Source organism: Hypanus sabinus, chromosome 4 (assembly GCF_030144855.1).
Source record: "Hypanus sabinus isolate sHypSab1 chromosome 4, sHypSab1.hap1, whole genome shotgun sequence".
Lineage (NCBI taxonomy): Eukaryota > Metazoa > Chordata > Chondrichthyes > Myliobatiformes > Dasyatidae > Hypanus > Hypanus sabinus.
In genome coordinates this window covers 184760630-184832718 of record NC_082709.1, presented here as the reverse complement: position 1 = coordinate 184832718, position 72089 = coordinate 184760630, and the positions used below count along the sequence as shown (strand labels likewise).

General features: G+C 42.2%; 1 protein-coding gene across 1 annotated transcript; it reads right to left on the bottom strand.

The window, feature by feature from the left end:
• Nucleotides 1-16929: 16929 nt before the first annotated feature.
• LOC132393569 (E3 ubiquitin/ISG15 ligase TRIM25-like) lies at nucleotides 16930-65991 on the bottom strand. Its single transcript, XM_059968996.1, has 9 exons — nucleotides 65332-65991; nucleotides 52816-52911; nucleotides 48219-48449; nucleotides 46859-46881; nucleotides 45809-45943; nucleotides 41508-41621; nucleotides 37192-37305; nucleotides 22811-22920; nucleotides 16930-18245 (listed from the first exon to the last, which is right to left on the bottom strand). The coding sequence occupies exons 1-9, from the start codon at nucleotides 65902-65904 to the stop codon at nucleotides 18235-18237; spliced, it is 1407 nt and encodes a 468-aa protein (XP_059824979.1). The 5' UTR covers nucleotides 65905-65991; the 3' UTR covers nucleotides 16930-18234.
• Nucleotides 65992-72089: the final 6098 nt, after the last annotated feature.

The window sequence follows — 72089 nt, the reverse complement described above, 5'->3', positions numbered from 1 at the left end:
TGAGAATAAGAGGTCAGTTATTTAAAACAGAGTTGAGGAAGAGCTTCTTCTCCCAGAGAGTTGTGGAGGTGTGGAATGCACTGCCACGGAAGACGGTGGAGGCCAATTGTCTGGATGCTTTCAAGAAGGAGCTAGATAGATATCTGATGGATAGGGGAATCAAGGGATATGGGGACAAGGCAGGGACTGGGTATTGATAGTGAATGATCAGCCATGATCTCAGAATGGCGGTGCAGACTCGAGGGGCCGAATGGTCTACTTCTGCACCTATTGTCTATTGTCTATTAATTCTACCCCTATGTCAGCGTTAGAGCACTCCGTATATAAAGGATATATATAAAAAATCACCCCAACTTTAAAAATTAAAATCACTATAATAAAAACCATATTTCTAAGTATAGTTAGTTGTAAAAAATAAGAATATAGTCACTAAAAAAAACCTTATAAATCGGGCTCTAGTCCAGACAAAACAAAAAATATTTAAGCTATGATAAGCGATGCATTGTAGGAAGAAGACGAAAGAAAGAAAAAAAATAATGCCATCTTAAGCAAAACCAAAAATCTTTTTCAAAAAACCATCTTAATCAAAAAAAATTCACCTTCAAAGGATTAAAAATATACCTTCGAAGGAACAAAGTTAATAGACAAGAACGTAGTATAATGGTTAAAGTGTATAAGACAAAGCAATTGATATAATGAAAACACACTTTAACTTAAGTATAAAGTATAGGATAAACCTACACCAATAACCAGAGGTTAATTCTGGTTTAAGAAATTGAGAACCATCTTACACGATCAGAATCATTCATTTATTAGAGACTGGTGTCTAGAGCAGTAGGGAAGTTCTTCTCCAGATAATTTCTCGCTTCTGAAGTTGAAAGGAAAACCTGTCGTGGAGCATTCGACGGGGAGATTTGAAGCTTTGCAGGGTATAGGAGCGCAGGTTTCAGATTTTTCTCATAACATTCAGCCATCAACGGTTTAAAAAGAAGCCTTTTTTTTAAAAGATCAGGACTAAAGTTTTCAACCAGACGGAAGCAGTATTCTTGAAATTTAACCATTCCTGCCCGACGAGCTGCACGAATAAGTTGTTTTTTGTCGTGTACATAATGAAACCGGACAATTACAACCGAAGGTTTGTCTGTAGCACTCAGTGATCGACGCCGAATTCTATGTGCCCGATCCAATAAAGGGGGGTTATTTGGGAAAATCGTCGGAAACGCTTCTTTTGATAGTTGAGCAAAATATTTCGAAGGGTCATCTTTTTCTATGCCGTCTGGAAGACCAAGTATACGTACGTTCTGTCTTCTGGACCGATTCTCAAAATCATCACTTTTGGCTTTAAGTGCTTCCATCAGTTTAATGGTCGAAATTAAATCCTGTTGTCCTTTTGATACAATGTGCATCCTTGGACGTTAAGCTCCCAGGGATAATCTTCTTTCAGCCACGATTCAGTGATGCCTACAATATCATACGTGCCAATCTGTAACTGTACGACAAGTTCATCTACCGTATTCCATATACTGCACGCATTCAAATATAGCACCCTCAATCCTCTATTAACCCTTTTTGATTTTGTCCACATTTTGCTTTGCAACTCATCCTTTTGACGGCAATTTTGTCCTATGATTGGCCTCTCCTTGCTAGGAGTCTCACTATATTGCCTCTGTTTGTAAACCAACTTCCTCACCTTCAGTACTATCACTCCGGTTCCCATCTCACAGCCAATTTAGTTTAAACCCACACGAACAGCCCTATCCAACCTCCCCCCAAGGATACTGGACGGCCTGGGGTTCAGGTGTAACCTGTCCCTTTTTTACAGGTCATATCTTCCCCACAAGAGATCTCAATGATCCATAAACCCGAACTCCATTTCCTAAGCCACGCATTCACTTGCCAAGTCGTTCTATTCTTACACTCACTGGCAAATGGCATAGGCAGCAATCCAGAGATTACTACTCTGCAGGTCTTGTTTCTCAGCTTTCTATCTAGCTCCTTATAATTTCTCTTTAGGACCTCCTCACCTTGCTTACCTATGTCGTTGGTGCCGATATGCACCAAGACTTCTGGCTGCTCACCCCAGCCCTTGAGAATGCCTTGGACCCCACCTGAGACATCACTGATCCCGGCACCAGAATGCAACGTGCCATCCAGGTGTCTCTACTGCGCCCACAGAACCTCGACTCTGTACCTCTGACCAAGGAATCACCTATCAGCACTGCACTCCTCTTCATCTCTCTGCTATTCACTGCCACAGCACCAGACTCAGTGCCAGAGACCCGGTCAGTGTGGCTCCCCCTTGTAGGTCGACCCCCTCAATAGTAGTTAAATTTTTATACATGTTATAGAGAGGAACAGCTGCAGGTGTACTCTGCATTCCCCCTTCTTCTCCTGACAGTCACGCAGTTACCTGTCTCCTGCAGCCTAGGGGTGACTACCTCCCGAAGGCTCCAATCACAAACCAGAGAAAATCTGCAGGTGCTGGAAATCCAAGCAACGCACACAAAATGCTGGAGGAACTCAGCAGGACAAGCAACATTTATGGAAAAGTGTACATTTGAGGTTTTGTGCCTAGACCCCTCAGCAGAATTGGGAAAATCAGGTTGTTGCAGGATTCCAAGGGAAAGAATTTGTAGAGAAGCCCTTAGGAGTCAGTGATCATAATCTGATAGAGTTCACCTGCAGTTTGAGAGGGAGAAGTTAAAATCAGATGTATTGGTATTACAGTGGAGTGAAGTGAATTATACAGGCGTAAGAGAGGAGCTGGCCAAAGTTGACTGGAAGGGGACACAAGCAGGCAGTTCATCAACAGAAATGGCTGGTGTTTCTGGGGGCAATTCAGAAGGCACTGGATAGATACATGCCAAAGATGAAGAAATATTCTAAAGAGAGAAGGAGGCAACCGTGGCTGACAAGGGAAGTCAAAGACAGCATAAAAGCAAAAGAGAGGGCATATACTGTAGTACTGATAAGTTAGTGGGAAATTAGAGGACTGGAAAGCTTTTAGAAATACAACAGAAGGCAATGACCAATAAGGAGAGAAATTATGAAATATGAAGTTAAACCATCTGATAATATGGAAGAGTTTACAAAGGTTCCTTTTTCAGATACGGAGAGGCCCAAGTGGATTTAGATCAGTGGAAAATGGTGCTGGAGAGATAGTGATTGGGATAAACAAATGGTGAATGATCTCCAAGTATCTTAAGTAAGACACCAGGAGTATGCCAGAAATTCAAGCGTCAAGGGGCCGAAGTGAGTGTAGTTGCTATTGCTAAGGAGAAGGTGCTTGAGAAGCTGAAAGGTCTGAAGGTAGATGAGTCACCTGGTCAGATTAATTATACCCCAGGGTTCTGAAAGAGGTAGCGAAAGAGACGGGGACTGATGCCAGCGTGGCATTGTGGCCAGTCCAACCAATCTTAGAGTTGTTCAAGAAGGTTACCAGGAAAGTTGATGAAAGAAAGACAGTGGCCGTTGCCTTCATGGACTTAAGCAAGACCTTTGACATATTTGGTAGGTCAAATATGATGGCAGAATATAGTATTAATGGTAAGACTCTTGCCAATGTGGAGGAACAGAGGGATCTTGGGATCGGAGTCCATAGGACACTCAAAGCTGCTGTGCAGGTTGACTCTGTGGTTAAGAAGGTATATGATGCATTGGCCTTCATCAACCATGGGACTGAGTTTAGAAGCTGAGAGATAATGTTACAGCTATATAGGACCCTGGTCAGACTCTACTTGGAGTACTGTGCTCAGTTCCAGTCGCCTCATTACAGGAAGGATGTGGATACTATAGAAAGGGTGCAGAGGAGATTTACAAGGATGTTGCCTGAATTGGGGATCATGCCTTATGAGAATAGGTTGAGTGATCTCGGCCTTTTCTCCTTGGAGCGGCAGAGGATGAGAGGTGATCTGATAGAGGTGTATAAGATGATGAGAGGCATTGATTGTGTGGGTGGTCAGAGGCTTTTTCCCAGCGCTGAAATGGCTAACACAAGAGGACACAGGTTTGAGGTGCTTGGAAGTAGGTACAGAGGAGATGTTGGGTAAATTTTTTATGCAGAGAGTGGTGAGTGCATGGAATAGGCTGCCGGCGACTGCGGTGGAGGAAGATACGATAGGGTCTTTTAAGAGACTCCTGGATAGGTACATGGAGTTTAGAAAAACAGAGGGCTATGGGTAACCCTAGGTAATTTCTAAAGTAAGTACATGTTAGGCACAGCATTGTGGGCCAAATAGCCTGTATTGTGCTGTAGGTTTTCAATGTTTTTATAACACCAAGACTGGGTAAAATAGGAATTATAAATTACAATACAAAATTATACATTAAAATAAATTAAGTGTGTAGTGGAAATAGAAGGGGAAAATACTGAGGAACTGTTCATGGGTTCATTATCCATTTAGAAATCTGATGGCGGAGTGGAAGAAGCTCTTCCTGAAACATTGAATGTATGTCCTGAGGCTCCTGTACCTCTTCTTGATGGTAGCAATGAGAAGAAGGCATGTCCTGGGTGATGTGGATCCCTGTTGATAGCTGCTACATTTTTGAGGCATCTCCTTTTGAAGGTGCTTTGGACGCAGGGGAGGCTGGTGCTCATGACGGAACTGGCTGAGTTTGCAACTTTCTGCAAATTTTTCAGATCCTGTGCAGGCACCTCTCCATTCCAGTGATGCAACCAGTTAGAATGCTCTCCACTGTACATCTGCAGAAATTTGCAAGTGCCTTATATGATAACAATTCTCAAACTACCGAGGAAATATAGCTGCTGTTGTGCCTTCTCTGTAATTGCATCAATATGTTGACCAGAATAGTCATCAGAAATGTTGATGCCAGGAACTTGAGACTGCTCACCCCTTCCACTGCTGATCCCTCGATGAGGACTGGTGTGTGTTCCCTCGATTTGCCTTTTTGCAGTCCACAATTAATTCCTTGGTCTTACAGATATTGAGTGCAAGATTGCTTCTCCTAAACACCTCATCATCAGCTGATATTCTGCCAACAATAGTTGCGTCATTGGCAAATCTATGGATGGTGTTTGAACTGTTTCTAGGTACAGAGTCGTAGATGTAGAAAGAGTATAACAGTGGGCCAGTCATGAGTCCTTGAGGAGCGCCAGTGTTGAATGTCACAAGGTTATTTCCAAACCATATAGACTGCAGTCTCTCCTGGCGAGGAAGTCAAGGATCCAATTGCAGAGGGAGATACCGACGCCCAGGATTTGGAGCTTGTTAGTTGGAACTGAGGGTACAAGGGTATTGAATGCTGAGTTGTAGTTAATAATCAGCAGACTGATGTAAGTATTAGTATTGTCCAGGTGATCCAAGGCTGAGTGCAGAGCCAATGAGATTGTAACCACTGTAGACCTATTGTGGTGACAGGCAAATTGCAGCAGGTCCATGTCTTTGCTTCAGCAGGAGTTGATTCTGGCCATAAGCAACCTCTCAACATATTTAATTACAGTAGATGTTTATGCCAATGGGTGATAGTCATTGATTACAGTAGATGTGTATGCCACTGGGTAATGGTCATTCATTACTGTAGATGTTTATGCCACTGGGTAATGGTCATTGATTACAGTAGGTGTTTATGCCATTGGGAAGTAGTCATTGATTACAGTAGATGTTTATGCCACTGGGAAGTAGTCATTGATTACAGTAGATGTGTGTGCCACTGGGTAATGGTCATTCATTACTGTAGATGTTTATGCCACTAGGTAATGGTCATTGATTACAGTAGGTGTTTATGCCATTGGGAAGTAGTCATTGATTACAGTAGATGTTTATGCCATTGGGAAGTAGTCATTGATTACAGAAGATGTTTATACCACTGGGTAATGGTCATTGCTTGAACTTTCAGCATCTGCAGATTTCCTCATGCTGGCGACATTCCTGTTGGTTTTAAGGATTGTAATAGAAATAATAATAAAGGGGAACAAGATGGCAGATGAACTAAGTGAGCATTTTGCATCAGTATTCACTATAGAAGACACTAGCGGTGTGCCAGACGTTAAAGAGTGTGATGGAAGAGAAGTGAGTGCAGTTACTATTAGAAGGGAGAAGATGCTCAAAGAGCTGAAAGACCTAAGGGAACATAAGTCACCTGAGCCAGATGAACTGCACCCTGGGGTTCTGAAAGAGGCAGTGTTAGAGATTGTGGAGGCAATGATTCTTCAAAATTAATTGAATTTTCTCATGGTGCCAGAGAGGACTAGGAAATTGCAAATGTCACTCCACATGAGAAAGGCAGCAGAGAGGAAATTATAGACCAGTTAGCCTGACCTCAGTGTTTGGGAAGATGTTGGAGTCAATTGTTAAGGATGAGGTTATGGAGTACTTAGTGATGCAGGACAAGATAGGACAAAGTCAGCATGGTTTCCTTAAGGGGAAATCTTGCCTGACAAACCTATTGAAATTCTTTGAAGAGATTACATGTAGGTTAGACAAAGAGGATGCAGTGGATTTTGTATATTTGGACTTCCAGAAGGTCTTTGACAAGGTGCCACACATGAGGCTGCTTACCAAGTTAAGAGTCCATAATATTACAGGAAAGTTACTGGCATGGTTAGAGTATTGGCTGATTGGTAGAAGGCTGTGAGAAGGAATATAAGAATCCTATCCTGGTTGGTTGCCAGAGATTAGTGGTGTTCCGCAGAGGTTGGTGTCGGGACCGCTTCTTTTTATGCTGTATATCAATGATTTAGATGATGGAGTAGATGGCTTCATTGACAAGTTTGCAGATGATTTGAAGATTGGTGGTGTGGCGGGTAATGTTGAGGAAACAGCTAGGCTGCAGAAGGACTTATACAAGTCAGCAGAATGGGCAAGAAAGTGGCAAATGAAACACGATGTTGAGAAATGCATGGTCATGCACTTAAGATAGTAGAAATAAATGTGCAGTCTGTTTTCTAAACGAGGAGAAAATTCAAAAATTTGAGATGCAAAGAGACTTGAGAGTACTTGAGCAGAACATCTTAAAGGTTAACTTGCAGGTTGAGGAAGGCAAAAAGAAATGGCAAATGAATTACAATGTCGGAAAGTTTACGGTCATGCACTTTGGTAGAAGAATTAAACGGGCAGACTATTATTTAAATGGAGAGAGAATTCAAAGTTCTGAGATACAATGGGACTTGGGAGTCCTCGTGCAGGATACCCTTAAGGTTAACCTTCAGGTTGAGTCGGTGGTGAAGAAGACGAATGCAATGTTGGCATTCATTTCTAGAGGAATAGAGCATAGGAGTAGGGATGTGATGTTGAGGCTCTATAAGGCACTGGTAAAACCTCACTTGGAATACTGTGTGCAGTTTTGGGCTCCTTATTTAAGAAAGGATATGCTGACATTGGAGAGGGTTCAGAGAAGATTCACTAGAATGATTCCGGGTATGAGAGGGTTAACATATGAGGAAACTTTGACTGCTCTTGGTCTGTACTCCTTGGAGTTTAGAAGAATGAGGAGGGACCTCACAGAAACATTTCGAATGTTGAAAGGCATGGACAGAGTGGATGTGGCAAAGTTGTTTCCCATGGTGGGGGAGTCTAGTACAAGAGGACATGACTTGAGGATTGAAGGGCACCCATTCAGACCAGAGATGCGAAAACATTTTTTTAGCCAGAGGGTGGTGAATCTGTGGAATTTGTTGCCACGGGCAGCAGTGGAGGCCAAGTCATTGGGTGTATTTAAGGCAGAGATTGATAGGTATCTGAGTAATCAGGGCCTCAAAGGTAATGGTGAGAAGGCAGGGGAATTGGACTAAAGGGGAGATTGGATCAGCTCATGATGAAATGGCAGAGCAGACTCGATGGGCCAAATGGCCGACTTCTGCTCCTTTGTCTTATGGCAAATGGAATGGTAGCATTCATTACAACAGGTCTAGAATACCAGAGCAGGGATGTGAAGCTGAGGCTTTATTAAGGCACTGGGAGTCCTCACTTTGAGTGTGATGAACATTTGTGGGCTCCTCATCTAAGAAAAGATGCGTTGGCATTGGAGAGAGTTCAGAGGAGGTTTACAAGGATGATCCCAGGAATGAAAGGGTTATCAAACGAGGAACTTTCAATGGCTCTGGGAATTTAGAAGGATAAGGGAGGATCTCATTGAAACCTTTCGAATGTTGAAAAGCCTAGACAGAGTAGATGCGGGAAGGATGTTTCCCATGGTGGGAGAGTCTAGGACAAGAGAGCACAGTCTCAGGATAGAGGGGCATCCATTAAAAACAGAGGTGCAGAGAGATTTCTTTATCCAGAGGATGGTGAATTTGTGGAATTTGTTACCACAGGCAACTGTGAAGGCCACATCATTTGTTGTATTTAAGGCAGAGATTGATATGTTCTTGATTGCATCAAAGGTTACAGGGAGAAGGTAATAGAACCACATTGATAGCATTGACTCGGAATGTAAAGAATGGTAAGGCTTTGCACAGATTATTCTTGTAAATATTTATTTTATTATGAATAAATTTTATTTTGTTCAAAAAAAACTTCTTTGGTAGCTTCCCACAAGGTGTAAAAGATGCATTGGGTCGTGCCCTGAAGATTTAACCACCTTAATGCACTTTAAAGCCTCCATTAAATCCTCCCTTCAAATTTGAATGTGCTCCAAGACAACGCCATTCATTTCTCGCATTTCCTTAGCTTCCATCATTTTCTTCATCGTCCTATAAACTACAGGAATATTTCTGAGAATTACCCTCCCCTGTAATCCTAACAGTTTACTGTTTACCTATGCTGCCCACTGCAGGCACTGTGAGTTATATTTTATTAACTTCTTTAGTTTTATGTGCTGTGTGTATGTTTGTGGGTGCACTTTAGTCTGGAGGAACAGTGTTTCAAAGTTCAAAGTAAACTTATTATCAAAGTACAGATATATGTCACCAAATACAACCCTGAGATTCATTTTCTTGTGGTCATACTCAAAAAATCTATCGATTAATAACTCTAACAGAGTCAATTGAAAGAGCACCCAATTAGGGCATCCAAATAGAGTGCAGAAGACAACAAACTAGGAAAATGCTAGAAGAAGAAACAATAATAAATAAACAAACAAACAATAAATATTGAGAACATAAGATAAAGAGTTCTTGAAAATGAGTCCATTGATTCCATAGGCTTAGTTGTAGATATGTGCAGTCAAATGACAATAAACTTGAACTTAAAGGACAATCAAACCAGCTTGCTAATGAAGACTTTCAGTTTGCTGTTCACCTATAATGTTCCATCAGTTGTGGTATTAGTGTTTAGTTATTTCCACAGAAGTACCATTTTTATTGACCAGAATATAAAAGGAAAGATGTAACGTTGAGACTTTATAAAGCGCTGGTGAGGCCTCACTTGGCACATTGTGAGCAGTTTTGAGCCCCTTATCTTAAAAAGAATGTGCTGAAATTGGAGAGGATTCAAAGGAGGTTCACAAAAATGATTCCAGGGTTCAAGAACACTCCATTTTTCTATCATACTTATGACTCTCTAAAGAGTTTCTTAAATGTCCCTAATGTATCTGCCTGTAGCACCACCGCTGGCATCACGTTCCATGCACCCACCACATTCTGCGTGGAATACCCGCCTTTGTCATCCTCCCTGTACTTTTCTCCAATCAATTTAAAGTTATTCTCCCCTCCTATTAGTCACTTTCACCCTGAGAAAAAGGTACTGGCTATGCACTCGATCCATGCTTCTAATCTTCTTGTTGTCCTTCACACTAAAAAGAAAACCTCAGCTCACTCAATGTATCTTCACAGAACGGGCTCTCCAATCCAATCAGCATTCTGGTCAATATCCCTTGCTCCTTCTCTAAAGCTTCCAAGTGTGGCCTATTTACTTACTGCTGGATACACCATTGGCATTTTGGGCAGCCATGAAGGTCCTTCATCTGTTTCTGTCTTTGACCATCTTCTTTATTGTGTCCCAGGTGTAGTTCAGGGTTTTTATTTCTACCTCTACGGTACAGTGCCAAGTTGTCCTTGGTCTCCGTGTTTCCACCACCCTTCAGGGGTCTAATAAGGTGCTGTCTTGATGATGGAGTTGGCCTCTGTTCTCAACACACGGCTAATCCATCTACAACATTTCCTCATGATGCAAGTGTGGTCTAACTAGAGTCTTTTGAAGCTGCAACATCACCTTGCACCATTGCCGATTTAATTTGAAAGCAATATGCTTGATGATATAAGGTTCACCAGGATATGGCTGGGATTATAGGATCTGTGTGAAAAGGAGAGACTGGACAAACAAGGGTTGTTTTCTCTGGAGCAGCAGAGGTTGAAGGGAGATCTGCTAGAGTTTTGAAATTGAAACAACCTTTGTTTTCTAGCAAGCTTAATAATACGGTCTTTGTCTCTGAAACGAAGAAAACACACAACCACATGTCGGTCTTTACCTTGACCCAAGTGATTTTTCAGTTTTCATTCTGAATATTCATATATGCATATTTCAAAAAGCATTTAAAGTACCATACAGTTTTCAGGACAGGTACAAATTTTTTACTACGAGCAATGGCTGTAAAAAATATTAGAGGGAAAGCTGCCCCCTAAACTCCCTTGAACTTACCACCTCTCACATTGAATACATGCCTTATAATATTAGATGAAATCGGAAGATTTGATGGCTATAGAAAGTCTTTACCTTAAAATGCTCTTTTAACTCTGAAATAGACTGATTTGGGTAACTTTAACTTCAAAAGTCCCAGCGAGGGAATTGTCGAATGACTGTAGATAACTTTGAACTATCTAGAATTTTTTTTCTGTTTGCAGCATTTAAATGAACTAATTGCTTTTTTGCTTCGTATACTTTTATTATGAACTTTTAAGTAATTATCCAAGTTTCCTTACACTTTAAAGATAGATTTAATATTTTAAAGATGGCGATTGTTTTTCTTTGGAGCAAATATTTCAAGAATTTCTTCTGGACATGTTTTATTTTTCCTTATCTAATATTATGCCGGCTATTTTCTAAACTGAAGGTCATATCAAAAGCTGTTCTCTTTAGTTCAGTCATAATGAACTGTCTATCGACTGTAATGAGTTCTATATCTGGAAGGGGGAGATAGAGATTACTTTTTTCACTTATATCTTTTATTCAGGCAGGTGGAGTTTATAATTGCTTTTTATGCATTCTTTGGGGCTTGCGTCGATCGATATCAACTTATTTCTGGGCTTTGTAGTTTGGGTGGGTTTTTTCCTTTTCTCTTTTCATATTTTTTATCCCCATTATGGAATTCCGGAGCGTACACTAGTTATTATTATTGTTGTTTGTCTCCGCCATTTTTGACTACCTTATCCTGACATGCGTCGAATTACTTTTTTCAGATATAAAGTCTCATGATGATATTTAAACAGTTAAATGTTTTAAGTTGGAATGCTCGTGGCTGGAATCATCCTATTAAGTGCAAGAAAACATTTAAAGCTATTAACCAATTCCAACCTGATATAATCTTTGCACAAGGGACGCATATCAGGCGATGTGATAAAAATTTCTTTTTTAAATTTTGGAAGAATCCTCAGTTTCATGCAAATTCTCAAAGTAAAATTAGAGGCATTTCTATTTTTATTGATTCCAATATTCCTTTTAACCAGGAGAATACTATAGCTGATATTAATGGTAGATTCTTGATTCTTAAAGGAACAACTTACAACAGGAAAATGGTTTTGGTTAATATATATGGACCAAATCTTGATGATCCCTCATTTTTAAGGCTGTATTTGCTCTATTGCTTGATCTAAGTGAATATATGTTATTAATGGGTGGTGATTTTAATATTTGTTTAAATCCTTTAATGGATAAGCCATCATCCAAACATCATCTCCCCAATCGTTCTGCATTACTTATTAATTCCTTTATAATTGATTATGGCTTAATTGAAATTTGGAGACATATGTATCCTTGTGATAGAGAATATTCCTTTTTTCACATGTTCATAATAAATATTCGAGGATCGACTATTTTATCATTAACTCTCGACTTCTATTCAATGTTCAGAAATGTGAATAAGATGTAATTGTTATCTCTGATCACGCTCCTTTAAATCTAATATTTGAACTGAAAGATGTTGCTTCTACAAGACCACTTTGGCGCTTCCCAGAACATTTATTACCAAGATCAGAATTTGTTGAGTTTATTGAAACTCAGATTAAAGAGTTTTTCTCTTTAATAATACAGGGAACGTTTCAAAGTTAGTGATTTGGGATACATTAAAAGCTTATTTACATGGTCAGATTATTTTGTATATAGCTGAGCTAAAGAAACAGACAAGAATGGAATTAGATAATACTTTCAAACAAATTAAAGATCTAGATTACATCAATGCAACCTCTCCAAATATTGATTTGTTTAAGTGAAATTACAATCACAATCTAACTTATTATTAACTTATCCTATTGGAGGATATTTGCTTAAATTGGAAAGTCAGTTTTATATTTCTGGGGATAAAAATAATAAGCTCTTAGCTTCCCGATTAAGGGCACCTAGAGCTAAAAAACAAATTGTAAAGATTTGTGAAGATAATGGGGATTTAATAAGTAAACATGAAGACATTAATAATATTTTTCAGGATTTTTATTCTGTTCTTTATAAATCTCAATTTGCTGCAGCTTCCTCTAAAATTAATGCTTTTTTACATAAGATTAAATTTCCTTAAATTACTGCTGAAGATCAACAGATGCTGGATGCTCCAATCACTGAGCATGAAATTCAGAAAACTGTGTTGTCAATGCAATCAGGTAAAGCTCCTGGACTTAATGGCTATTCGGTAGGATTTTACAACAAATTTGAAAAATTACTCTTCATATCTTTTGGAAATATTTCATGAATCTTTTGAGAAGGGTAATTTACCTTCTTTTTATGAAGCTTCTGCTTCGTTAATCCTTAAGAAAGATAAAGATCTTACTGAATGTTCATCATATAGACCTAGTTCGTTATTAAATGTGGACACAAAAATTCCCTCTAAGATTATGGCTAACGGTTTGGAAAATTGTTTCTATGGATCAAACAGGCTTTATTAAAAGCTGTTACACTTTCTCCAATATTCGGTGACTGATGAACGTTATATATTCATCACCATCTAAGAAACCCCAATGTGTTATTTCTCTTGATGCCGAAAAGGCATTTGATAGAATTGAGTGGACATACCTGTTTAAGGTATTAGAAAAATTTGGTTTTGGTAATAATTTTAATAGATGGATTCAAATAATCTATAAGGTTCCTACTGCTACTGTTATTATGAATGATCTTAGGTCCTCTTTATTTTCACTTGCACAAGGTACTAGGTAGGGATGTCCATTAAGCCCTTTATTATTTAATCTTGTACCGGAGCCTTTGGCCATAACACTTCGTGAAGGTAAAAATATTCATGGTATCTCTATAAATGGGACTATACATAAGGTTTCTCTTTATGCAGATGATCTTTTGGTTTATATTTCAAACCCTGAAGAATCTATTCCTAACCTTCTGGAAATACTAAATGATTTTGGAAAATTTTCTGGATATAAACTTAACTTAAATAAAAGTGAATTGTTTACACTAAATGCTTCTGTTTCCATATATAACAATATTCCATTTAGAATTGTTAATTCTTTTATATATTTGGGTAATATGATTATTAAAAAATATAAAGATCTTTATAAAGCTGATGTAGTTCCTTTAATGGACTTTATGAAACAATTATTTTCCAGATGGAACCCACTTACACTTTCCTTAATAGGTCATATCCATGCCGTGAAAATGATGATTTTACCTAGATTTTTATATATTTTTCAAAATATACCTATCTTTTTAACTAAAAAAAATTTGATCAAATTGACTATTATTTCGTCCTTTATTCAGAACAATAAAAGACCAAGAATTAATAAGTATCATTTACAAAAATCTAAAAAAGATGGTGGACTTGCACTTCCTAATTTAAGACTGTATCGTTGGGCTGTTAATATTCGACAATTATGTTTTTGGCTATATTGGCTCAACAAGAGCCAAACACCAGCTTGGATTGATTTAGAATTAAAAGCTAACAAACAATTTAATTTAACCTCATTATTAGGAGCTCCATTACCTTTACATTTCTCTAAAATTCCAAACTTAAATCTCTACCCTGTTATTAAACAGTCCTTATGGATTTGGTTTCAGTTTCGCAATGTTTTAAATTTTACACAATTTAAATTGTCTAGCTCTCAATATTGAAATTTTTTATTTAAACCTTCAATAACTGATCCCATTTTTCTATTATGGAGAAATAAGGGAATCTGCTTTTTTAGCAGATTTATTTTGTGATGGTCCATTGATGACTTTTGAAGAGTTAATTAGTAAATATTCTCTCTCTCATACACACTTTGTGCAATATTTTCAGGTTAGACAATTTTTACAAAAATACTTATCTAAGTTTCCATATTTGTAAGAGTCTGATTTGTTGGATACTATTTTGAATATGAATCCTTTAGTAAGAGGTTCTATTGGTAGAATTTATAATTTATTTTATTACAAAAAGATAACCTCTCATTAAAGATTAAACGAGATTGGGAGAGAGAACAATATGACCTTTGTTAACAAAGATTGGTTGCGAGTTCTGAAAATGGTCAATTCTTCGATATGTGCCAATCACTGTTTAATTCAATTTAAAATTGTTCACTGTTATTATTTAACAAAGGAGAGACTATCTATAATATTTCCTAACATAGACAATTACTGTGATGGGGTAAAACTGAAGCAGCCGCTTTGTCTCATATGTTCTGGTCATGTCCTTCATTAAAATCCTTTTGGAAATCTTTATTTTCTGCAATTTCTAAAGCTCTGAAAATTAATTTACAACCTAATACATTAACTGTTCTATTTGGAATAGCTCTGCATCATATTCAGGATATCTCATCTTCAGACCAACATGTAATTGTATTTGTTACATTGTTGGCAAGAAGAGCTATTTTATTGAAATGGAAAGATAACTCTGTCCCAACATTAATTCAATGGTTTTCTCAAGTAATGTTATGTCTTAAATTGGAAAAAATCAGAAGTAAAACTTTTGATCCTTGATTTGATTTTGAAGATGGGGCTCTTTTGCCAAATATTATCATTTAATTTGAATTATTTTATACGGTTTCCTTCCAATTTTGTTTTATATAAACATAAATTTGCGGTTGATGATTTTTTTTAATGTATATGAACGATGGTAAGTCGAATTGCTCCGGAAGTTGATTCCGAATGGGTTTTTTTTCTTTTTTCTTTTTCTTTCTCTTGTAGTTAGTGGGGTTTCCTTTTTTTAGTAAGTTGGGGTTCTCTTCTTTCCTTCTTTTCCTTATAAATTTTTTTCATGATCATATATTATCCTTTTTTGATAATTTTTCAGCTTCATTAATTGTATATATATCAACTTGTTGAAGTTCTGTATCGTTTTATAGCTGTAGAAGATTATGTATCAATAAAAAGATTTCAAAAATGAAAATTTCATTTATGAGCTGAAGGGTACAAAGAAATAGAGACCAACAAAGAAAATCTTTCACAGCAGCAGGGATTAATTAGACATTTGATTTCTAGTTTAATTAATTTAGATTAACACACCACCAATGGAAACATGCTGAAAATAGAAAAGCCAACCAAAAGGGGTGAATATAGCCCAGAGCATCACAGGAAATGCCCTTCCCACCACAGAGCACATCTACAGGTAGCGTTGCCACAAGAAAGAAGCATCTGTCATTAAGAATCTTCAGGCCATGCTCTCGTTTCGCTGCTGCCATTGGAAAGGAGATACAGAAGACTCAGCGCCCACACCATCTGGTTTAGGAAAAGGTATTACCCTCAACCATCAGACTTCTGAACCAGTGTGGATAACTTCACTCAACACAACTCTGAACTGATTCCACAACCTATGGACTGCAGTACTCACGTACTCAGTATTATTTATTACTATCATTAATTTTATTTGCATTTGCATGTTTTGTCTTCTTTTGCACGTTGGTTGCTTGTGAGTCTTTGTGTTCAGTTCTTCATTCATTCTATTGTATTTCTTGGCTCTGTTGTGGGTGCCAGCAACAAAATGAATCTCAGGATAGTACAGTATATGCTGACATGGTTGGGTTGGGATGTTCTCCAATCTTGCCAATTTACTTGCAAAGGTTTGACTCCAAGAGGGAAGACATGATCAGCGTGCTGTTGATTGTGATGTGTCCTCCAAATGCCTGACCATTCCATACTTCTCAATCAGTTGATTGGACGTCATTTCAGAATTGCAATTGTGATGTGGGGAGGAAATCAAGTCGCTGATTGGCTGTGTGGTGAACTTTGTGTGCTGTGGTCAGGAAATTTGCCTGCATGGGCTCATAAATAGGATCGAGGCCTACGTGTTTGTTAACAGAATAAAGGCCAAGCATTCAGAGAACACTCCACAATCAAAAGGGCTCTGATGATGTCTCACAAACCATTTGTAAGTAAATTGCCAAGATCGGAGAACAACTCAAACCGACCATCAACCACCTGAGCTACACATCTTCCAAATTATTTACAATATGGTGACATATATGTACTTTACTAATAAATTTACTTTGAACTTTGAACAAATTCGTGGGCCAAAGGGCCTGTTCCTGTGCTGTTTTATTTGATAATGCTATTGGAATTTGCTCCACTCTTCCCCTGATTCCCAGGGCAAAGAATTCACATTGTCCCTATTTTTCACCCTCATATTTTCCCACTGCAAATGAATTGCTGGGGATTTTGGGGCAAGACAGCCAGCAATGGTGGGTGAACATTCCCATAATGCAGAGCACTGCAGAAAAGGCCCTGTCGAAGGGCTGGCACAAGCCCTGCAGCACTCCAGAAGCAACTGACCCTCTAGTCACTTGCCACATTGATTATAAGGTGGGCTACAGAGATGGTCTACAATGGCCATGTGGTATGACATCACTTCTGCTATAGATCAGGCTCCACCATGAATATCGTTGCACAGGGACACACAGAGAACAAATCAAGCTCAGACAAAAATTACTTGCTCTTTAATTCTGAAAGAAATCAAAGTTTAACTCTAAAAGTGATAATGGTACACAAGAGATTTTGCAGATGCTGAAAATCTTGAGCAATAAAGACAAAATGCTGACGGAACTCAGAAGGTCAGGCAACATCTACAGAGTGGAATAAACAGTTGATACTCTGGCTGAAAGCATCACAGACCCAAACGGCCACTGTTTATTCCTCACCACAGACACTGAGTGACCTGCTGAGTTCTTCTAGCATTTTGTACTTTATACAAGAGTAATTTTGACCGTGATAGTTAATATGTCTTTTCCTATTTGTATTTTGTATAAATCTCTTAACCTCCTTAATTATCCTTTCTCCTCTCCCTCTTCCCCTCCCACTCCATTACCATTTACCTCCAGTAATGCAAGTTCCAAGTTTTGTCACTACTATTATGTGGAGAGTGTCACGCCCACTCTGTACACAGAAGGCTCTCAGAAGCAAAAATAACATTTGGACAAGACGATTATCATGAACCCTGGGGGCCTCTGCAGCGGGGCTTGAGAAACCAAGAAGTGTGCAGCTTGGAGTTTTCTCAAGCACCTATATTCAATAATAGTTGTCTTAACTAGAATCATTAAGCTCTTGTGCTTTCTGTTTAATCTTGTCAAGGGCATTGTTTCCGGCACGGGTTTTCTACCTACTGTGATTATTTAAAGTGTACTCCAGATTAGCACTCATCACTGGGTTCTGGCGTTGAGAATGATTTGTCTCAGTGTTGCTCGGTTGTGCCACTGATGTTCCACTGGAATTCTTAAGTTTAATCTCTTGTTTCTGTTTCTACATGAGAGTCTGTCCGTCCTCCGCAACTGGGTTTAGTCGTTGCCAGCACGCACCGTGGCAATGATATATTTTAGTGAAGGGACAACGTGGTTTCTCTTTAAAACTCTGCTATATTCGTTCCTTGAATGCAATTGGACTTGAATCCTTAACCTACTGATCGACTGACCAATGAAGACCTCTCACCAATAATATCTCCACCCCAGTAAAACCTGTACCAAAGACCTTCACTATCTGAGATGATCAAGCCTACACATTACCCTCACTACGGCTTCAAATGGACACATCAGAATATTGTGGAAAAACCCTACTCAGTCAACATCCGAAAATCTGAAGAAAAGCAATTTACAACGTAAAGGGGCTTGCAGTTCCATCTCTTGAATCCAAGGTGCAGAACTTCTGTTGCAGTAGTAATGCGGTTTCTAAGAATCAGCATTGAGCACTTTCTAAGGAAATCCCTCTTCATCCGAAATTAATTCATCATCTAAGAGCACACTGAAATGAAAAATAAACAGAAAGTAAATATGAGAAAGTCTGCAGACACTGGAAGTCCAGAACAACACACACAAAATGCTGGAGAGCAGTCAGGCAGCATCTATAGCACACACACCTGCCCATTATGCTATTGGCATTTAGGGCAACAATAAACATCCTCCACCTCTGTCTGTACAGAAGAATTCTTCATTGCTGTTCCTTCATTGATTTTTGACCAGTTCGGGTTCCTAGTCATGAACTGAACCCCCAAACCTGGATGAGCAGTGACCAGTTTTAGTCTGGCCTCTAACCTTTAACCTTTTCCGAGTTACGGTGTGAGAGGGTCTGGGAACTGGGTGCTCAATAACAAAAGTGAGCGAGGTCCTCAATGAATACTTCTCTTCAATATTCACCACTGAGAGGGAACTTGATGACGGCAAGGACAATATGAGTGAAGTTGATGTTCTGGAGCATGTTGATATTAAGGGAGAGGAGGTGTTGGAGCTGTTAAAATACATTAGGACGGATAAGTCCCCAAGGCCTGACGGAATATTCCCCAGGCTGTTCCACGAGGCAAGGGAAGAGATTGCTGAACCTCTGGCTAGGATCTTTATGTCCTCGTTGTCCATGGGAATGGTACCGGAGGATTGGAGAGAGGCGAATGTTGTCCCCTTGCTCAGAAAGGGTAGTAGGGATAGTCCAGGTAATTATAGACCAGTGAGCCTTACGTCTGTGGTGGGAAAGCAGTTGGAAAAGATTCTTAGAGGTAGGATCTATGGGCATTTAGAGAATCATGGTCTGTTCAGGGACAGTTAACATGGCTCTGTGAAGGGCAGATCATGCCTAACAAGCTTGTTTGAGTTCTTTGAGGAGGTGACCAGGCACATAGATGAGGGTAGTGCAGTGGATGTGATCTACATGGATTTTAGTAAGGCATTTGACAAGGTTCCACACGGTAGGCTTATTCAGAAAGTCAGAAGGCATGGGATCCAGGGAAGTTTGGCCAGGTGGATTCAGAATTGGCTTGCCTACAGAAGGCAGAGGGTAGTGGTGGAGGGAGTACATTCAGATTGGAGGGTTGTGACTAGTGGAGTCCCACAAGGATCTGTTCTGGGACCTCTACTTTTCATGATTTTTATTAACAACCTGGATGTGGGGGTAGAAGGGTGGGTTGGCAAGTGTGCAGACGACACAAATGTTGGTGGTGTTGTAGATAGTGTAGAGGATTGTCGAAGATTGCAGAGAGACATTGATAGGATGCAGAAGTGGGCTGAGAAGTGGCAGATGGAGTTCAACCCGGAGAAGTGTGAGGTGGTACACTTTGGAAGGACAAACTCCAAGGCAGAGTACAAAGTAAATGGCAGGATACTTGGTAGCATAGAGGAGCAGAGGGATCTGGGGGTACATGTCCACAGATCCCTGAAAGTTGCCTCACAGATAGGGTAGTTAAGAAAACTTATGGGGTGTTAGCTTTCATAAGTTGAGGGATAGAGTTTAAGAGATGCAATGTAATGATGCAGCTCTATAAAACTCTAGTTAGGCCACACTTGGAGTACTGTGTCCAGTTCTGGTTGCCTCAGTATAGCAAGGATGTGGAAGCATTGGAAAGGGTACAGAGGAGATTTACCAGAATGCTGCCTGGTTTAGAGAGTATGGATTATGATCAGAGATTAAGGGAGCTAGGGCTTCACTCTTTGGAGAGAAGGAGGATGAAAGGAGACATGATAGAGGTGTACAAGATATTAAGAGGAATAGATAGAGTGAACAGCCAGCGCCTCTTCCCCAGGGCACCACTGCTCAGTACAAGAGGACACAGCTTTAAGGTAAGGGGAGGGAAGTTCAAGGGGGATATTAGAGGAAGGTTTTTCACTCAGAGTGGTTGGTGTGTGGAATGCACTGCCTGAGTCAGTGGTGGAGGCAGATACACTAGTAAAGTTTAAGAGACTAATAGACAGGTATATGGAGGAATTTAAGGTGGGGGGTTATATGGAAGGCAGGGTTTGAGGGTTGGCACAACATTGTGGGCCAAAGGGCCTGTAATGTGCTGTACTATTCTATGTTCTATAAAACAATAACAGAACACAAGAGTTGCTGAAATCCAGAGTAACACACATAAAATGCAGGAGGAACTTGCAGGTCAGGCAGCATCTATGGAAATGAATAAACAGTCGATGCTTTGGGCCAAGACCCTTCATCAGGACCAGAAAGGAAAGGGTAAAATGCCAGAATATAAAGCTGGAGGGGAAGGGGAGGAGGCTAGCTAGAAGGTGATAGTTGAAGCTGGGTGAGTGGGAAAAATAAAGGGCTGGAGAGGAAGGAATCTGATAGGAGAGGAGAGTGGTCCATGGGAGAGAGGGAAGGAGGCACACCAAGGGGTGGTGACAAGTATGTGAGAAGATAAAATAAATGAGGACACAATAATTGTATCTCCTTGTTGTCACATCCCATAATTTGGAAAATCATGCAGCAAGTTAAAACAAGGGAAGGTGTGAGAGGTTGGTGAACTGGGTGTTCAATAACAGAACAACAAAAACAAGTTAGTTGATGGTTTGAAGTGTGTATATTTTAATGTTAGGAGTATTATGGTTCAGCATGATGAGCATGCATCAGTACATGGAATGATGATGTTGCAGCCATTACTGAAACTTTGCTGAGAGAGGGGCAGGGATGGGTGATTAATTTACCAGGTTTTCAATGTTTTAGAAAGGAGAGAGAAGGAGCTAAAAGGTTGAGGAGATGCAGTACTAATCAGGGACATATGGAGGGGTCAGACACTGGGTAGAACCCAGGAATAAGGAAGGGTTGCAATCACACTGATGAGATTCTACTGCAGACTCCCCAATAGCCACTGGGACATTGACAAACAGAAATATAATCAGATTAAGGAAGTATACAAAACTGGGACCTTTTTGCAAGGCGTTTAGATGGGTCATAACTTGTTCAGCAATATTTTTTAAATCAGTATGTGTTTGGTCCAATGACAGGGGTGGCCCTGCTGGACCTGGGTGTTTCATAGTGAGCCTAGCTAGGTGACTGATTGTTCAGTGGGTGAACTGTTAGGGAAGAGTGAACACAATCCCTTAACTTTCAGGATAGCCATAGATAGGATAGGTCCAGTTTTAAATTGGTGTTGGGTAAATTATGAGGGCATCAGTCAGGAACAAAGAAGAGTTAATTGGGAACACCTTTTTTCTGGGCAAGTCCATATTAGACATGTGTAGGGTGATTGAGGATCAATTGTACAGAGTACAGGAAAAGTATTTTCCTGTCAGAAGGAAGGACAGAGAAGGAAAGACAAGAGAACCTTGGACATCCAAAGGGAAATGAATTTAGTCAAGAAGAAAAAGGAAAAGTATGTAAAGCTTCTGAAGTTAGGATCAAACAAAGCACACGACGAGTTTAAAGAAGCCAGTAAAGAAAGGAATTAGGAAAGCTAGCAGGGGCCATGACAAGTCTTTAGCAAGAAGAATTAAGGTGAATCCCAAGGTGTTTTATACATACATCAAGAGCAAGAGGGTAACTAGAGACAGGATAAAGGTAGAAGGGACACTTGCTTGGATGTGGAGAATGAGAGTGAGGTACTTAATGAGTACTTTGCTTCAGTATTTACCACTCAGATTAGTGCTGAGTGTACAAATGTGTTAGGGCATTTTAGAGGTCAAGGAGGAAGAAGTGTTGGGTCTCCTAATGAGTAATTCATATACGTCAAAAACAGCAGAGGTTCCAGTACGGTACCCAGCAAAACACCACTAATTACAGACCTCCACTTGAAAAGTCTCCAGGGCATGATGGGATTTAGCCCATGTTATTGAAGGAGGCAAGAGATGAGGTTGTTGGGTCTTTGACCAGTACCTTCACATCCTCTCTTGGCACAGGCAAGGTACCAGAGGACTGGCCAGTGGTTATTGTTGCAGCTTTATGTAAAAAGGGAACAAGCACAAATCCTGGGAACTATAGACCAGTGAGTCTCACGTAGGTTGTCAGGATATTGCTGAAGAAAATTCTTAGGGATAGGATATATGAGCATTTGGAAACCCATGGCCTAATTGGGGACAGGCAGCAGGCTTTATGAAGGGCAGGTTGTGTCTTACCAAATTAGATGACTTTTTTGACAAGATAATGAGAGAGATTAATGAAAGGAGGACAGTGGATGTTGTCTACAAGGATTTCAGTACAGCATTTGACAAAGTCCCTCAAGAGTGGTTAATCCAGAAGACTAAGATGCACTGGGGTGGCAGTGAATTAACTATGGATTCAGAACTGTCTCGTGTAGAAGAGAGAGGATAGTGGCTAAAAGGACTTATTCAAGTGGAGGTTTGTAATTAGTGGTGTTTCGCTGGGTACTGTACTGGGACCTCGCTATTTTTGATGTATATGAATGACCTGGATGATATGCAAATGGATAGGTTAGTAAGTTTGCAGATGATACGAAGATTGGTGGAGTTGTGGATTGTGTGGAAGACTGTCAAATAATACAGCATGAAATAGATCAGTTACAGAAATGGGCTGAGAAATGGCAGACGGAGTTGAACCGAGATAAATGTGAGCTGTTGCACCTCACATAAGTGTGCCTTTTTTTTCCTCACCTAGTGTCTGCAATATGGTTGTCTGGTACTTCTGGTATTCCCCAAATTTATTCTGCATAACAGTCCTGACAGCAGACACGTTCAGGGTTACACGCTTTGGCTCTGTGGCTCTGTAATGCAAGAGTAAACATTGCCTTCATTAACAGTTCATTGATATTCCGAAAGTGGAAATAGTGCAAGTGATTACAAACACAACTCCTGTCTGTGTTGCATCACCAGTCTCTGTAGATGGAGTAATCCAGGGAAGTTTATTTCATGTATTGCTTTCTGAGAGTATCCTGAATGATTGTGTCATGATCTGGTCTGGAAACACCAAAGCCCATGAACGGAAAAGCCTATAAAATGTAGTGGATACAGCCCACTAGTAAGCCGTTCCACTACGAAGCACATCTGCAAGGAGCGTTGTTACAGGAAAGCAGCATCCATCATCGAGAATCCCCACCATCCAAACCATGCTCTCTTCTCACTGCTGGCATCAAGGAGGTACAGGAGCCTTTGGTCAAACACCACCGGGTTCAGGAACAGTTAGTACCCTTCAACCATTAGGCTCCAGTACCTACCCCTGTATGGATGATTTCACTCGCCTCAACTCTGAACTGATTCCACAACCTATGGGCTCACTTCCAAACCCTCTACAACATATTTTTGTATTAATTTGCACGTTGTAGGTCATTGTTTGTGTATAATTTATCATAAATTTTATTTATTTCTTTACTTTACTGGAAATGCCTGCAAGAAAATGAATCTCACGGTAATATCTGGTGACATTTCGGTACTTATAGAGATCTACAGCACATTACAGGTCCTTCAGCCCACAATGTTGTGCTGACCATGTAACCTACTCTTGAAACTGCCTAGAACTTCCCTACTGCATAGCCCTCTATTTTTCTAAGTTCCATGTGCCTAACTAAGAGGCTCGTAAAAGACTCTTCCATGCACCCACCACTCTCGGTGTAAAAAACTTACCCCTGACATCCTCTCTGTACCCATTTCCACGCATCATAAAACTGTGTCAGCCATTTCAGCCCAGGGAAAAAGCCTCGGGTATCTCTCATCATCTTATACACTTCTATCAAGTCACCTCTCATCCTCCATCGCTCCAGGGAGAAAAGGTCAAGTTCGCTCAACCTGTTCTCATAAGGCACATTCTCCAACCCAGGCAACATCCTTGTAAATCTCTTCTGCACTCTCTCTATAGTATCCACATCCTTTTTGTAGTGAGGTGATCAGAACTGAACACAGTACTCCAAGTGGGATGTGATCAAGTTCTTACGTAGCTGTAACATTACCTCATGGCTCTTGAATTCAATCCCACAGTTGATGAAGGCCAACACACCATATGCCTTCTTAACAACACTGTCAACTTGCACAGCAGCTTTGAGTGTCCTATCGACATGGATCCCAAGATCTCACTGATCCTCCACATTGCCAAGAGTCTTGCCATTGATATTATATTCTGTCTTCAATTTTGACCTACCAAAATGAAACACTTCATACTTATCTGGGTTGAACTCCATCTGCCACTTCTCAGCCCAGTTCTGCTCCTTATTGATGTCCTGCTTTAACCTCTAACAGCCCTCCAGGCTATCCACAACACCCCCAACTTTTGTGACATCAGCAATCAGCAAACTTACTAACCCATAGTGCTTAGAAGTAGGTACGGAGTGGATGTCAGAGGTAAGTTTTTCACACAGTAATGATGGTGTGTGGAATGTACCTCCGGCTACGGTGGTGGAGGCGGATACAATAGGGTCTTTAATGAGACCCTTAGATAGGTACATGGAGCTTCAAAAAATAGAGAGCTATGCAGTAGGGAAACTCTAAGCAGTTTCTAGAGTAGGTTACATGGTCAGCACAACATTGTGGGCCGAAGGGCCTGTAATGTGCTGTAGATTTCTATGTTCTATGTTCACTTCTCCCATGTACGTAAAAACTTACAGTGAAATGTGTCATTTGTGTCAAATCAAATCAGTGAGGACTGTTCTGGTGCAGCCCACAAGTGTCGCAACACATCCAGCACCACATAGCACATCCACAAGTCACTAACCCTAACCCATGCATCTTTTGAATTTGGGAGGAAACCAACAGAGTCGCTTGTCGAATTTACAAACTCCTTACAGACAGCAGCATAAATCGAACCCTGATCTTATGGTTGGCGTTGTAAAACTATGCACTTACCATGACTCCACTGCACTGCCCTGATTAGAAATCAGATGAAAATGTAGACAGAGAGGTGGCAAGATAGCACCAGTGAACAACGATCTCCCTGGCAACATCTTCCAGATAGCTAATCTCCCCAATTATTTCACTTTGTCTATGCTTTCTGCTTGTTCTTGTTGTCTTGTTTGTGTTACGGAAACTGTTGGAGCCTGTGACGGACAGTTCGGAACTCAATCAAAGGATCCAGCACTACTTTGTGTCTGGAGAGCTGCCTCATGGAGATTAGAGACAGGAGATCAAAAAGGACTCAACTGACCAGAGACAAGGCGTGGACTCATGAAAGACTCCATTCATGAATGACTCCACCTCAAAACGGCAGGGAAGATTGAAGCGTCAAGGTGAATGCGGAGGGGTCAACAATGACTCCCAACGGAGGCAACTGGGGCGACGATGGTCGGCAGTCAGATCAACATTTTCGGACCCAGGTTGGTGGTCACTCTTTGAGGAAGGACTGAGTTCGTGCAGCCACTCAGCTTGTATACAGACAAAAAGATGTTTCCAATATTCAAAGACTTACTTGATTATTGGACTGTACTTTACATTGGCTTCCTTCAGTTCTTCGGTGTTTTCTTCCTTGAGGCAGATTTGCGGGTGGCTGTCAGCTAATTTTTTGTGTCAGTGTTCTTGTCTGTGAGTGACGTGATCGGGGATTGTTATTGCTGTTCTTTTGCCAGTGAGGGGATCAGCGACTGTTAGCGTTACGGACTTTTTTTCTGCACGTGAGGGGGTCTGAGACTGTGACTGTCGCTGTGTTGCTGCGAGCGAGGGGATCAGGAATTCTTACTGTTGCTGATTTTTTCTGCGGGGAGGGGGTGGGGGATTTTGGGGTCTGCAAGTTTTGCTTATTTTCTTATTCATGCCGGGGGATGGGGAATTGATGTATTTTCTTTCATCAACCTCCCCCCCCCCCACCCCGGTCTTTCTGTATTTCATGGCCATTTAGAGAAGACAAATTTAAGAGTTGTATTGTACATGCATACCTTGACCATAAAATAAACCTCTGAACTGGTCAAGGGTGAGGTGATGCATTTTGGGAGGTCAGGTGTACATTAAATGACAGGACCTTTAGGAGCATCAACACGGAATTCGGTGGCAGGGTGCCTCGGAAGACGGTGGAGGCCAATTCTCTGGATGCTTTCAAGAAGGAGCTGGATAGATATCTGATGGATAGGGGAATCAAGGGATATGGGGACAAGGCAGGGACTGGGTATTGATAGTGAATGGTCAGCCATGATCTCAGAATGGCGGTGCAGACTCGAGGGGCCGAATGGTCTACTTCTGCACCTATTGTCTATTGTCTAAATATGTTTCTACCAGAGGAGGTATAAGGTGCTCCTTCCCCACGCTAGCCTGCAGGTGACCCTTAGCACCTGCTTAGCCCCCCCACCCCCCAATCAGCATCACCTGAAGTCATGGGAGCAGGTGGTGGAGAAGCCAGCTCCATCATGAGCACCAGCCTCCCCTGCATCCAAAGCACCCTCAAAAGGAGATGCCTCAAAAATGTAGCAGCTATCAACAGGGATCCCCATCACCCAGGACATTCCCTCTTCTCATTGCTACCATCAAGAAGAGGTACAGGAGCCTCAGGACATACATTCAATGTTTCAGGAAGAGCTTCTTCCACTCCGCCATCAAATTTCTAAATGGATAATGAACCCATGAACAGTTCCTCAGTATTTTCCCTTCTATTTCCACTACACACTTAATTTATTTTAGTGTATAATTTTGTATTGTAATTTATAATTCCTATTTTACCCAGTCTTGGTGTTATAAAAACATTGAAAACCTACAGCACAATACAGGCCATTTGGCCCACAATGCTGTGCCTAACATGTACTTACTTTAGAAATTACCTAGGGTTACCCATAGCCTTCTGTTTTTCTAAGCTCCATGTACCTATCCAGGAGTCTCTTAAAAGACCCTATTGTATCTTCCTCCACCGCAGTCGCCGGCAGTCTATTCCATGCACTCACCACTCTGCATAAAAAATTTACCCGACATCTCCTCTGTGCCTACTTCCAAGCACCTCAAACCTGTGTCCTCTTGTATTAGCCATTTCAGCCTTGGGAAAAAGCTTCTGACCACCCACACAATCAATGCCTCTCATCATCTTATACACCTCTATCAGATCACCTCTCATCCTCTGCCGCTCCAAGGAGAAAAGGCCGAGATCACTCAACCTATACTCATAAGGCATGATCCCCAATTCAGGCAACATCCTTGTAAATCTCCTCTGCACCCTTTCTGTAGTATCCACATCCTTCCTGTAGTGAGGCGACTGGAACTGAGCACAGTACTCCAAGTGGGGTCTGACCAGGGTCCTATGTAGCTGTAACATTATCTATCTCTCAGCTTTTAAGCTCAGTCCCATGGTTGATGAAGGCCAATGCATCATATACCTTCTTAACCACAGAGTCAACCTGCACAGCAGCTTTGAGTGTCCTATGGACTCCGATCCCAAGATACCTCTGTTCCTCCACGCTGGCAAGAGTCTTACCATTAATACTATATTCTGCCATCATATTTGACCTACCAAAATGAAACACCTCACACTTAACTGGGCTGAACTCCCTGCCACTTCTCAGCCCAGTTTTGCATCCTATCGATGTCCCACTGTAACCCCTGACACTATCCACAATACCTCCAACTTTTGTGTCATTATCCACAACACTCCCAACCTTTGTGTCATCTGCAAATTTGCTGATCTAGTTTACCACATCATCCAGATCGTTGATATAGATGACAAACAACAAAGGACTCAGCACCGATCACTGTGGCACTCCCACTAGTCAAATAGGCAACTATCTAGCACCACTCTCTGGCTTCTCCTACAAAACCAACGTCTAATTCGATTTACCACATCACCTTGACCAACTTCCCATGTGGGACCTTGTCAAAGGTCTTGCTTAATTCCATGAAGGCAACGGCCACTGTTTTTCTTTCATCAACTTTCCTGGTAACCTTCTTGAACAACTCTAAGATTGGTTGGACTGGCCACAATGCCACGCTGGCATCAGTCCCCGTCTCTTTCGCTACCTCTTTCAGAACCCTGGGGTATAGTTAATCTGACCTGGTGACTCATCTACCTTCAGACCTTTCAGCTTCTCAAGCACCTTCTCCTTAGCAATAGCAACTACACTCACTTCTGCCCCTTGACGCTTGAATTTCTGGCATACTCCTGGTGTCTTACTTAAGATACTTGGAGATCATTCACCATTTGTTTATCCCAATCACTATCTCTCCAGCACCATTTTCCACTGATCTAAATCCACTTGGGCCTCTCCGTATCTGAAAAAGGAACCTTTGTAAACTCTTCCATATTATCAGATGGTTTAACTTCATATTTCATAATTTCTCTCCTTATTGGTCATTGCCTTCTGTTGTATTTCTAAAAGCTTTCCAGTCCTCTAATTTCCCACTAACTTCTCAATACTACAGTATATGCCCTCTCTTTTGCTTTTATGCTGTCTTTGACTTCCCTTGTCAGCCACGGTTGCCTCCTTCTCTCTTTAGAATATTTCTTCATCTTTGGCATGTATCTATCCAGTGCCTTCTGAATTGCCCCCAGAAACACCAGCCATTTCTGTTGATGAACTGCCTGCTTGTGTCCCCTTCCAGTCAACTTTGGCCAGCTCCTCTCTTACGCCTGTATAATTCACTTCACTCCACTGTAATACCAATACATCTGATTTTAACTTCTCCCTCTCAAACTGCAGGTGAACTCTATCAGATTATGATCACTGACTCCTAAGGGCTTCTCTACAAATTCTTTCCCTTGGAATCCTGCAACAACCTGATTTTCCCAATTCTGCTGAGGGGTCTAGGCACAAAACCTCAACTGTACACTTTTCCATAAATGTTGTTTGTCCTGCTGAGTTCCTCCAGCATTTTGTGTGCGTTGCTTGGATTTCCAGCACCTGCAGATTTTCTCTGGTTTGTGATTGGAGCCTTCGGGAGGTAGTCACCCCTAGGCTGCAGGAGACAGGTAACTGCGTGACTGTCAGGAGAAGAAGGGGGAATGCAGAGTACACCTGCGGCTGTTCCCCTCTATAACATGTATACAAATTTAACTACTATTGAGGGGGTCGACCTACAAGGGGGAGCCACACTGACCGGGTCTCTGGCACTGAGTCTGGTGCTGTGGCAGTGAATAGCAGAGAGATGAAGAGGAGTGCAGTGTTGACAGGTGATTCCTTGGTCAGAGGTACACAGTCGAGGTTCTGTGGGTGCAGTAGACACCTGGATGGCACATTGCATTCTGGTGCCAGGATCAGTGATGTCTCAGTTGGGGTCCAAGGCATTCTCAAGGGCTGGGGTGAGCAGCCAGAAGTCTTGGTGCATATCGGCACCAACGACATAGGTAAGCAAGGTGAGGAGGTCCTAAAGAGAAATTATAAGGAGCTAGGTAGAAAGCTGAGAAACAAGACCTGCAGAGTAGTAATCCCTGGATTGCTGCCTATGCCATTTGCCAGTGAGTGTAAGAATAGAACGACTTGGCAAGTGAATGCGTGGCTTAGGAAATGGAGTTCGGATTTATGGATCATTGGGATCTCTTGTGGGGAAGATATGACCTGTAAAAAAGGGACAGGTTACACCTGAACCCAAGGCCGTCCAGTATCCTTGGGGGGAGGTTGGATAGGGCTGTTCGTGTGGGTTTAAACTAAATTGGCTGTGAGATGGGAACCGGAATGATAGTGCTGAAGGTGAGGAAGTTGGTTTACAAACAGAGGCAATATAGTGAGACTCCTAGCAAGGAGAGGCCAATCATAGGACAAAATTGCTGTCAAAAGGATGAGTTGCAAAGCAAAATGTGGACAAAATCAAAAAGGGTTAATAGAGGATTGAGGGTGCTATATTTGAATGCGTGTAGTATATGGAATACGGTAGATGAACTTGTCGTACAGTTACAGATTGGCACGAATGATGTTGTAGGCATCACTGAATCGTGGCTGAAAGAAGATTATCCCTGGGAGCTTTACGTCCAAGGATGCACATTGTATCAAAAGGACCGGCAGGAAGGCAGAAGGGGTGGAGTTGCTTTGTTGGTAAGAAATGAAATCAAATCATTGGAAAGAGGTGACATGGGGTCAGAAGGTGTTAATCATTGTGTATAGAGCTAAGGCATTGCAAGGATGAAAACACTCTGATGGGAGTCCTATACAGACCCCCAGTTGTAAGGATGTTGCCTACAGATTTGCAACGGGAGATAGAAAATGCATGCTAAAAGGGCAAAGTTTACAATAGTCTTGGGGATTTCAATATGCAGTTCGATTGGGAAAGTAATGATGGTGCTGGATTGCAACAGGGGGAGTTTCTAGAATGCCTACGAGATTGCTTTTTTGAACAGCTCATGGCTGAGCCCACTAGGAGATCAGATATTCTGGATTGGGTGTTCTGCAATGAACCGGAATTGATTAAAGACATTAAGGTAAAAGAACCTTTAGGAGCAAGTTATCATAATATGATCCAATTCACCTTGAATTCTGAAAAGCAGAATCTAAAGTCAGATGCAAACACGAGGAAATCTGCAGATGCTGGAAATTCAAGCAACACACACAAAATGCTGGTGGAATGCAGCAGGTCAGGCAGCATCTAGAGGGAGAAGCACTGTCGATGTTTCGGGCTGAGACCCTTCGTCAGGACTAACCGAAAGATAGTAAGAGATTTGAAAGTAGGAGGGGGAAGAGGAGATCTGAAATGATAGGAAAAAACAGGAGGAGGAGGAATGAAGCTAAGAGCTGGAAAGTTGATTGGCTAAAGGGATACACAGCTGGAGAAGGGAAAGGATCATGGGACGGGAGGCCAAGGGAGAAAGAAAGGGGGAGGGGAGCACCAAAGGAAGTTGGAGCCCAGGCAAGGAGCAAGGAGTGATTATGAGAAGGGCAGAGAATAAATAAAGATAGAGGACAAGGGGGGGGGGGAGAGGAGAGATTAATAAATAAATAAATAAGGGATGGGGTAAGAAGGGGAGGGGGGTACTAACAGAAGTTAGAGAAGTCAATGTTCATGCCATCAGGTTGGTGGCTACCCAGACAGAATATAAGGTATTGTTCCTCCAACCTGAGTGTGGATTCATCTTAACAGTAGAGGAGGCCATGGATAGACATATCAGAATGGGAATGGGATGTGGAATTAAAATATGTGGCCAAGGGCAGTTCCTGCTTTCTCTGCCAGACAGATTGTAGGTGTTCAGCGAAACGGTCTCCCAGTCTGCGTCGGGTCTCACTGATATATAGAAGGCTGTACTGGGAACACCAGACGCAGTATACCACACCAGCCGACTCACAGGTGAAGTGCCACCTCACCTGGAAGGACTGTCTGGGGCCCTGAATGGTGGTGAGGGAGGAAGCGTAAGGGCAGGTGTAGCACTTGTTCTGCTTACAAGGTTAAGTGCCGGGAGGGAGATCGGTGGGAAGGGTTGGGGGGGGGGGGGGTGAACGAATGGACAAGGGATTTGCATAGGGAGCGATCCCTGCAGAAAGCAGAAAGGTGGGGGGGGGGGGGGTGGGGGAGGGAAAGATGTGCTTGGCGGTGGGATCTTATTGGAGGTGACAGAAGTTACGGAGAATTATATGTTGGACCCGGAGGCTTTCTTTCTCCCTAAGCCTCCAGTCCCATGGGAACTTAATGTCATCATGCTCCCTCGTGGAAGGAATTAAATCTTCGTTCCATCTTCATTGTTGGTTAAGATTTGTTTAGTCCATCATTATCTGAATGAGTACTCTAGCATTCTCAATCGAGATTAGAGATTGTAAAACTCTATCTTGCTTCAAAGAATTTGAAAGTTAATGTATGAGATGTAAATAGCCGGTTAAAATAACCACAGGTGCCACGGTAGTGTAGAGGTTAGTGCCACACTGTAGTAATTAGATATCAGAATCATGTTTTATATCACTGACTTATGTCATGAAATTTGTTATTTTGCAGCAGCAGTGCTCTTCCATGCATTAAACAATGTGAATTACATATACATATTAAATTAACTAAGTAGTGCAAAAAGGAAGCAAAAATAGGGATTTCTAAGGATAATAGGGAATAAACAGTTGAAGACATCAGTGTTTATGAATACTTAAAAGAGGAAAGAGAAAGATGGAAATGTGGAGAGGGTGAAGAATGGAATTTCAGACCACACACTACAAACAGTGTGAGGATAATGTTGCTGAGAAGAATAAAGATTGAGAATATGCAAAAAGACTGGCTCTGACCTTGGCTACAACCTGGACTCTTTTGAGTTAGTGGTGGAGAGGAGGTTACTGAACAAACTGTTATCTATTATGGACAATCTGGTACATCCTCTCCATGACCAAATGAATAAGCAATGGAGCACCTTTTGAACAGACTCATTCAGCTACGCTGTCACAAGGATCGTTACAGGAAGACTTTCCTACCAAGTGCAATAAGCATATACAACAGTTCATCTCTGTGCGATAGGAGAACACGCATCATAGTACAACAGGCTGCTTTATTATTTTGTACGTTATTATCATGTGTATTATTATTACTAGTTAAGTCTGCGCACTGCTAAGTGTGCTTTTAAATGTTGCTGCTGCTGTAACAGAGGTTGAACCCTCAACTAGAAAGGGGAGGAGGGAAGAGAAGAGAGTGATAGTTTTAGGGGATTCTATAGTCAGGGGGGCAGATAGGAGATTTTGTGGGGCAGATCGGGAGTCTCGGATGGTATGTTGCCTCCCTGGTGCCAGGGTCCGGGACATCTCAGATTGGGTGCAGGCTATTCTTGAGAACGAGGGCATGAACCCAGATGTAGTGGTCCATGTAGGGACCAACGATGTAGGTAAGGTGAGTGAGGGGGTCCTGCTTAGAGAGTTCAGGGAGTTAGGAGTGAAGCTGAAAGGCAGGACCTCCAGGGTGACAATCTCGGGATTGCTACCTGTGCCACGTGCGAGTGAGGCGAAGAATAGAATGATTATGCACATTAATACGAGGCTGAGAGCATGGTGCAGGAAGGAAGGGTCCAGGTTTTTGGATAATTGGTCTTTGTTCCAGGGACATTGGGATCTGTTTCGAAGGGACAGTCTACATCTGAACCGGAGGGGTACTAACATTCTTGCAGGAGTGTTTGCCAGTGCTGCTCGGGGGGGAGTTTAAACTAGATGTGCAGGGGGCAGGGATCCAGATCCAGAGGGTTGGTCAGAAGGAGCATGCGGTTAAATGTGTAGAAGGTTTGGGTGATCTTGAGAAGGTCATCAAAATTCAGGGTGCAATTAGCCCGATGGAAGTTCAAGGAGCTGGGTTAGGTACAGTAGACGGTGTTTTAAGCAAAGAGAGGAGGAATGGGCTAAGAATTCTATACTTGAATGCGCGTAGTGTCAGAAATAAGACAGATGAGCTTGAAGCTCAGATGAAAATGGGGAACTACGATATTGTTGGGATAAACGGAGACATGGCTGCAAGGGGATCAGGCCTGGGAATTGAGTGTACCAGGGTATACGTGCTATCGTAGAGACAGAAATATGGGAAGAGGGGGTGGGGTGGCTCTGTTGGTGAGGAATGAGATTCAGTCCTTAGCAAGAGGTGACTTGGGAACAGGGGAAGTAGAGTCTGTGTGGATTGAGCTGAGGAACAGTAAGGGTAAAAAGACCCTAATGGGTGTTGTGTACAGGCCCCCAAACAGTAGCGTGGATATTGGGTACAAGTTGATTAGGGAGTTTACATTGGCATGTGCTAAAGGTAATGTAGTCGTTATGGGAGATTTCAACATGCAGGTGAACTGGGAGAATCAGGTAGGTGCTGGACCCCAGGATAGGGAGTTTGTGGAGTGTCTAAGGGATGTATTTTTGGAACAGCTTGTGCTTGAGCCAACCAGGAACGAGGCTATTTTGGACTTGTGATGTGTAATGAACAGGAATTGATAAGTGATCTTGAAGTAAAGGAGCCATGAAGAAATAGTGATCATAACATGATAAGTTTTTATCTACAATTTGAGAGGGATAAGGGCAGATCAGAGGTGTCAGTGTTGCAATTAAATAAAGGAGACTACGGAGCCATGAGGGAAGAGCTGGCCAAAGTTAAATGGGCGGATGCCCTGGCAGGAAAGACAGTGGATCAGCAGTGGCAGATATTCTTGGGTATAATACAAAAGATGCAAAAGCAGTTCATTCCAATGAGAAGGAAGGATTCAAAGAGGGGGAAGGGGCCACAGTGGTTGACAAAGGAAGTCAGAGATTGTATAGCATTAAAGAAAAAGAAGTATGACAGGGCTAAGATGAGTGGGAATACAGATGATTGGGAAAGTTTTAAGGAACAGATCTTAACTAAAAAAGCAATACGGAGAGAAAAAAATCAGGTATGAGCTCAGTCTAGCCAGGAATATAAAAGGGGATAGCAAAAGCTTTTTTAGCTATGTGAAGAGAAAGAAGATAGTTAAGGACAATGTTGGCCCCTTGAAGAATGAATTGGGAGAAATTGTTATGGGAAACAGGGAAATGGCAACAGAATTTAATGCATACTTTAGATCTGTCTTCACCAGGGAGGACACAAGCAATCTCCCAGATGTATGGATGGGCCAGGGTCATAGGATATCAGAAGAATTGAGACAGATTGACATTAGGAAAGAAACTGTGATGAGTAGACTGGTAGGACTGAAGGCTAATAAATCCCCGGGTCCAGATGGTCTGCATCCGAGGGTTCTAAAAGAGGTGGCTCAGGAAATTGCGGAAGCATTGGTAATCATTTTCCAATGTTCCTTAGATTCAGGATCAGTTCCTGAAGATTGGAGAGTGGCTAATGTTATCCCACTTTTCAAGAAGGGAGGGAAGGAGAAAACGGAGAACTATCGCCCTGTTAGCCTAACGTCAGTCGTGGGGAAGATGCTTGAGTCCATTATTAAGGACGAAATAGTGGCACATCTAGATGGCAGAAATAGGATTAGGAAATAGGGGCAGGATTTCAACATGGATAGAAAACTGGTTGGCAGATAGAAAGCAAAGGGTAGCAGTGAATGGGTGTTTCTCGGACTGGCTGGAGGTGACTAGTGGGGTACCACAGGGCTCTGTATTGGGACCACAGCTCTTTATGATTTATGTCAATGATTTAGATGACGGCATTGAAAACTATATCAGCAAGTTTGCTGACGATACTAAACTGGGTGGCAGTGTGACATGCGAAGAGGACGTTAGGAGAATACAGGGAGACTTGGATAGGCTGGGTGACTGGGCAGATACTTGGCAGATGTCATTCAATGTGAATAAATGTGAAGTTATCCACTTTGGAAGCAGGAACAAGAGGGCAGAGTATTGTCTGAACGGTGTAGAGTTAGGTAAGGGAGAAATGCAAAGAGACCTAGGAGTCCTAGTTCACCAGTCAATGAAGGTGAATGAGCAAGTGCAACAGGCAGTGAAGAGGGCAAATGGAATGTTGGCCTTTGTTGCAAGGGGAATTGACTACAAGAGCAAGGATGTCCTTTTGCATTTGTACAGGGCCCTGGTGAGACCACACCTGGAATATTGTGTACAGTTTTGGTCTCCAGGTTTAAGGACGGACATTCTGGCAATTGAGGAAGTGCAGCGTAGATTCACTAGGTTGATTCCTGGGATGGCAGGGCTGTCTTACGCAGAGAGATTGGAGAGATTGGGCTTGTACACGCTGGAATTGAGGAGATTGAGAGGGGATGATTGAAACGTTTAAGATAATTAAAGGATTTGATAGGATTGAGGCAGGAAATATGTTCCAGATGTTGGGAGAGTCCAGTACCAGAGGGCATGGATTGAGAATAAGAGGGCAGTTATTTAAAACAGAGTTGAGGAAGAGCATCTTCTCCCAGAGAGTTGTGGAGGTGTGGAATGCACTGCCTCGGAAGACGGTGGAGGCCAATTCTCTGGATGCTTTCAAGAAGGAGCTAGATAGATATCTGATGGATAGGGGAATCAAGGGATATGGGGACAAGGCAGGGACTGGGTATTGACAGTGAATGATCAGCCATGATCTCAGAATGGTGGTGCAGACTCGAGGGGCCGAATGGTCTACTTCTGCACCTATTGTCTATTGTAATGAAATAATTTCTCATGGGTCAATAAAATACTATTATTATTATTATTATTATTGTTGTTATTATTTTTAAAGAGCTACTAACCTAAAAACACCACGGCACAGCTTTGACAGATAGGGATAATATCTTTGGTGTCCAGGGGATAACACTTCATTAAGCTGGAAGGAATTCAGGACTGTGCTTCGGGTCCAGTAGAGGTTGATGAGAATGGTTCTGGGAATGAAAGGGTTAACATACGAGGAGCGTTTCGTGGCTCCGGGACTGGACTCACTGGAGTTTAGAAGAATGAGGGGAGAGCTCATTGAAACCTACTGAATATTGAAAGGCCTATATAGAGTGGCCACAGAGAAAATATTTCCTGTAGTGAGAAACTAGTATGTTTCCTAGTGGTCACAATATGCCTATGCAATTGTTCATTGTCGTATTGGTATGATTCTGGAAAGCTCTGGAAGCTTCTCTTGGTGTTGCATTATTTAAATAGGGGCGATCTGTTTGATTGACTCGTATCTGTGAAATTGAATGGAACGAGCTGACCACACAGTGCCACCATCTCTTTTGTATCCTGTCTGCCTACAGCCTCAGTTACACTCCATCTTTTCAACCTTCTTTGTTCTATTACTGCTGAATAAAACTGTCATGAAGCACCAAGTTTTGTGCAAATTACCTGATATCTGAAAGAACCCTGGTTCTAAACATCACAATCCAGCAGCTGTTTAAAAAAAACTATTATTGAGCTGAGATCCTTCAAGAGGACTACAACCTAGTCGTGGTTTGGAAACCTGTGTGCCTCAATGACCCAGAGGATTAATTTGGCTGGAGTTGGGGCTATGCCATTTGGCTCTTAGGGATTTTCAAAATCTGCCTTGCTTCAAAGTTTCTGAAATTTAAAGAATGAGAAGTAGTCAGTAAAGTAACCATGGGCACCATGGCCATGTAGTGGGTAGTGCAACACCATTATAGCTCAGTGTCGGAGTTCAGAGTTCAAGCACAATGTCCTCTCTAAGGAGTTTTTATGTCTCCTGAGAGAGTGTGTGGGTTTCCTCCCAGTGCTGTAGTTTCCTCCCACTGTCCAAAGACGGAACGATCTGCAGATTAATCAAACATCGTAAGATGTCCTCGATTAATCTGGGAAGGGATTTATGGATGGTTAGAGTACCTGTTGGGCTCCATCTGCGATGAACCGGAAGAGGAGCCACCAAAACTAAATATCATCGGAACATTTCTCTGTTCGTTGGCAGGAACTATTTTGAAAACAGAAAGTTGTGAACATCTGTAATGATAAAAATAACACAAACTGTTATCTGGAATAACAGGACAGATGAAAAACAGCAGTTAATTAGCAAATAAGAATCAGAAAAATTAAGTAATTAGATAACAGAATCATGTTTAATGTCACTGACTTATGTCATGAAATTTGTTATTTTGCCACAGCAGTGCTGTTCCGTGCTTTAAAAAAGTATGAATTACAATTATATAAATTAATCAAATAAGTACTGCAAAATGGGAACAAGAATATTTTCAAGAGTTTCCTGCCTCTTCAAAAATCTGATGGTAGAGGAGAACAATTTCTTCTAAAAATGTTGAGTGTGTGGCTTCGGACTCCTGTATCTCCTCCTTGATGGTAACAATGAGAAGAGGGCACGTCCTGGGTGACAGGGGTGCTTAATGATGGATGCTGCCATTTTGAAGCCCAACTTTTGAAAATATTCTCAATGCTTGGGAGGCCAGTGCCCATGATGGAGCTGGCTGAGTGTGCAAATTTCTGCAACTTTTTCCGATCCTTTGCTGTTGTTCAGATAGTGGTTTTAGCAGTGTGTCATACTGCATTTTCGCCCCCAAGCTCAGGATCACAGAGAATCAGAAGGGTTAAACAAAACCAAGGAATTTTAGGATCAAAAGAGACAAAACAAAACTGTAGAACTTTCAAGGTCTTGGATAACTCAGAATAATTTTGCTAGAACTTCACTAGGCAAGGATCAACATGACTGAGACCTATGGGGTTAGCTCTGCCCCTTTAAATGCACTCCAGGGCACAAAAGAGTCTGTGCCCAGCTGAGTAAAACACAGACTGTTATCAAGCTTACAAGTAAAGTTTCTGATAAGAGACATAACTCCAAGGATACTTAATTGGCTGCCAGCAAGATCTCAAGGAGAATTAATTCAATGTATTCAAGGACCATTGAAATTATATGTAAACTAGACAAAACCTAATTATAAAATAACAAAGTGCAATAATATATTAGAATTATAATTTATAAAATGCAGGGATTAAAATATGAAAGCAAAAAACTCAATGCCCTCAGAATTCTCTACCAATGACCCAAGGTTACTATACACTTAAAATACTTTCCATGGGACATGTAGAGGTATTTCCAAGAGTCTTTGGTGATGTACCAAATCTCCTCAAACTCTGAGTGAAATATAGTATTCTTTGTAATGTATGTTAAGCGCAGGATAAATCTTCAGAGCTGTTGACACCCAGGAACTTGAAACTGCTCAAACTTTCCACTGCTGTTCCCTCAATGAGGACTGGCTTGCTCCCTCAACTTCCCTTTCCTGAGGTCCACAATCAATTTCTTACTAACAGAGTGCAAGGTTGGTGACATTCAACGTTTCAGGAATAGCTGCTTCGCCTCCACCAACAGATTTCCGAAAGAACAAAGCACTACCTCACTGTATACTTCCTTCTGTTTTGCTCTCTTAGCACTATTTCTTTAATTTAATTTTTAAACTAGACCATAAAATATAGGAGTAGAATGAGGCAATTTGGCCCACAGAGTCTACTTTGCCATTTCATCATGGCTGATCTAATTTTCCTCTCAGCTCAACCACCTGCCGTCTGCTCGTATCTCTTTATGCCCTGACCAATCAAGAATCTACCAACCTCTGCCTTAAATATACAAAGACATGGTCTCCACAGCCATCTGTTTCAAAGAATTCCACAGATTCACCACTGAAGAAATTCCCCCTCATTTGCAATCTGAAATGATGCCGCTCTATTCCAAGGCTGTGTCCTGTGGTCATAGACTTTCCCACCATAGGAAACATCTTCTCCACACTCACTCTATCACGGCCGTTCACCATTCGATAGGTTTCAATGAAGTCACCGCTCATTTTTCTGAATTCTAGTGAAAAGAGGCCCAGAGTCATCAAACGCTCTTCCTTTGACCAGCCATTCAATCCTGGATCATTTTGCTGATCCTCCTTTAAACACATCCTGTCTAAGATAGGCTCCCAAAACTGCTCACAATGATCCAAGTGAGGCCTCACTAGTGCTTTATAAAGTTTCCACATTACATCCATGCTTTTATATTCCAGTCATCTTGGAATGAATGCTATCATCACACCTGACTTCTTCACCTCAGCCTGAATCTGCAAATTAACCTTAGGGAATCCTGCACAAGGATTCCAAAGTCCCATTCCAGCTCAATATTTTGTATTTTCTCTCCATTTGGAAAATAATCACCCCTTTCATTTATTCTACCAAAGTGCATTAACATACACTTCCCAATATTCCAGCTGCCACTACTTTGCCCTTTCTCCTAATCAAAGTCCTTCTGTAGCCTCTGTACTTCGTCAAAACTAACTGCTCTTCCACCTATCTTAATATCATATAAATAAATACACATGTAATATATGGTTTTTTGTTATTTTTATGTACTGCTGCTGCAAAACAACAAATTTCATGAGATAGTAAACCTGATTCTGATGCCAAGCTATTTCAGGAGGCACCAGGATGAATTTCCTTAAACTCAGTTGAAGACATCAGTGTTTCGGATTACTTAAAAGAGGAAAGAGAAAGATGGAAATGAGGAGAGGGTGAAGAATGGAATTTCAGATCATACACTACAATCTGCATTCACTCCAAGATGACTACAAACAGTGTGAGGATAATGTTGCTGAGAAGAATAAAGATTGAGAATATGCAAAAAGACTGGCTCTGACCTTGGCTACAACCTGGACTCTTTTGAGTCAGTGGCAGAGAGGAGGTTACTGAACAAACTGTTATCTATTATGGACAATCTGGTACATTCTCTCCATGATCAAGTGAATAAGCAGCGGAGCACCTTTAGAACAGACTCATTCAGCTCCGCTGTCACAAGGATCTTTACAGGAAGACTTTCCTACCAAGTGCAATAAGCAAAATAACAGTTCATCTCTGTGCAACAAGAGAACAGACATCATACTACAACAGCCCGCTTTATTATTTTGTACCTTATTATTGCACATTGGTACATTATTATTATGCGTATTATTATTATTTTGTATTGTTATTATTAGTTAAGTCTGTACACTGCTAAGTATGTTTTGAAATGTTGCTGCTCTAATGAAAGAATTTCTTACTTGAGTCAATAAAGTACTATTTTATTGCTGTTATTATTATTTTTAAAGAGATGACAACTTAAAAAACATGGCACAGCTTTGACGGACAGGGATAATATCTTTGGTGTCCAGGGGATAACACTTCATTAAGCTGGAAGGAATTCAGGGCTGTGCTTTGGGTCCAGTAGAGGTTGATGAGAATGGTTCTGGGAATGAAAGGGTTAACATACGAGGAGCGTTTCGTGGCTCCAGGCCTGGGCTCGCTGGAATTTAGAAGAATGAGGGGAGAGCTCATTGAAACCTACTGAATATTGAAAGGCCTATATAGAGTGGCCACAGAGAAGATATTTCCTGTAGTGAGAAACTAGTATGTTTCCTAGTGGTCACAATATGCCTATGCAATTGTTCATTGTCGTATTGGTATGATTCTGGAAAGCTCTGGAAGCTTCTCTTGGTGTTGCATTATTTAAATAGGGGCAATCTGTTTGACTGACTCGTATCTGTGAAATTGAATGGAACGAGCTGACCACACAGTGCCACCATCTCTTTTGTATCCTGTCTGCCTACAGCCTCAGTTACACTCCGTCTTTTCAACCTTCTTTGTTCTATTACTGCTGAATAAAACTGTCATGAAGCACCAAGTTTTGTGCAAATTACCTGATATCTGAAAGAACCCTGGTTCTAAACATCACAATCCAGCAGCTGTTTAAAAAAAACTATTATTGAGCTGAGATCCTTCAAGAGGACTACAACCTAGTCGTGGTTTGGAAACCTGTGTGCCTCAATGACCCAGAGGATTAATTTGGCTGGAGTTGGGGCTATGCCATTTGGCTCTTAGGGATTTTCAAAATCTGCCTTGCTTCAAAGTTTCTGAAATTTAAAGAATGAGAAGTAGTCAGTAAAGTAACCATGGGCACCATGGCCATGTAGTGGGTAGTGCAACACCATTATAGCTCAGTGTCGGAGTTCAGAGTTCAAGCACAATGTCCTCTCTAAGGAGTTTTTATGTCTCCTGAGAGAGTGTGTGGGTTTCCTCCCAGTGCTGTAGTTTCCTCCCACTGTCCAAAGACGGAACGATCTGCAGATTAATCAAACATCGTAAGATGTCCTCGATTAATCTGGGAAGGGATTTATGGATGGTTAGAGTACCTGTTGGGCTCCATCTGCGATGAACCGGAAGAGGAGCCACCAAAACTAAATATCATCGGAACATTTCTCTGTTCGTTGGCAGGAACTATTTTGAAAACAGAAAGTTGTGAACATCTGTAATGATAAAAATAACACAAACTGTTATCTGGAATAACAGGACAGATGAAAAACAGCAGTTAATTAGCAAATAAGAATCAGAAAAATTAAGTAATTAGATAACAGAATCATGTTTAATGTCACTGACTTATGTCATGAAATTTGTTATTTTGCCACAGCAGTGCTGTTCCGTGCTTTAAAAAAGTATGAATTACAATTATATAAATTAATCAAATAAGTACTGCAAAATGGGAACAAGAATATTTTCAAGAGTTTCCTGCCTCTTCAAAAATCTGATGGTAGAGGAGAACAATTTCTTCTAAAAATGTTGAGTGTGTGGCTTCGGACTCCTGTATCTCCTCCTTGATGGTAACAATGAGAAGAGGGCACGTCCTGGGTGACAGGGGTGCTTAATGATGGATGCTGCCATTTTGAAGCCCAACTTTTGAAAATATTCTCCATGCTTGGGAGGCCAGTGCCCATGATGGAGCTGGCTGAGTGTGCAAATTTCTGCAACTTTTTCCGATCCTTTGCTGTTGTTCAGATAGTGGTTTTAGCAGTGTGTCATACTGCATTTTCGCCCCCAAGCTCAGGATCACAGAGAATCAGAAGGGTTAAACAAAACCAAGGAATTTTAGGATCAAAAGAGACAAAACAAAACTGTAGAACTTTCAAGGTCTTGGATAACTCAGAATAATTTTGCTAGAACTTCACTAGGCAAGGATCAACATGACTGAGACCTATGGGGTTAGCTCTGCCCCTTTAAATGCACTCCAGGGCACAAAAGAGTCTGTGCCCAGCTGAGTAAAACACAGACTGTTATCAAGCTTACAAGTAAAGTTTCTGATAAGAGACATAACTCCAAGGATACTTAATTGGCTGCCAGCAAGATCTCAAGGAGAATTAATTCAATGTATTCAAGGACCATTGAAATTATATGTAAACTAGACAAAACCTAATTATAAAATAACAAAGTGCAATAATATATTAGAATTATAATTTATAAAATGCAGGGATTAAAATATGAAAGCAAAAAACTCAATGCCCTCAGAATTCTCTACCAATGACCCAAGGTTACTATACACTTAAAATACTTTCCATGGGACATGTAGAGGTATTTCCAAGAGTCTTTGGTGATGTACCAAATCTCCTCAAACTCTGAGTGAAATATAGTATTCTTTGTAATGTATGTTAAGCGCAGGATAAATCTTCAGAGCTGTTGACACCCAGGAACTTGAAACTGCTCAAACTTTCCACTGCTGTTCCCTCAATGAGGACTGGCTTGCTCCCTCAACTTCCCTTTCCTGAGGTCCACAATCAATTTCTTACTAACAGAGTGCAAGGTTGGTGACATTCAACGTTTCAGGAATAGCTGCTTCGCCTCCACCAACAGATTTCCGAAAGAACAAAGCACTACCTCACTGTATACTTCCTTCTGTTTTGCTCTCTTAGCACTATTTCTTTAATTTAATTTTTAAACTAGACCATAAAATATAGGAGTAGAATGAGGCAATTTGGCCCACAGAGTCTACTTTGCCATTTCATCATGGCTGATCTAATTTTCCTCTCAGCTCAACCACCTGCCGTCTGCTCGTATCTCTTTATGCCCTGACCAATCAAGAATCTACCAACCTCTGCCTTAAATATACAAAGACATGGTCTCCACAGCCATCTGTTTCAAAGAATTCCACAGATTCACCACTGAAGAAATTCCCCCTCATTTGCAATCTGAAATGATGCCGCTCTATTCCAAGGCTGTGTCCTGTGGTCATAGACTTTCCCACCATAGGAAACATCTTCTCCACACTCACTCTATCACGGCCGTTCACCATTCGATAGGTTTCAATGAAGTCACCGCTCATTTTTCTGAATTCTAGTGAAAAGAGGCCCAGAGTCATCAAACGCTCTTCCTTTGACCAGCCATTCAATCCTGGATCATTTTGCTGATCCTCCTTTAAACACATCCTGTCTAAGATAGGCTCCCAAAACTGCTCACAATGATCCAAGTGAGGCCTCACTAGTGCTTTATAAAGTTTCCACATTACATCCATGCTTTTATATTCCAGTCATCTTGGAATGAATGCTATCATCACACCTGACTTCTTCACCTCAGCCTGAATCTGCAAATTAACCTTAGGGAATCCTGCACAAGGATTCCAAAGTCCCATTCCAGCTCAATATTTTGTATTTTCTCTCCATTTGGAAAATAATCACCCCTTTCATTTATTCTACCAAAGTGCATTAACATACACTTCCCAATATTCCAGCTGCCACTACTTTGCCCTTTCTCCTAATCAAAGTCCTTCTGTAGCCTCTGTACTTCGTCAAAACTAACTGCTCTTCCACCTATCTTAATATCATATAAATAAATACACATGTAATATATGGTTTTTTGTTATTTTTATGTACTGCTGCTGCAAAACAACAAATTTCATGAGATAGTAAACCTGATTCTGATGCCAAGCTATTTCAGGAGGCACCAGGATGAATTTCCTTAAACTCAGTTGAAGACATCAGTGTTTAGGATTACTTAAAAGAGGAAAGAGAAAGATGGAAATGAGGAGAGGGTGAAGAATGGAATTTCAGATCATACACTACAATTTGCATTCACTCCAAGATGACTACAAACAGTGTGAGGATAATGTTGCTGAGAAGAATAAAGATTGAGAATATGCAAAAAGACTGGCTCTGACCTTGGCTACAACCTGGACTCTTTTGAGTCAGTGGCAGAGAGGAGGTTACTATTATGGACAATCTGGTACATTCTCTCCATGATCAAGTGAATAAGCAGCGGAGCACCTTTAGAACAGACTCATTCAGCTCCGCTGTCACAAGGATCTTTACAGGAAGACTTTCCTACCAAGTGCAATAAGCAAAATAACAGTTCATCTCTGTGCAACAAGAGAACAGACATCATACTACAACAGTCCGCTTTATTATTTTGTACCTTATTATTGCACATAGGTACATTATTATTGTGCGTATTATTATTATTTTGTATTGTTATTATTAGTTAAGTCTGTACACTGCTAAGTATGTTTTGAAATGTTGCTGCTCTAATGAAAGAATTTCTTACTTGAGTCAATAAAGTACTATTTTATTGCTGTTATTATTATTTTTAAAGAGATGACAACTTAAAGAACATGGCACGGCTTTGACGGACAGGGATAATATCTTTGGTGTCCAGGGGATAACACTTCATTAAGCTGGAAGGAATTCAGGGCTGTGCTTCGGGTCCAGTAGAGGTTGATGAGAATGGTTCTGGGAATGAAAGGGTTAACATACGAGGAGCGTTTCGTGGCTCCAGGCCTGGGCTCGCTGGAATTTAGAAGAATGAGGGGGGAGCTCATTGAAACCTACTGAATATTGAAAGGCCTATATAGAGTGGCCACAGAGAAGATATTTCCTGTAGTGAGAAACTAGTATGTTTCCTAGTGGTCACAATATGCCTATGCAATTGTTCATTGTCGTATTGGTATGATTCTGGAAAGCTCTGGAAGCTTCTCTTGGTGTTGCATTATTTAAATAGGGGCAATCTGTTTGACTGACTCGTATCTGTGAAATTGAATGGAACGAGCCGACCACACAGTGCCACCATCTCTTTTGTATCCTGTCTGCCTACAGCCTCAGTTACACTCCATCTTTTCAACCTTCTTTGTTCTATTACTGCTGAATAAAACTATCATGAAGCACCAAGTTTTGTGTAAATTTCCTGATATCTGAAAGAACCCTGGTTCTAAACATCACAATCCAGCAGCTGTTTAAAAAAAAACTATTATTGAGCCGAGATCCTTCAAGAGGACTACAACCTAGTCGTGGTTTGTAAACCTGTGTGCCTCAATGACCCAGAGGATTAATTTGGCTGGAGTTGGGGCTATACCATTTGGCTCTTAGGGATTTTCAAAATCTGCCTTGCTTCAAAGTTTCTGAAATTTAAAGAATGAGAAGTAGTCAGTAAAGTAACCATGGGCACCACGGCACTGTAGTGGGTAGAGCAACACTATTATAGCTCAGTGTCGGAGTTCAGAGTTCAAGCACAATGTCCTCTCTAAGGAGTTTTTATGTCTACTGAGAGAGTGTGTGGGTTTCCTCCCGGTGCTGCAGTTTCGTCCCACAGTCCAAAGACGGAACGATCCTCAGGTTAATCAAACATCGTAAGTTGTCTTCAATTAATCTGGGAAGGGATTTATGGATGGTTGGAGTACCTGTTGGCCTCTATCTGCGATGAACCGAAAGACGGCGCAGAACCGAAAGTGGAGTCACAAAAACCAAATACCCCCTCAACATTTCTCTCCTGTTTTTTGACAGCAGCCTGGTTGAAAACAGCAAATTGTGAATATCTGTAATGATAAAAATAACACAAACTGTTATCTGGAAAGAATTTGTAAAATGTAGTAATTAGATATCAAAATCGGAATCATGTTTACTATCACCGGCTAATGTCATGAAATTTGTTGTTTTGCAACAGCAGTATAGTGCCATGCTTTGAAAAAGTATAAATTACTCATATATAAACAAAATATGCAGTGCAAAATGGGAGCAAAAATAATGATATCATGTTCGTGGGTTCCTGTCTGTTGAAAAATCTGATGGAGGAGGGGATGAAGCTGTTCTTAAAATGTTGAGTGTGTGACTTCAGACTCCTGTATCTCCTCCTTGATGGTAACAATGAGAAGAGGGCACGTCCTGGGTGACAGGGGTGCTTAATGATGGATGCTGCCATTTTGAAGCCCAAATTTTGAAGATATTCTCAATGCTTGGGAGGCCAGTGCCCATGATGGAACCGGCTGAGTGTGCAAACTTCTGCAACTTTTTCCGATCCTGTGCTGTTGTTCGGATAGTGGTTTTAGCAGTGTGTCATACTGCATCTTCGCACCCAAGCACAGGATCACAGAGAATCAGAGGGTTAAACAAAACAAGGAAAGTTAGGAACAAGAGACAAAACAAAAGAGGAGGACTGCCAAAGTCTTGAATAACTCAGGACCTATTTTCAAACTTCAAACAACAGATTTATTATCAAGGTGTGTACATGTCACCATATCCTGCCCTGAGATTCATTTTCTTGCAGGCTTTCACAGTAGGAACAAAGAAACACAATAGAATCAATGTAAAACTATGCATAAACATAGGCAAACAGCCAATGTGCAACTGAAGTCAAACTATGCAAAATACACAAAAAACAAATCATTATAATCAATAAATAACTGATAAATAAATCCCATCACCAGCAGCACGTTCCACACAATGAGACTCACCTCGAAAGAAGCTGCTTCACATCCTGTCAATAAAAAACAATTAATCAATTAAAATCAATGAAAAGAAGTGGATCTATAATTCAGCGCGGAGAACTTTCAGAGTGAGTCCGTGTCTCTGAATGCAGCAGCTCAGTTCTTCTGAGGTTTATGGTGGTTTGCAAACAGTTTCAAGGTGCATTACTGCCTTCTTCGAAACTGCAGGGTGAGTCAGGATATTGAAGTCCTACGTATTGTATCAAATTCTATAAAAACACCTGTATTCTGCACTACATATTTAAAGCAATGTTCCTGTGATCTATTGTGCAAAATATCATTAATGTTAAATTGTATTTTATTCCATGATAACTTTAAAATCAACCATCCCCTCTCTTAATTATACCTTGGACACCTCACCAGTACATGCTCAACCGTTTCTACTTATCACAAAGCTGATACCTCCCATTACAGTATTGTGTTTCTTCGTTAAAAACAATGTTCTATTTAACCCTGTGTGCCAAACTTCAATCTTGATACTATATCATCACCTCCTCTTTCCTGCATTCCTTGACCACCCCAATTCTTTCTGGATGGTATAAAGATACCTTCCTGTTCTCTCTTCATCTGACTTTCTCCACATTTTTGATTCCACTTTTAACAATGTTTTTCAATTCTCCTTTACTGTAATTTATTTGAATATTGCCATCTATTTATCTAGTTGTCTCTTCCCTAATTTACTCTCTTGCTCCTTCCCTCCAATACCAACATGTGCTGGAATCCACATAAAACATATACATAGTCCCTGTGTTCTAAATCTAGATAAGGTTTGTATTGTCTCACACATAATGTCTGGTCCTGCCTCAGGATGGAAATCTTCTTGACTCCTGATAGTTGTGCTTGAAATAGACAATTTTACAACTCTCATCAGTCTCCCTTCCTCCACCCCTCTGCAAAGGTCACAATCCAGCTGTCATTTCACCTGTCCACACTGAGAAATCATCATGCATCCTCACCTGCTTTTTCAGGCACTACTAATCCTACCCCCTAATCTACCATTACCATTTTTGAAGCATCTGTGTATATTTATAAATATCCATAATAATTATTAATTACATACGATTCGACTATATTTTGATTTAAACTCACTTCTCTATTTTTCTGCCTCCTTTCAAATAAGTTAAGATCTGTGGTGCTTCACACAGCTAAGAGGGCACCCTAGGAAAAGGCAGCGTCATAGCAGGTCGGTTGACCATGTCTGCATGCTTTTACGCACTGAGTTACTGCCACATGATTAGCTGATTAGATATTTGCATTAATGAACAAGCGTACAGGTGTATCTAATACAGTGGCTACTGTGTGTAGATGGGTGGATCACAATGAGTACCTGAATGAAGAAGAGAGGATCCTCCACCACTTGACCCTGGGCTTCCTTGTCTATTATTTGAATTTCTTCCATTTTCTTCAACAGTGAATCAGAGGAGCTCTTGATCTGGCAGAGTGCTCGATTCTCTTCTTCATCAATCATCTTCAGTGCCAATTTTTCATCGTCTTCCAACTGCTTCCTCCATTCTGAGAAAGCTGCCAATAGTTTTTCCTTCATTTCCTTACTGTGTCTCTGAAGATCCAACCACAACAACAACTTATGATTTTAGGCATGAGAAATTCTACAGACGCTGGAAAGCTAAAGCAACAAGCACAAAATGCTGGAGGAACTCAGCAAGTCAGGCAACATCTATGCAAAGGAATAAACAGTCGACATTTCAGGCTGAGATCCTTCTTCAGGACTGGAAAGGAAGGGGGAAGAATTACAGTTATACAGTGTTTAAAATGTACTAGGACATTGTTGGGTTGGCCTATATAATTGTTATTTTCCATGTAGTTTAACTTTCTTATGTTTGTTTGTGTTTTTATATAATTACCTATGCATACGTAATTGTTCAGTGTTTTTTTTAGTGGTTACAATTCCTCTAACTTTCTGAAAGCTTTTTAGGTATCACATTACATGAATAAGGACACTTATTGGCTAATTTAAGTAATGAAATTTGAATAGTATGTTAGCAATTTGATACAAGAGGTCCAAACCATGCTGGTTCAGTCTCTTGGTTCCTCCTTCCTTTCTCCTGCCACTCTTTCTCTCTCCGACACTCGCCCCTATCCCCACATGTGCTTCATAAAACCTTGATATCCTTCACAATAGCCATGCAAGCTGATAGGCTTGTAAATAAGGTGTACAGCATGCTTTCCCTTATTAGTCAAGGCATCGAATTTAAGAGTCAGAAAGTTCTGTTGCGGATTTGTGGAACTCTGGTTAGGCTGCATCCAGAGAACTGTGTACAGCTTTGGTCATCCCCATTATAGGAAGCACGTGGAGAGTGCCTGGATCACAGGGAATGGGCTATAAATGGACAAACTACACTTGTTTTCACTGGAGTGTGGGGTCTGAAGGGAGGCAGGAGCAAAGTTTATAAGAATATAAAATGAGAAGATAGGCCATCAATATCTTTATTAATACGGTTGTGCTTGATATTGAGGGAGAGTGCAGAGAGCACAGCAGCATGCAGGCTATTCAACTGAAATTTATTTCATTTCATTGTAAAATCTTTTTACTAATTATTATTGAAGATTAACAAAAAAATACATTAAGTCAATATGTCATTATATACAATAAAGAATTAAATTAGCAAATAACCGATTAACAAAGCTAAGCAGTATGTCAATAATAAGAGAAAATAAGTGTTAATATGTTTTTTTTTCAGTTTTTTTTTTGAGCACCTCCGCTCCGTCTGCCACAAGAGACAGGATCTCCCAGTTGCCACCCACTTCAACTCTCCTTCACATTCCCATTCAGACATGTCCATACATGGCCTCCTCTACTGCCATATGAGGCCAAACTCAGGTTGGAGGAGCAACACCTCATATACCGTCTGGATAGTCTCCAGCCCCTTGGTATGAACATCAAATTCTCCAACTTCTGGTAATTCCCTCCCTCTCTCTTCCCCCATCACACTTTCACTCTGCCTCCTCTTCTAGCTGCCTATCTCATGATTCTGCCTTCTTCTACTACCCATAGTGCTTTCCCCTTACATTCCTTCTTCACCTCTCCGGCCTATCCCCTCCCTGCTTCCCCTTCCCCATCCCTTGATCTTTCCTCTGATTGGCTTTTCACCTACACTTTCCTCCTCCCTAACCTTCTTTATAGGACCCCTGCCCCCTACTTCAGTCCTGACGAAGGATCTCGGCCCAAAACATTGACTGCTCCTTTCAACAGATGCTGCCCGACCTGCTGAGTTCATCCAGCTTGTTGGTACGTGTTGAAAATTCACACTTCTTTTTGCTTAGGGTGATTCCAGCCTGTTTCGGCTTCTCCAAGACAGCTTCCACTCAGTTGTCATGTTCCTCACTTCAGCCTCCAAAGATGCGTATACCATCCATGTGGCAGACTACTCATTCCAATCCATCCAAAATTTGACTCATCCTCATCTGAAAGACTTGAACGGCTGATTGAGACGCCAAAAGGGAGTCTCTTGAAGGCTTAGTGTCCATAAGGCATGATAAAGGTTGAGCTTCTGGGACTCAAGGAGTTAAATGGATCTGCCAGAATCCTGAGTATGCATCTAGTTTGGTGAAGAACTTTGCTGCACCCAGCATACTCAATATGTGCTCAACAGAGGGCAGAATAAACATCTCCCACCTCACTGTGTCATTAGGTTTTGTTAGATGATCATTACAGATCCTCACTGTGGCATCTGGCTTGGGGACAGGAACAATACCCACACACCATCAATCAGTCCATGCCCTCTAGTTATGCTGCCAGGTGCCTTCATTCTCTCAAGTTTAGCTTTGACTTTGTTCCCATACTAATGGGACTGGTATACACCTCGCTGTGGTTAGAGAGTAGAGCCTCTCTCCTGGCCTCAATTAGATAAAGCACTCATCTTTCAGAACCCTCAGGGTAGTGAACAATACAATTCTGTGTATTCCTCCTGTCACTGAACATTGTAAAGCAAATCCTACCTTGCAATGAAGTTAAACTTCTCGATGACATGTTGTGGTGAGAAGAGGTTCTGAACAACATAGACATCCTCTTTTAAGTGTTTCTCATTTTTACAGATGGAAGTAATAACATTCCTTTCACACTGAGCTGATGTTTCCCTGGTCCCATGAGCACTTCCTTTGCTGGGTTTAGCGTAATGCCTGTTTTCTTTTCTGAACAGATACCTGGGGATGACCCAGTGTCCATTTTGAACATCAGTACCTCATTTTGCAAATGAACCACAGTACTCCAGCACTGTCTAATTGAATACAGTGCCCAAGGAAAGCTCTCTCTTTCTCCGAATCATGGCCTTCTTTCACCTCCTGAAAATCGTTTTTGAGTGAAACAGGCTTTTATAATGGCCAAATCGAATGCCTTTCACTTCTTTTACTAGATCCTTGATGCATCTCCTCCAGTTGGACAATTTACCAGCTCTTTATTTCGCTTCTCTGTTTTGTTTGAGCTAAGCTCTGCTGTCACCTCTTTCTGTAGTTTTCCGACTGCACCTTGTTTGTACCCTTCTTTTCGTACACCTTCTAGCTTTACCTCAGCATCGTATCTGTTCCCAAGTTCTGCCTGCTGCTGATGAACAATCTCACTCTGCCCATCATAAAAACTTTCTCTAGTGTCAGATTTGCCTGCAACTGAAGTCTCTCTTCCAATTTGGTATCTAGTAGCCCGGCAACAATCCTGTGTCCAAAGTTGCACACGAAATGCTACAGGAACTCAGCAGGCCAGACAGCATCAGGTGTTGCTTTGGATTTCCATCATCTGCAGATTTTCTCGTGTCTGTCTCTCATGAGCTCATCTCTCAGATTTCCATATGCACAGTTGTCTGACAGGGCAGACAATGCTGTGATGAAGTCATTTACACTTTCATCTGGCTCCTGGTTTCTGGAGTCGAACTTTGCCCTTTGCCACTTTGTTGTGAAATTTTCGTTGAAATTCTCCTGCACCATTTTATACTCCTTTCTTAGAGCATCTGTCAGTCCTAAACCATCCATGATGTCATATGCTTTGTCTCCCATGTAGTATATCAGTGATGCTGTTCTGAAGCCCAAGTGGACTGCTTGCAGTCCTAAATCTCTCAACATGTCTGAGCCATTTCTCAAGATCCCCTGGTTTAGAGAAATGCTATGGGGCATTTAAGAGGCTCTCAGATGGCCACCTGAATATGCAGAGGATGATGGGAGAGGGACCACATGCAGGTAGAAGGGATTAGGTACCATTAGCTTAATCAGTTTGATACATCACGGGCCAACTGTCAGTCCACCTGACTCTGTGTCTCAAGGTGAGCACCAGGAAAGGCCAGGGTTTATGCTCCGATGTTCTGGCTTTATCAGAACAAATTCCTTCCTTCCCTCAGCCTCACTGAATTTCCTGAGTAGCCTCACTAGTGAGGTTCAGAAATGCCCAGGTAAGTCAGGGCATCATGTCCAATGTCGTCATGGGGATGAACTGATCACTCCCATGGCAAACAGATGATGATCACAATATCATCCAGGATACAGACCAAGTGGTTCAGCTTTCCCATTCTCTCTACTTCAAGACACAGCCAGCTCCATCATGGAAACAACCCTCCTCACCATTCAGCCGGTATCCATCACTAAAGACCCTCATCACCTGGGACATGCCCTCTTCTCGTTACTACCATCAAGGAGTAGGTAGAGGAACCTGAAGACACACACAATGATTCAGGAACAGCTTCTTGCCCTCTGCCACCAGAATTCTGACTGGTTCATGAACAAATGAACACTACCTGATTATTCCTTTCCTTGCAATATTTATTTTGTAATTTGTAATAATTTTATATCTTTGCACTGTATTGCTGCCACAAAACAACAAATTTCACATCATCTATGTCAGTTACAATGAACCTGATTCTAATTCTGATATCCACCACTCCAAAGAAAATCCTCTTTAAATCCAGTTGTGCAGTTTTCCCTACCTTTACTTCAATTTCTGATTGCTTCAGATCTTCCTGTTCACGTGACCATTCTTTCTGAATCGTTTGAATATTCTCAACACTGTTCTTCAACTTCTCCTGGAAAATAAAAAAAGACAGAAGTACTTCAGTCAGCAAGTTTCTCTAGAGGAACTCAGAATGAAAGCTGGCACACTCTCGTATGATGCTTTGAGGACGCCATTGAGACGAGGACAGCATGAATCACATCTCGGTAAGATGGCAGTATGCTCAGATGCAGCAGCTTCTACGGAGCCAACCAAAGGTGTTACTATCTTTTTCAGGCATTTTATTTTACAATCAGAAGTCCCTGCTGGATTTTAAGAACATAAGGTAATGCAGGTCTAGCCCAGCGGCGACTTGCTCATTGGCGGAGAATCTTAAGGAGCTGGACAAGGTGCAGTTCGTGCTGTTGCCTGCATCAGAGAGGCGTCGGAGTCAGTGTGTATAGTCGGTGTACAGTCTAACAGTGAGTACTCGTCTTAGTCACTTTTCTTGTGATCAAAAGACCCTGTTGGACGTTGGTAATGTGGTATACAGAATGTCTGGTTCAATGGTTTATTGGCGGGCAGCAGGGGAATGAGACCTCAGATTAGGGCTCAAGCTGTGATATCTCCTGTCTGCAGCTGTCCAAGAGAGAGGCACAGAGGTGGTGGGGTGCAGTGTCAGTGCTGCCCCTAGTGTTCATTCAGCAGAAGACAAGCTGTATTGTGTTTGAATGTAGCCTGTTGCAATATTCATGGACTCAGGGACTTGGACTATATATCTTTTCTCATGACTATATTTTACTGCTGTCTTAAATGTGTGATATGTGCCTTGTGCCATTTATGACTGTTGATATTGCGTGCTGTACCTTTGTCCTGGAGTAATACTGTTTTGTTTAGCTGTATTCACGGGTATTCATGGATGGTGGAATGACAATTAAGCTTGAAATTAGCTTTCACTATTAAAGCAACTAATCTGCATGCTGTTGAAAAATCTAATGATGAGAGTGACACAGGACTAAGTAGCCTTTAGAGTTACAGTGTGAAAACAACAACAGACAAGCAATATGGCTTACACTAGAAGTGAACAGCAAATTAATGAAAATGGAATTGGACACTGACTCAGCTGTTTCAGTCATTCAACAAAGTGAATGTGATCAGCATTTCAAAGATACTAAACTGAAGCCTGCAGGTATCCAGCAAAGGACTTACACTGGAGGAAAGGTAACTCCGGTGGAAATGGCATGAGTCACAGTGAAATACAATAAACAACAGACCAAATTGAGCTTGTATGTGGTAAAAACAAGAGGGCCAACATTGTGGGGTAACGAGTGGCTGAGAGCACTACCATAAGACAGTAAGATACAGGAGCAGAATTTGGCCATTTGGCCCATTGATTCTGATCCACTATGTCATCCTGGCTGATTCAATTTTCCCCTCAGCCCCAGTCTCCTGCCTTCCTACCATATCCCCTCATGTCCTGACCAATCAAGAATCTATCAACCTCTGCCTTAAATATACATAAAGACTTGGCCTCCACAGCTGCCTGTAGAAACAAATTCCACAGATTCACCAGTGTCTGGCTAAAGAAATTCCTCCTCATTCATTCTAAAAGGACACCCTTCTAATTTGAGGTTGAGTCCGTTGGTCTTAGGTTCTCTCACCATAGGAAACATCCTCTGCACATCCATTCTATCATGGTCTTTTACCATTCAATAGCTTTCGATGAGGTCATCCTTCATTCTTCTGAATTCCAGTGGATACAGGCCCACAGCCAACAAACACTCTTCACATGACAAGCCATTCAATCCTGGAATCATTTTTGTGAACCTCCTTTGAACCCTCTCCAGTTTCAGCACATCCCTTCTCTGATACGGGGCCCAAAACTGCTCACAGCACTTCAAGTGAGGCCTCACCAATGCTTTGTAAAGCTTTACATCCTTGCCTTTATATTTTTGTCCTCTTGAAACCAATGCTAACATTTGCCTTCCTCACCACAGATTCAACCTGCAAATTAACCTTTAGAGAATCCTGCACAAGGACTCCCTAGTCTCTTGGCACCTCAGACTTTTTTGAATGTTCTCTCCAATTAAGAAATAGTCAATCCTTTCATTTTTTTCTACCAAATGCAAGACCATACACACTTCCCGGCAATGTATTCCATCTACCATTTCTTTGCCCATTCTCCTAATCTAAGTCCTTCTGTAGCCTCATTAATTCTTCAAAGCTACATGCCCTTCATATCGTCTGCAAACTTTACAACAAAGCCATCAATTCTATCATTCAAATCATTAACATACAACATTAAAAAATTGGTTCTAACACAGACCCCTGTGAAACACCACAGGTCACCAGCAGCCAGCCAGAAATAGCTCCCTTTATTCCCACTGTCTGCCTCCCACCATCAGCCACTGCTTTATCCATGCTAGAAACTTTCCAGTAATATCATGGGCTCGTAGCTTGTTAAGCTGCCTCATGTGTGGCACTTTATCAAATGCCCTGTGAAAATCCAAGTACACAACATTAATCGATTTTCCTTTGTCTATCCTGTTTGTTATTTCTTCAAATAATTCCAGCAGATTTGTCAAACAGAATTTACCCTAGAGGAAACCATGCTGACTATGGCTTTTTTTATCATGTGCCTCGAAGTATCCTGAGACCTCATTCTTATTTATCAACAGCAACATCTTCCTAAGCACTGAGGTCAGACTAACAGGCCCATACTCTCCTTTCTCCTGTCTCTCTCCCTTCTCGAAGAGTGGAATGACATTACCAATTAAAATTTGATTGAAGATCCGTCCACAATTTGCATGCCACATCCTCTGCAATAGATTCAACAGAGAGTGACTTAAGTACTTGATGATGCCACAGCAGTATTCAAGGATGGTTTGGAAAAATTAATATAAGAATCAACCAAATCCCTCTGCCACCACCATCCTCCATCTTGCCAAACTGGTCCTCATCCTCAACAATTTTTCCTTCAGCTCCTCCCACTTTCTTCACATTCAAGTAGGAGCCATGTGCACCTACAAAGGCCCAGCTATACCTACCTTTTCATTGGCTACTTAGAACAGTCCATGTTCCAAGCCCTTCTCGCTAATGCTCCACAACTCTTCCTCGATTACATTGACAACTGCATGGTTGCTGCTTCATGTGCCAAGCTGAGCTCAATTTTATCAGCTATGCCTCCAACTCCCACCCTGCCCTTAACTTCACTTGGCACATTTCTGATACCTCCATCTTCTTTCTCCATCTCTCTATCTCCATCTTTGGAGACAAACTGTCAATTGACATATTTTATAAACTTACCAATCACCATGGCTAACTTGAATGTGCTTCTTCTAACCTTGTCTCCTGAAAAACAGCTTTTCCCTTTTCACAGTTCCTTCATCCCAGGATGAGGCTTTCCTTTCCAGGACATTAGAGACAGAACCATTGATGCAGCCCTCACCCAAACATCATTTCCCAAATGTCCATACTCACCCTATCTTAACATAGAAAATAAACACATAGTAAACCTACAGCAAAATACAGGCCCTTCGGCCCACAAAGTTGTGCCGACATTTCCTTACCTTAGAAATCACGAGGGTTACTCATAGCTCACTATTTTTCTAAGCTCCATGTACCTATCCAAAAGTCTCTTAAAAGACACTATCGTATCAACTCCACTACCATTGCCAGCAGCCCATTCCATGCACTCACCACTCTCTGAATAAAAAATTTACCCCGACATCTGCTCTGTACCTACTCCCCAGTGTTAGGGGTCACCCTAGATTGGAAAGGGGTCCAGGAGAGACCCTAGGAACTGTGCTGCTATTAAGAGAGAGAGGGGGAGGCATCTAACACAATGAGAGAGAGACAGACAGAAACTGCTCACAAGAATGGTGTTATGGTTCCTCTGCTGATTGTTCACCTTTCTCCGAAGTCACTTGCCTGCCTGTAGAGAGTCTGCAGAATGAGGAGGGCGGAGCTGGTGTCGGCAACATGTGGAGATAAAAAGCAGATCCACTGTTACACACCAGGACACACCACGAGGCACACACAGTGTCGGGCACTGAACGAGCTTTGGGCACCCACGTGAAGGTGGGGTTTTGGAGGATTGATTTGGGGAAATCCAGCAGTGGCTCTCAGTGTGAAAAGGCGTGACCTGTGGGGAATTATTTGTGTGTCCACCCTTCCCTGGGTGATAATTCCACCACTGAAGAACGGTTGTACGAGCTATGGTCATAGTCGGTGACTACAACAGGAAGATTGACAGCAACAGCTCTCTCTCCAACATTACTCCACGAACTACCTCGAACTGAACTGAACTCTCTTCATCGCATCGTAAGACTGTATTCATTTACCCCTAGGTTTGGAGGAGCCTAGTTTCATTCCTATTTCCACACACATATGTATCTATATCATTGCTAACCTGTTTGATTTATTTGCATTTATATGACTGTATTGCTTAGTTTACTAATAAACACTATTAGTTTATAGTAATACCAGGCTCCAGAGTGTTTTCCATTTCTGCTGGTTCATTAACCCAATCACGGGGTATGTGACACCCAGCATCTTAAACCTGTGTCCTCATGTGGCAACCATTTCAGCCCTGGGAAAAAGCCTCTGACGACTCACACGATCAATGCCTCTCATCATCTTATACGCCTCTATCAGGTCATCTCTCATCTTCCGTCACTCCGAGGTGAAAAGGCTGAGTTCAATTAACCTATTCTCACAAGGCATGTTCCCCAAACCAGGCAACATCCTTGTAAATCTCCTCTGCACCCTTTCTATGGCTTCCACATCCTTCCTGTAGTGAGGTGACCAGAACTGAGCACAGTGCTCCAAGTGGGGTCTGACCAGGCTCCTATATAACTGCAACATTACCTCTTGGCTCCTAAATCCAATTCCAAAATTAATGAAGGCCAATACACCTTCTTAACTACAGAGTCAACCTGCGTAGCAGCTTTGAGTGTTCTTGGACTCGGACCCCAAGAACCCTCAATCCTCCATAATACCAAGAATCTTACCATTAATACTATATTATGCCATCATATTTGACCTATCAAAATGAACCACCTCACCCTTATCTGGGTGAAGTCCATCTGCCACATCACAGCCCAGTTTTGCATCACATCAATGTCATGCTGTAACCTCTGACAGCCCTCCACACTATCCACAACACCCCCAACCTTTGTTTCATCAGCAAACTTACTAATCCATCCCTCCACTTCTTCATCCAGGTCATTTATAAAGAGTAAGGGTCCCAGAACAGATCCCTGAGGCACACCACTGGTCACTGACCTCCATGCAGACTATGAACTGTCGACAACCACACTTTCCCTTCTGTGGGCAAGCCAGTTCTGGATCCACAAAGCAATGTCCACTTGGATCCCATGCCTCCCCATCAGCCCTGGGGAAAAGCCTCTGACTATCCACATGATCAATGCCTCTCATTATCTTGTACACCTCTATCAGGTCACCTCTCATCCTCTATAGTTCCAAGGAGAAAAGGCTGAGTTCAATTAACCTATTCTCACAAGGCATGCTCCCCAATCCAGGCAACATCCTTGTAAATCTCCTCTGCACCCTTGCTATGGTTTCCAGTAGTGAGGAGACGAGAATTGAGCACAGTTAACCAAGTGGGGTCTGACCAGGGTCCTATATAGCTGCAACATTACCTCTGTTATGAGTGATGGACAGACCTGATGGACAATGGGGTGCAGAGTTAACCATTCCCCACCCCCCCGAGAAATACGAACTGTTGCTGTTGTTATGCTGCTATTGAGAGAGAGAGATAAAGCCCAGGCAAGAACATCTGCTACAGATAAGAGGGGAGAGAGACTGTTGATTTACTGTATTATGACTCTTCCTGGATTATTTACCTTTCACTACAAGGACTTTACTTTGCTCGTTAACATTCCTCAGGAGATAGGAGGAGTGGCCTGATTTGATGGACACAGTCATTCAGAGTTGATGGATAGCTGAGACCCCGTGAGTGGGGATAAAAGACAGGTCTGGAGAGACACCCTTCAGACACACCAGTGGACACTGACTGAGTGTTGGGAACCCACAGAAAGGTGGGGGCTTCGGAGACCGAACCAGGAGATCGGTCAGTAAAGCTCACAGTGTTACAGCAGGGCCGGTGGGGACTTGTGTGTGTCCACTCATGCCAGAGTGACGAGTCCACCATAGAAGAACGGTTTAGCTGAAGACCACAGGGATCATAACTGAATGACCACAATGACACGACGGATTAAGAAAGCCATAAAAGGTTTGCTTGCCACAGTAGCTGTTGCTCTTACATCTCTCTCGCTCTCTCTCCAACGATTTCAATACAACAACCATAACTACTTCAGCATTTATGAACTGAACTCTATACTTTCCTATGACAATTCATTTACCCCTAGACATCGATAGAGCTTGTTTATTATTGATTATTATTATTCCTACACTTTTAGGTTTATTACTGCTAACTTGTTTTATATGCATATTTGCATTTTTGATATTGTATTGTGTAGTTTACTAATAAACACCTTTAGTTTGGTACCACCAGACTCCAACGGATTCTTCTTTCTCTGCTGGTCAGTCACCCAGTTACGGGGTACGTAACACCTCTCAGCTCTTAAACTCAATCCCACGATTGATGAAGGCCAATGCACCGTATGCCTTCTTAACCCCAGAGTGAACCTGTGTAACAGCTTTGAGTGTCATATGGACTCGGAAGCCAAGGCCCCTCTGGCCTGGCAAGAGTCTTACCATTAATGCTATATTCTGCCATCATATTTGACCTACCAAAATGATCCACTTCACTCTTATCTGGGCTGAACTCCATCTGCCACTTCTCAACTCAGTTTTGCATCCTATCAATGTCCCGCTGTAACCTCTGACAGCCCTCCACACTATCCACAACACCCCCAACCTTTGTGTCATCAGCAAATTTAGTAATCCATCTCTCCACTTCCTCATCTAGGTCATTGATAAAAATCACAAAGAGCAAGGGTCGCAGAACAGATCCCTGAGGCACTCCACTGGTGACCGGCCTCAATGCAGGATATGACCCGTCTGCAACCACTCTTTGCCTTCTGTGGGCAAGCCAGTTCTGGATCCACAAAGCAAAGTCCCCTTGGATCCCATGCCTCCTTTCTTTCTCAATAAGTCTTGCATAGGGGACCTTATCAAATGCCTTGCTGAAATCCATATACACTACATCTACAGCTCTACCTTCATCAATCTGTTTAGTCACATCCTCAAAAAATTCAATCAGGCTTGTAAGGCACAACCTGCCTTTGACAAAGCCATGCTGACTATTCCTAATCATATAATGCCTCTCCAAATGTTCATAATTCCTGCCTCTCAGGATCTTCTCCATCTACTTACCAGTTTTCAACTTATCAACCATTGAAATAAGACTCACTGGTCTATAAACTCACTGGTTCAGGGCTATCTCTACTCCCTTTCTTGAATAAAGGAACAACAGCTGCAATCCTCTGGAACCTCTCCCATCCCCATTGATGACTCAAAGATCATTGCCAGAGGCTCAACAATCTCCTCCCTCACCTCCCACAGTAGCCTGGGGTACATCTCATCCGGTCCTGGCGACTTATCCAACTTGATGCTTTCCAAAAGCTCCAGCACATCCTCTTTCTTAATATCTACATGCTCAAGCATTTCAGCCTGCTGCAAGTCATCACTACAATCACCAAGATTCTTTTCCATAGTAAATACTGAAGTAAGGTATTCATTAAGTACCTCTGCTATTTCCTCCGGTTCCATACACACTTTCCCACTGTCACACCTGATAGGTCCTATTCTTTCATGTCTTATGCTCTTGCTCTTCACATACTTGTAGCATGCCTTGAGGTTTTCCTTAATCCTGCCCGCCAAGGCCTTCTCATGGCCCCTTCTGGTTCTCCTAACATCTTTTTTTAAACTCCTTCCTGTTAGTCTTACTTTCTTCTAGATCTCTAACATTACCTAGCTCTCTGAACCTTTTGTAAGTTTTTCTTTTCTTCTTGACTAGATCCATTACAGCCTTTGTATACCACAGTTCCTGTACCCTACCATAACTTCCCTGTCTCATTGGAAAGTACCTATGCAGAACTCCACACAAATATCCTCCGAACGTTTGCCACATTTCTTCCATACTTTTCCCCGAGAACTTCTGTTCCCAATATAAACTTCCAATTTCCTGCCTGATAGCCTTACTATGATCACTATCTCCAAAATGCTCTCACACTGAGAGATCTGACACCTGATCAGGTTCATTTCCCAATACCAAATCAAGTACAGTCTCTCCTCTTGTAGGCTTATCCACATATTGTGTCAAGAAACCTTCCTGAACACACCGAACAAACTCCACCCCATCTAAACCCCTCACTCTAGGGAGATGCCAATTGATATTTGGGAAATTAAAATCTCCCATCACAACAACTCTTATTATTACACTTTTCCAGGATCTGTTACCCTATCTGCTCCTCAATATCCCTGTTACTATTGGGCGGCCTATAAAAAACACCCAGTAAAGTTATTGACCCCTTCCTGTTCCTAACCTCCACCCACAGAGACTCCATAGACAATCCCTCCATGAGGTCCAACTTTTCTGCAGCCGTGACACTATCTTGATAACAGTGCTACGCCCCCACCTCTTTTGCCTCCCTCCCTGTCCTTTCTGAATCATCTAAAACCCGGCACTTGAAGTAACAATTCCTGTTCCTGAGCCATCCAAGTCTCTGTAATGGCCACCACATCATAGCTCCAAGTACTGAACCACGCTCTAAGCTCATCCGCTTTGTTCACAACACTCCCTGCATTAAAATAGACACTTCTCCAACAGTCTGTCTTAGCGCGTCCCTTCCCTATCACCTGCCTATCCTCCCTCTCACACTGTCTCCAAGCATTCTCTATTTGTGAGCCAACCACCTCTTCCCCGGTCTCTTCAGTTCAGTTCCCACCCCCCAACAATTCTAGTTTAAATTCTCCCCAGTAGCCTTAGTAAACCTCCCCGGCAGGATATTGGTCCCCTTGGGATTCAAGTGCAACCCGTCCTTTTTGTACAGGTCACACCTGCCCCAAAAGAGGTCCCAGCGATCCAGAAATCTGAATCCCTGCCCCCTGCTCCAATCCCTCAGCCACACATTTATCCTCCACCTCCACTGTGTCGGGTGACACAGGCAGTAATCCCGAGATTACTACCTTCGCAGTCCTGCTTCTCCGCTCCCTTCCTAACTCCCTGCAGTCTTTTTTCAGGACCTCTTCCCTTTTCCTACCTATGTCATTGGTACCAATATGTACCATGACCTCTGGCTGTTCTCCCTTCCTCTGCAGAATATCTTGGACGCGATCTGAAACATCTTGGACCCTGGCACCTGGGAGGCAAACTACCATTCGAGTTTCTTTCCTGCATCCACAGAATTGCCTGTCTGACCCCCTAACTATTGAGTCCCCCATCACTACTGCCTTTCTCTTCCCTTCCCTACCCTTCTGTGCCACAGGGCCAGACTCTGTGCTAGAGGCACGGCCGCTGTTACTTCCCCCAGGTAGGCTGTCTCCACCCAACAGTACTCAAACAGGAGTACTTATTGTCAAGGGGTACAGCCACAGGGGTACTCTCCAGTACCTGACTTTTCTCTTTCCTCCTCCTGACTGTGACCTACTTGTCTGTCTCCCGTGGCCCTGGTGTGACCACCTGCCTATAACTCCTCTCTATCACCTCCTCACTCTCCCTAACCAGACAAAGGTCATCGAGATGGATCTCCAGTTCCCTATGTGGTCCCTTAGGAGATACAGCTCGACACACGGGGTGCAGATATGGCCACCCAGGAGGCTGGGAGACTCCAGGACTTCCTACATCTGACACCGAGCACTGAAAACTGCCCCCACACACATACTTCCTCCTTTCCACAATTAACACAGGTAGACCTACCTCACCTCGTTACGACCTAAGCCTGTTAATGCAAAGGCCTACCACTCTGCTACCTCTCACTCTGCTGCCCACTCCGAACGCTGCCCGCTGGATATGGCGGTCTTCTTTTTAAACCTTTCCTGTTCTACTGGCTGACGTCACGTGCCTGCGCAGTCTTGCTTCTATTTTACCCCGAGTAATGAAATGCCTTCGCTCCCGCTACCTAAACAGTGTAAGAGTTCCTCTTGTCCTTACCACCACCCCATGAGCATCAAGATTCAAAACATCATTCTCTGCAACTTCTGCTATCTCCAAAGGGATCCTACTTTCCAACCCCACCCCCCCGCCCTCCCTCCACGATTCTTTTCTCCATTAGTCCCATCCCACTAACTTGCCTCCCAGCACTTACCCCTGCAAGCTGCCCATTCACCTCCATTCAAGGCACCAGCTGTCCTTCCAGATAATGCAGCACTTCATCAGCAGATCTACTGTGGTCGGTGCTCCTGAGGTGGCCTTGGTGAGACCTGTTGTAAGTTGGGTGACCACTTCATCGAGCACCTCCACTCCATTCACCAAAAGCAGAAAATATTGATGGCCAAATATTTTAATTCTGATCTCCCTTCACATTCCATCATGTCAGTCCATGGTCTACTCTTGTGCCACATTGAGGCCAACCTCAGGGAGGACAAGCAACATCTTACATTCCAACCGGGTAGCCTCCAACCTGATGGTATGAATATAGATTTCTCCATCCAGTAAAAATATACTTTCTATCCCCTTCCCCTCTTCTTCTTTTCCACACTCTGGTCTCTTACCTTTTCTCACCTACCAATTACCTACTCCTGGTGCCCCTCCTCATTCTCTTTATCCTATGGTCCTTTCTCCTCTCCTATCAGATTCTTTCCTCTCCAGCCCTGTACCTTTCCCTGGCTTCAACTGTCACCTTCTATCTATTCTCCATCCCCTCCCCTACCTTTATACTCAGGTGTCTTCCTCCTTCCTTTCCAGTCCAGAAGAATGGGCTCAGCCCAAAACATCAACTCTTTATTCATTTCTATAGATGCTGGCTGACCTATGGATTTTCTCCAGCATTTGTGTGTACTGCTTTGGTAAAATAGTGTTAAATGAAAATACCACACCCAAGTTCTACAAAGCCCATCCAGTTCCTTATACAATCTGTGATAAGTAACCAATGAGCTAGATCCCATGGAGGCTGGAGCTATTCTCTCCAAGTTGGAGCAGAGCCCATGGGCAACGCTAGTGGTCCCAGTAGCCAAGAAGAATGGATCTGTCAGGATCTGTGGTGATTTTAAGCTTGCCATCAACCCAGCACTGCAAGTAAATCTATACCCTCTGCCCAGGATCAAGGAACAAATCTTTCAGGAGGGTAACACTTCAGCAAAGTGGACTTAGCTGAGGCCTACCTAAAGATAGAGATGGAAGAAGAGCCCAAAGTGTTTTTCACCATTTACACGCACAAAGGGCTTTATCGCTATAATAAGCTTAATTTTGGAAAAGCATCTGCACCTGCACTCTGGCAGAAAACTATGGACCAGGCACTTGGTACTACCCGGATGACATCATTGTTACCAGTAAGGACGACAAGGAACATCTCCATATTCTCAAAACAGTCTTAAAAAGATGAGAAGATTATGGGCTCAGTGCATGACAATTATGAATTCTTTAAAACAAGCATTGCTTAATCTGATCACACCATTGATGCACAAGGATTATGTAAGTGTGCTGAGAAAGTTCAAGCAGGGCTGGATTTCCCAAGGCCAAAGGATCAAGCCGCTTGCCATGCACTGTTCAGGATGCCAACACGTACAGAAGGTGCCAACAGCCTCTCTATTCCTGGGAGTAGACTTCATCTCCTTGGAAGAGGAGTCATGTGAATTTTGCTGGACACAGATGCCTTGGTAGCAGTGGATGCCACTACAAAGTGACCAGAGGTGTTCCCAGTAGCCTCTACTACAATCGCACACACTGCTGGTGTGCTGAGAAGCCTCTTCTCAAGGACCAGTGTTTCAAAACAATTTGTCAGTGACAATGGACACACCTCACTAAAACTATAAATGAAGTAAGCACATTTATCCCCGGGTTCTTTGTGTTTTTCATTCGATTAGTTTTATGTTTTGGAGTTAAAAAACATGGCACCCACATTACATTCAGGCTCCGTACTCAGCCTGATGGAGCCACACACAAAGGTGGGCCACTGTTATCCAGACACTTGGGCACTGGAGCACGCCTGATCCACAACATCTGGATCCCCAAATACAAGTGAAGACAGCCCGGAGTGGCCACAGCTGCACCAAGTACAACAGCCCTGAGAGCACCTTAAAGCAGGTTCTACGTAGTTATTTATAGGGCGTGCACTCCCAACGATCCCAGTTTCTGTTTTACTTTCCTCGTCTGCTCCAGCCAATTCTTGTTGAACGTGTCGACAAATGCAGGCCACGTCCCCAGCACCTGCACGTAATCTGAGCTGATGGTGAAGGGGACATTGGACTGGCCAGACCAGTGGCTGAAGAAGTGCAGTTAACTTCCTAATCGTAATGCTGACGTCTGGGACGCAGAGGCTAGGAAAGTATTTACTCTTGTTTCCAGTTTCTCCAAAACTGGACTCACCTTGAGTTTGTCCTTCGCCTGCTCCAGACTGAGCAGACTGTGGGACTTGTGATTCCCGACGATGGTGCAGGACATGCACACACACACCTCGTCTTGCTCGCAGTAGAAGTCGAGGGCCTTCCGATGACTTGGGCACTGTCTCCGTGTGAGGTCGGCTGTGGGCTCGATCAAGCAGTGGTCTTTGTAAATTTGCTTCGTCAAGTGCGGCTGCAGGTGGCGGGAGCAGAAGGAGGTTTCACATTTGAGACAGGTCTTCACGGCCTGGGTCGGATTGTCGATACAGTACTCACACATCACGGGGACCGTCTGGGCAGAAGTGGCAGCGACAGGCGGGTGCCGGTTGTATTTCTCCACGATGTTCTGCAGAGTGTGGTTTTTCACGAGGCTGGGTCTGGGTTTGAAGGTCTGACGGCAGTGAGGGCAGCTGACTCCACTCGGAGTCTTTGGATGGTCCCAGGCATCGTTGATACATTTTGCACAGAAACTGTGCTGGCAGGGCAATGCCACGGGGTCCTGGAACAACCCCAGACACACACTACAGGTCAGCTCTTCTGCTAACACCCCTGTCTCCATTCTTCCTACTCGGAGAGAGAAACTATTTTGTTCAGGAATGCATAAACAGACCAGGAAGAACAGCTATTGCAGGAAGTGATTCTACTTCCCTTCAGTTTCAGGGTTGGTCTGAAGTTTAACCCTTTGCGTTCTGTAATAATGTAGCCATATCACATATTAACATGCATATATGTGGAGGTTGGTTTGAGAGTCATCAGACCATAAGACATAGGAGCAGAATTAGGCCATTCAGCCCATTCCATCATGGCTGATCCTGGATCCCACTCAACCACACATACCTGCCTTCTTGTCATATCATTTGATGCCTTGACCGATCAGGAAACAATCAAATTCTGCCTAAATATACACACGGACTTGGCCTCCACTGCAGTCTGTGGCAGAACATTCCACAGATACACTATTTGGGCTAAAAAAAAAAATCTTCCTTACCTTTGTTCTAAAGGGTCACCCCTCAGTTTTGAGGTTTTACCCTCCAGTTCTGAATAGCCACATCCAATCCATCACATCCTTTCTACATTCGGTAGATTCAAATGATATCTCCACGTATTCTTCTAAATTCCAGCAAGTACAAGGCAAATGTTCAAGGGATATTTGTGTAGAGTTGTACGTTCCAATGAGACAGGGATGTTCTGGTCGGGTACAGGAACAGTGGTTTACAAAGGCTGTAATAAATCTAGTCCGGAAGAAAATAAAAGCTTCCAAAAGGTTCAGAGAGCTCGGTAATGTTAGCGATCTAGAAGATTATAAGGCTAACAGGAAGGAGCTTAAAGGAGCCATGAGAAGGCTTTGGCGGGCAGGATTAAGGAAAACCTCAAGGCATTCTACAAGTATGTGAAGAGCAAGAGGATAAGACGTGAAAGAATAGGACCTATCAAGTGTGGCAGTGGGAAAGTGTGTATGGAACCAGAGGAAACAGCAGAGGTACTTAATGAATACTTTACTTCAGTATTCACTATTAAAAAGGATCCTAGTGATTGTAGTGATGACTTGCAGCAGACTGAAAAACTTGAGCATGCAGATATTAAGAAAGAGGATGTGCTGGAGCTTTTGGAAAGCATCGAATTGGATAAGTCACTGGGACCAGATGAGATGTACCCCAGGTTACTGTGGAAGGTGAGAGAGGAGATTGCTGAGCCTCTGGTGATGATCTTTGAATCATCAATGGGAATGGGAGAGGTTCCGGAGGATTGGAGGATTACGGATGTTGTTCCTTTATTTAAGAAAGTGAGTGGAGGTAGCCCAGGAAATTATAGACAAGTGAGTCTTACTTCAGTGGCTGGTAAGTTAATGGAGAAGACCCTGAGAGGCAGGTTTTATGAACATTTGGAGAGGCATAATATGATTAGGAATAGTCAGCATGGCTTTGTCAAAGGCAGGTCTTGCCTTACGAGCCTGATTGAATTTTTTGAGACTGCGACTAAACACATTGATGAAGGTAGAGCAGTAGATGCAATTGGCTTGCCCACAGAAGGCAAAGAGTAGAGGGGTTATATTCTGCATGGAGGTCGGTGATCAGAGGTTTGCCTCAGAGATCTGTTCTGGGACCTCTACTCTTTGTGATTTTTATAAATGACCTGGATGAGGAAGTGGAGGGATGGGTTAGTAAATTTGCTGATGACACAAATGTTGGGGGTGTTGTGGATAGTGTGAAGGGCTGTCAGAAGTTACAGTGGGACTTTGATAGGATGAGAAACCGGGCTGAGAAGTGGCAGCTGGAGTTTAACCCAGATAACTGTGAGGTGGTTTATTTTGGTAGGTCAAATATGAAGGCAGAATATAGTATTAATGGTAAGACTCTTGGCAGTGTGGAGGATCAAATGGTCTGAGTCCATAGGACACTCAAAGTTGCTGTGCAAGTTGACTCTGTGGTTAAGAAGGCATACGGTGCATTGGCCTTCTCCAACCGTGGGAATGAGTTTAAGAGCCAAGGGGTAATGTTACAGCTATATAAGACCTTGGTCAGACCCCCTTGGAATACTGTACTCAGTTCTGGTCACCTCAAAGAAAGGATGCAGAGGAACTTTACAAGGATGTTGCCTGGATTGGGAGCATGCCTAATGAGAATAGGTTGAGTGAACTTGGCCTTTTCTCCTTGGAGCGGCAGAGGATGAGAGGTGATCTGATAGAGGTGTATAAGATGATGAGAGGCATTGATTGTGTGGGTGGTCAGAGGCTGTTTCCCAGGGCTGAAATGGCTAATACAAGAGGACACAAGTTTGAGGTGCTTGGAAGTAGGTACAGAGGAGATGTTGGGTAAGTTTTTTTTTTACGCAAAAAGTGGTGAGTGCATGTAATGGGCTCCAGTGACAGTGGTGGAGGTGGAAACAATAGGGTCTTCTATATGTTATCTCCTTCATTCCCTGAATCATCCTTATGAACCTCCTCTGGACTCTCTCCAATTACAACACATCTTTTCTGCGATATAGAGTCCAAAACTTCAACTATGATAATACTTCAACTGTGGCCTGACTAGTGTCTTGCGAAGGCTTGGCATTATCTCTGCTTTTATATTCTACTCCCCTTGAAATAAATGCCAATGTTGCACTTGCTTTCTTTACCACAGACTCAACCTGCAAATTAACCTTCTGGGAGTAAACACAAAGTACACTGCAGATGCTGTGGTCAAATCAACACATACAAACAAGCTGGAGGAACTCAGCAGGTCGGACAGCATCTGTCCGACCTGAAGTCAACGAGCAGTCGATGTTTCCGGCTGAAACCTGACAAAGGGTCTTGGCCTGAAGCGTTGACTGCTCATTTCCACGGATGCTGTCCAATCTGCTGAGTTCCTCCAGCTTGTTTGTACGTGTTGAACCTTCTGGGAGACTTGCAGGAGGACTCCTAAGTCCCGATACTCCTCTGATGTTTGGATCTTTTCGCCATCTTTCCTGTTCCCATCCCCCTGCCGAATTAGTTTAAAGCCTCCCAATCCTCAGAGATACTGACACGCAGGAACTTTCCACTTCTGGTCCCTCTGTGACGACTAGTGTGTTTTTCCTCATCATACCCTTCCTGAAGTCCACAATCAGTTCTTTGGGCTTACTGATGTTGATGACAGTGGAGCAACGATGTCTGGAGTTTCTGGGAGCAATTCGGAAGGCGCAGTATATATACATCCCAAAGAAGTATTCTAAAGGCAAGATGGCACAACTGTGGCTGACAAGAGAATTCAAAGCCAACAAAAGCCAAAGAGAGGGCATAAAAGAGAGCAAAAATTAAGGGGATTTAGAGGATTGGGAAGCTTTTAAAAATCAACAATGGGCAACTGAAAAAGTAATAAAGGAAGAAAAGATTGAATAAGAAATAAGTTAGCCAATAATATTAAAGAGGATGCCAAAAGTTTCTTCATAAATGTGAAGTGTAAAAGAGAGGCAAGAATACTTATAGGGGTGCTGGAAAATGATGCTGGAGAGGTAGTAATGGGGTCAAGAAAATGGCAGAAGAACTGACTATGTACTTTGCATCACTCTTCACTGTAGAAGACACTGGCATAATCCTAGAAATTCAAATGTGTCAGGAGGTAGAAGTTGCCATTACTAGGGAGAAGGTTCTTGGGAAACTAAATGGTCTAAAGTTAGATAGGTCACCTGGACCAGAAAAACTACACCATAAGGTGGCTGACGAGATTGTGAAGGCATTAGTAATGATCCTTCAAGAATTAATGGATTCTAGCATGGTTCTGGCAGATCATTGCAAAAGTCATGCCACCCTTCAAGAAGTGAAAGAGATGGTAAAAGGAAATTATAGGCCAGTTAGCCTGACCTCAGTTGTTGGGAAGATATTCGAGTCAATTGGTAAGCATGTGGTGTCTTGGTCTTGGAGGCAAATGATAAAATAGACCAAAGTCAGCAGGGTTCCCTGAAGGGAAAATCTTGCTTGACATATCTGTTGGAATTTTTTGAAGAAATAACAAGCAGGATAGACAAAGGAGAATGAGTGGATATTGTGTACTTAGATTTTCAAAAATGCCTTTGACAAAGTATCACACATGAGGCTGCTTATCAAGCTATGAAACCGTGTAAAGAACCTAGCATCAATAGAGCACTGGCTGATTGGCAGGAGGCAAAGAGTGGGAATGACGGGAGCATTTCCTGGCCGGCTGCCGGTGACTGGTGGTGTTCCATAGGGTTTGTGCTGGCACCACTTCTTTTTACATGACAGTGATTTGGATAATGGAATTGATGGCTTTGTGGCCAGGCTTACTAATGATGCAAAGATAGGTGGAGGGACACGCAGTGTTAAGGAAGCAGAGAGGCACAGAAAGACAAACACAATTGGAGAATGGGCAAAGAAGTGGCAGATGTAATAGTGCTGGGAAGTCTATGCTCATACACTTCAGGAGAAGGAAAAAAGGGTAGACTATTTTATAAATGGAAAGAAAATTTAAAAATCTGAGGTGTAACGGGACTTGGAGTCCTCACGTAGGGTTCACTAAAGTGTAATTTGCAGGTTGATTCAGTGATGAAGAAGGAAAATGCAATATTAGCATTCATTTTGAGAGGATTAGAATATAGAAGCAAGTATGTAATGTCAAGGTTTTATAAAGCACTGGTCACGGCTCAGTTGGAGTATTGTGAGCAGTTTTGGGCCCCTTATCTAAGAAAGGATGTGCTGATATTGGAAAGGGTTCAAAGGAGGTTCACAAAGATGATTCTGGAATTGAAAGGCTTATCAAATGAGGAACATTTGATGGTTCTTCACATCTACTCACTGGAATTCAGAAGAACGAGGGAAATCTCAGTGAATCCTATTGAATGTTGAAAAGCTTCTATTGAGTAGATGTGGAGAGGATGTTTCTGATTGTGAGGGTGTCAAAGACAAGAATAGAAGGATGTCCATTTAGAACAGAGGTGAGGAGTAATTTCTTTAGCCAGAGAGTTGTGAATACATGGAACTCATTGCCACAGGCAGCTGTGGATACCAAGTCATTGGGTACATTTATGGCAGATGTTGTTAGATTCATGAAAAGATATGGCGATAAGGCAGGAGAGTGGGACTGAGAATGAAATGGATCAGCCATGATGAAATGGCAGAGCATATTCAATGGACCAAATGACCTAATTTTGCCTCTATGGCTTATGGTCTTCTCTGGGGAGAAGTATGTTCGGCATTCGGATGACATGACCTATTGATTGGAGTTGGGGTTGTTTATCGTGGTGGAGATGCTATTCACAAATACCAATACAGACAACATATACAGAATAATATTACCGAAGTTGACATTACAGGAAGCTCTGTGATGGGAAGCTAAAACTGCATATTGCAATATAGTCTACCTGCCATCAAAGACAAACTATATTCAGAAAGCTGATGGTAAATGGCCAGCAATATCATGAAGGATATTATCAACTCTTAGTTCCTCTCCAATTTGGGAAGAGGCTATGCTGCATCTGCAACAGGACTGCTGGACTCAAACATAGTTACTTCCCTAAGTTGTTGGGCTGATCAATACCTTCAGCCATTAAGCCATCTACCCCTCCCCCCCACATACACATCAGCTACTCCTTTCCAAAGCCCCTCACCACCCTTTATCCCCCTCCCCCCCCACCAAAACCAATGTGGTCTTCTGCTGCTGTAGCCTAAAAATAGAGGACTATTGCTCGGGAAATTCTAGGCAGTTTCTAGAGTAGGTTACGTGGTGGCACAACATTGTGGGCCAATGGGCCAATAATGTGCCGTAGATTCCTATCTTCTATGTTCTAGGTATCTGGGAGGGATGGTAGGTAGAAATGTCAATGTAACACTGTTACAATATGAGTGACTTGGGTTCACAGGATTGGAAATAACTACAGAAACTCGTAAACTCAGCTAGCTCCATCATAGGCGCTTGCCTGCCCAGCATCAATGGACATCTTCAAAAGGCAATGCCTCAAGAAGACAGCATCTGTTATTAAGGACCCCCATCACCAGGAAGTGTTCTCTTCTCATTGCTACCATGAACGAGGTACAGGAGCCTGAAGATACACACTCAATGTGTCAAGAACCATGTTTTCCCCTCTACCATCAGATTTCTGAACATACAATGAACCTATGTACACTACCTCACTGATTTTTGTTCTCTTTTTGCACTACTTATTTATTTTTTATAGATATATATATATTGCTTATTCTAATTTAGTTTTTAAAATTATTATGTATTGCAGTTAACTGCAGCTACATAACAAATTTCATGACATATGGCACTG

Bases quoted from the DNA above. Each gene is read 5' to 3' on its own strand.
- LOC132393569 (XM_059968996.1), bottom strand. From the start codon at position 65,904: ATGGAGACAGGGGTGTTAGCAGAAGAGCTGACCTGTAGTGTGTGTCTG. The intron at 48,450-52,815 runs GTAGGGAAAACT...TTGGATCTTCAG, and splicing joins AATCAGAAATTGAAGTAAAG to AGACACAGTAAGGAAATGAA. The intron at 41,622-45,808 runs GTACTCCAACCA...TTATCATTACAG, and splicing joins TCGCAGATAGAGGCCAACAG to ATGTTCACAACTTTCTGTTT.